At 38.9% G+C, this 72,089-nt stretch overlaps 1 protein-coding gene across 1 annotated transcript; it reads right to left on the bottom strand.

Moving 5' to 3' along the window:
- Positions 1 to 16,856: 16,856 nt before the first annotated feature.
- Positions 16,857 to 50,674, bottom strand: LOC105222285 (thioredoxin-2). Its single transcript, XM_049446256.1, has 3 exons — positions 50,436 to 50,674; positions 26,178 to 26,324; positions 16,857 to 17,190 (listed from the first exon to the last, which is right to left on the bottom strand). The coding sequence occupies exons 1-3, from the start codon at positions 50,457 to 50,459 to the stop codon at positions 17,041 to 17,043; spliced, it is 321 nt and encodes a 106-aa protein (XP_049302213.1). The 5' UTR covers positions 50,460 to 50,674; the 3' UTR covers positions 16,857 to 17,040.
- Between the last annotated feature and the right edge of the window lie 21,415 nt (positions 50,675 to 72,089).

Genomic DNA, 72,089 nt, shown 5'->3' with positions numbered 1-72,089 from the left:
TAGTAACGTAATCGTACGATGCCTACCTTAATCGTGCAGGCCTCTGGTACGTACATATGTACATGTTTATTTTTGCGTATTATATTGGACTGCGCAGTCCAATTTCAAACACACACACTTTTTCACATATTTACTGAACAATTGATATTTGCTGCTTCCGATGGTATTGCTGCTGCTGCTGTTTCCAACCCATTCTAATTTCCAATGCTATAAAAACAAAAGAAATAATTATTTGCAAATTATTAAAAAAAAAATCACTTATTTCTTTTTGTTGTACAAGTACGAATGACATGCGTTTTTCAATCGTTTTTTTATTACCCTTTTTGGGATTTTCTTTTCGCACTATTGATAATTATGTTTTCTCCTTCGCACTCATTCGAATAAATCAAGAAATGAAAGAAACTTTTTTTCATCGCATTTAGGTAAACAAAAAATAACCCGAAAATGTGCGTTGGTGTTAGTGTTCAGAGAAAAAATGTGTAGTTGTATTGGAATATTTGTCTCAAGCGGGTAGACGTGGTTGGCAGGGTAGGTTTCAACAATATGGGTATGTAAGTGTGAGAATTTCTTCTAGTTTGTCTACGGTGTTGACTTTATCTGCTATTTCTCTCATTAATAAATATTTTGAGTACCTACACATACTAGTTATGTATGTTCTATTCCCTATGTGGAATATATCCATACTTATAGAATCTCCTGGTAGATTTGTTGCTGATGTTCTCCCTATCAGTTGTTTTGTTGGTCTACGTTCGTATTTTTGTTCATAACAATTTGAACAGTTTCGTGCAAAGTTTTTAATTTGTTTCGCCATATTGGGCCAAAAATATTGTTGGTTAATTTCCATCGTGTTATTTTTCTCATATCTATGCGCTCGGTTATGCGTATTTGTTATAATTTCTAATTGCTTGTTTTTGTCTGTTATGTTTTCGACTAGATTTTGTGCTATAAAGAGCTTGTAGTTTAGAAAGTGTTTACTTAGTAGTGATTTTATTGTGAATAGTTCTTGTTCATCAATTTTAATCGCGTTATTGAAATTAGGTGTAAAAATTTCTTTTAAGGTTTTTGTTAGATAGTCAGTGTTTTGACATTTAATAATGTGTCTGTGATACTTTGGAAAAGTCGTTTGTGTTTCTTTTTTATTTCGTTCAGTTTTCTTTGATATAATTTGATTCTTAAATGAATTTGTCGTTTGTTTTGCGTATGTATAGTTTTCGTTTGGTGAACTATGTGTCGAGTGCATCGATTCTATTGTTGAAGTGTTAACTTTTTGTACTGATAATGCATCTGCTGCTACGTTTTGATTTCCTGGTTTGTGTACTATTTTTTCTCCAGATTCTTGTATAAAATTTTTCCATCTTTTTAGTTTTATATTTGGATTTTTGTCCGAAATAAAAAATATTAATGCCTGGTGATCAGTGTGTATAGTTAAATCTGTTATACCACAAATATAATTCCTAAGTTTTCCTATAGCCCATACTATTGCTAATAATTCTTTTTCTGTTGTACAATAATTTTCTTCTGTTTTTGTTAATGTTCCTGATATAAAAAATATAGGTTTCTTTTCTTGTGATAAAAGTCCTCCTATGGCGAAATTACTCGCATCTGTAGTTAAGTCAAAAGGTTTTGAGAAATCTGGTTGAAATAGTTCAACTTGTTCTTTTAATTTTGTTTTAATTATTTGTATAGCTTTTATAGCTTCTTTATCTAATTTAGTTTCTTTCTTAACTGACATTTTTTTACTTGTTATACTATTTTCTCTTTGTAGATGTATGGTTAGTGGTTTTGTTATTTTGCTATATCCTTGTATAAATTTCCTATAATATCCCGCCATACCTAAAAATGACCTTAATTCTTTCAGGGTTTGAGGTATCGGATACTTGTATAATGTTTCTACTTTCTTTGGATCTACTGTTATCCTATTATGTGTTATTACATGTCCTAAATATTCGAATTGATTTTTAAAGAAGTGTGAGTTTTCTTCAGAGATTTCCATATTTGCTTTATGTAATGCGCCTACTATTATTTGGATGTATTCAATATGTTCTTCAGGTGTCGAAGAATATATTAACACGTCGTCGATATATACAAACGCAAATTTATTTATATTAGGTTGTCAAAAAGTCTTGCGGTATTTTTATTGAATTTTTTTTATTGAAATTGAAATGAATTTTTGATGACTCATGCCCAGCTCTTGACTGATGCTACGGCTGCTACTATGCCGGTCTCTTTCGACCAATTCAGTTTCAATTTTCGATGGCAGGCCTTCCGGAGCGTGGCGCAACTGTGACCACTTCTACACCAGAACGAAAACGTTGAAACCATCGTTGTGCGGTGGAAATGAAAACTGTATCGGGTCCATAAACTGCACAATTTTCATTGGCTTGAGATGCATTTTTGCCTTTATCGTAGTAGTACTGTAAAATATGCCGTATTTTCTCTTTATTTTGCTCCATGTTTGCGAGGCTATAACTCACGAACGACTTAAAAGAAACGGCAATCAATCACACACATGTTAGCGAGTGAAATGAGCTTTCCAAAAAGGCCGATGCGACGAATAAAACTAGAACTACGCGCTTTCAGCGCCAACTAGCGAAAATACCGCAAGACTTTTTTCACAACCTAATATATTCTCGTAGAATAACATCAACACATCTTTGAAATATTGAGGGTGCATTTCTTAATCCGAAGGGCATTCGTATGAATTCATATCATGCTCCATTTATGGAAAATGCTGTTTTTACCCTATCTTCTTTTTTTAACATAATTTGGTGAAATCCTGCTTCTAGATCTATCGTGGAAAAATATTTAGCTTTACCTAACGCTTGTATTTTCATGTTTATATCCGGAATAGGATATCTATCTGTTATAGTTTTTGAATCTAATTTTTGAAAATCTATCACTAATCTTTTCTTGGATTTTCCATTTTCATCTATACCCTTTTTTGGTACTGTCCAAACTGGTGAGTTATAAGGACTTCTACTAGGTTGTATTATATTATTCTTTAATAATTTTTTTATTTCTGAATTGACGAAATCGTTATCTGCATACGGATATTGGTATTGTTTCGTCCAAACAGGTTCATTACTTTCTGTCCTAATGGTTGCTTCTATCGTTGTGGTAAATGGTAACTTTTCTGTTTTATTATTTCTCCTAATTATTTCTCTAATCTCCTCGTCATAATCTTTATTATCATTTGTGTAATTTATTTTTTGATTTTTGTTTTTATTTGTATATTTTAATTGTAGTGACGTGAAATTTATTTCTGCATTTAATTTTTTCAATACACAAAATCCTATTATCATATCGAAATCTTTAATATCTTCTAGTTCAAAAAATGGTAAATCATGGTTTAACAGATGTATTATTTTTTTACTAGTCATGATGGAATATCCATGCATTGATTTTGTCCATACGGGATCTACTGATATACTCTTACCTATTCTGCATTTTTTTGATAAGTAGTTGTTTGTAGCGCCTGAGTCGATCATGATATTCACTTCTTGTTGTGTCGGACCATCCTTGAGTGTAAGGTAAGGTAGTCCATCCTTTAGCCTAAAAAAAAGTACTCGATGTATCGTCAGCTTCTTCCATGTGTCTGAAGGTTTGCTCTGGCTGAGGTTCAGGTTGTTGGTGTATGTTGAGCCTTTGTATCTTTTGCAGAATGAAGTTTCTGTTAGAGTGATTTCGTTTGTACCCACTGTTTCTTTGAGGTTCGTCAACATCCATGCGTTCTTGTGGAGGTTGGTATGTATTAAATACTCTTTAAGGTTGTGCATAATTGTAATTGTTCCTTGGTTGGAATTGATTTTGCCTGAAGTTGTTATTGTGGTGATTAGGTTGATTATATTGGCTTCTTGACCATTGGTTTAAATTATTATTTTGCCATTGTGGTGGATTAAAATTAAAAGGGTTTGTCTTTTGTGGTATTATTCTATGTTGATTAGTTGGTCTTTGCCAAAAGTTATTTAAATTTTGTTTTTGGATTTCGATAGGCCGTTTTAGGTTTTTATTTTCACATAGTTGGTTGTAATCGTATTCCGATTTGTTTAGCAGTTGTATATGTTTGCATTAAGCTTTGATATTGATTAGATGCTGAGGCTGTTGCCAAATTTTTATTTTTTAATCCTTTAATAAATTGTATTATAGATTCGTGTTCAATATATTTGTTATTTATTTCTGTCTTTAGAAGGTCCACTGTATTTTTAATCAGCTTCCTGGGCAGTGTCAATGTGTATTGGAAATAAGTGTTCAAGTCTTCTGTTGGTTGTTGTGCCAAGTTTTTCATATATTCCTGTATTTCATACAGTGCGTTTGGGTCGTGATATAGTGCGTCCAAAGCTTCCATGATACTGTAGAAGTGGAGAGGTGTGTTGTTGCATTCAAGTAACATATCTGCATGCCCCGTGATTCTTTTTCTGAAGGTTGTCATGATATTGTAGAATTGAGGTGTGTTCTGGAATGCTTGGAGTGGTTTCTTTGTTTCCTTGTAAAATAGGTAATTCCTTTATTACTTCGATTTGTATATCTGTTACATTCTGGTATTGCATCGTGGCTTCTTGGTATATTGTTGGAGTAGAAGTTTCGCTAGTATTAGGATTTGTAATTTGAAACATCCGTAATATTAACTCTTTGCCCTTTCTCCTTTCCTCGTCCAATTTGGAGAACTGATTCTGAATGTAGGACATTATGTAGTTTTCAGGAGTGGTATGGACTGTAGCTGAAGGATTTGTGTCCTCGTTCGGCATTGTCGGTTTCGGTCCTTGACTGATTTTGTGAGTGTCTGTCTTCGTTAAGGAAGATTTAAAGATTTTGGCTTTCTTTACTAAAGATTTCAGCTTAAGGACTTAGATGGCCTTCTTTTTGCGCTCGAGGATTCTTAAGGATGCCGAAGTTTTGTTGTGCGATCTCCTCCTTCCCAGCAAAGAGCGGTTGAGCCCCCAGTTAATTCATATACTTATGAATGGTTAAAAAAATATGTATTTACTTTTGCAGAATAGGATCTTTATTCTAGAAATTCACATACTTAAATGAACATGTTTTCATATTATCCTATGGGTTATATATAATTCGTTAAGTTGATAACATATTTATGTTTTGTGGCTTAGGCCTAAAGTCTAATTGTATTATTTGTTGTAAATAAGTGCTTATCGTGCGGCCTATGTTCTTAAGGAAAAATGAAATATGTTTTAAGTTTTTATAATGAATTATTGAAGTATAAACTATTTATTTTATTAACATGTGTAAGCGATGGCAACTCTGTTGCCCAACAAGTGTCAGATAAAATTAAGCAAGTGGCAGCAACCAAAACGACACAGTCAAAAGCAACCATCAGCGACTGAACAACGTAAAATAAAGAGTACGCAATATTTGAGAACGTTTTATAAATTTGCATAAAGTGTCATATTTTCACATATTTTAATAAAGTTCTATATTTAAATTGTTTGACTGTTAATTATAACGAGTGGACGCGCGTACGGTGTTTTACAGTTCAGAGGTGGGATGATAAACCCCTACACGTCTACATACATAGTAAGTACATGTACGTTGGTGAAGGGCTAGAGGCACCTGCAGATATATATAAACGATACATAAAAAGGATACCATGGCGAAAATTAGTGATTTGAAGGTGGAACAACTAAAGAGGTTGCTACGACTGGCCCGCGAGATCAGTTGTTGCAACGTCTTAGCGCATATGAGGAGTTCGACGAGGTGGACATCCAAGAAATCAACGTTACGGAGGAGTCATCCGAGATATCAACGGTGGCACAACCAACAGTGCCAGCACGCAAGAGGTACAAACGGAACAAAACACAGCTAGCAACAATAGCGCAGTCGCAATCAACGGAGGCACAGGCGTTCAAAATCACGCCATTGACGTGATGCTATTTCAACTATGCTATTTCAACGAACGACGACAGCACGGTGGCAACTAACAACAACGTTACAACACGCATTCAAAGCAACGGGAATATTTCCGCGAATGTGAATATTTCAACGAACGGGAATATGCGACACGCGTCAGTAAAAGAAATTGCAAATACCCTGCCGGAATCTGATCCAACGAATAACGCAAGCATTACGGTAGAGCAATTTATTGACAGATTCGATCGAGTAGTGGAAGCATATAGATGGGACGAGAAATTTTTATTGTTGGCTATCTATACAAGACTAAGAGGAGTTGCACGAATGTGGTTGGATGCATCACCCACATTACACACAACTTGGGAAAATTTTGCTAATGCGTTACGACACGAATTTGTTTCAGACCGAGACGAGGCGGAAATTGGTTTCGCGATGGCCAATGCAACGAGGAAGCCAAAAGAAATCGTAAAAGGATATTGTTTTCGAGTGGCGGCACTAGGTATATATTACAAACTGAGTGAGGCAGCCATTAATTATACCCTATGCAAGAGCTGGATTAAAACATAGAGAACTCCAACAAAGCATTTCGGCAATGAAGTTCAGAATAATGAAGCAGATGAGAGACGCCATCGAGGACTATTTCATTAATCGCGGAGGGCTAAGTGATCCACAAGTATATCAACCAAGCAAGCGAGACAACAATAACGAAAAATATGCAGAGTCAAGGAAACAATATGATGAATTTAATGACAACAAAACGTCACAGTGTTGAAATTGAATGCCTTAGAAAACTAGAAGTAGAAAATTAACCAAAACTTATAAAAGTCACAAGATGAAGGACTAAAAATAATGACTGCAAAGAGAAGCTTTGGTATTAACTAGTAATGTTAGCTTAAATACACCTCTTCGTTGCTTTTTGTTGTTCTGTAATTAATGAACTCTTATTGCCATTCACTTGGAAGTGGTCAGAAACGATTATTTTACATATGGCTCAAGCAGCTCACGACTTCCGATCTTAGACCAAGTATCCTCTGGGTAGCCAAAGAACACCAGTTTGAAGGCGAGCTAAAGTGAGAAGGCGAAATATCTCCTCCATAGGGTTGTGCAGTGGGACCCGCCCCGTAAAAAACGCCCCCCAACAACAATGTTCGCCTCGAAGTCCAACGCAGAATAACTATTGGCAATACGTGCTACTTCGGACTGATTAGCAATTGAGAAGGAAATTCCGCTCTCGACGAACAAAAACAAAACACTCAATATTCCAGTCCTGCTATATGGTGCATAGGCATGGACGATGACATCATCTGATGAGTCGACGTTACGTCTTTTTGAGAAGAAGGCTCTGCGGAAGAATTATGGTCTTTTGTGCGTTAGCCACGGCAAATATCGCATTCGATGGAACGATGAGGTGTATGACATTTTAATTTTATTCGAATTAGTGTTAATAAAAGCACGCTTGTAAACTTTGTTACTTTACAACGAATCTATACTAATATTATAAAGCTGAAGAGTTTGTTTGTTTGAACGCGGTAATCTCCGAAATTACTGGTTCGAATTGAATAATTCTTTTTGTGTTGGATAGTCCGTTTATCGAGGAAGGCTATAGGCTATATAGCATCACGCTGCGACCAATAGGAGCGAAGAAACAGTGGTAAATGTGTAAAAACGGGGGAAATTATTTATCTTTGAGCGCTTCCGTTCCTTGCGCTGCGAAAGCGGTTCAAGATACACAAAAGTTATGTATGAAAGAATTATTTCTCTTTTAATGATCTAAAAAAAAGTCCGTGACTACCGTTTTTATGATAACTAATTTGGTCGAAATTATTTGTTAGAGTTGTATTAACATAATATTAATTTTTCTATATTTATTGTTATTTTCTTCTGTCGTTACATGCAGTATAAAACTATTCAAATTTTTGAGGTAATCCGTAATTTTTGTGGTTAGCAGTAATTTCATTATTTTAGATCTTACTCGCTGATGTTAATTTTTACTCTGCTTTTCTTAGAAAATGCCACGGAAGCGGAAATCTGGTATATCCAAAATGGCTGGCTTATTGACTGGTGATTTCCGTCAAACCCTCCCAGTGATTCAGAGGGGGACACCAGCAGATGAAATTCAAGCGTGAATTAAATCATCACGCTTATGGTCGACAGTTGAAAAACTCCGCCTGAAAACGAATATGAGAGAGCATCTTCATAACGACGTGGATTCAGGACTTTACGCAGAAATGTTGTTGAAAATTGGTGATGGTTGTTTAGATGTTGACGTTGAAGACTACATATTACTGTCAAGAGAATTTTGTAATTTAGTAGAAAGTGATGTGGATTTCATTACTAATGTTTTTCCGGAATTGCGACAAAATTTGTGTAGTGATCAGTGGTTGTGTGAAGAGCAATATTAGCACCAAGAAATGAAATTGTTAATAGGATCAACACTGATATTTTAAACGAGGTTCAGGGAAAAATTAAGGAATATTTGTCAATGGATACAATTATAGATACGGAACTAAGTACTTCATATCCTGTGGAGTTTTTAAATTCACTTGAACTATCGGGTGTACCGTCACATAAACTTCAATTGAAACTAAATGTACCAGTAATGCTTATGCGAAATCTAGATGCTCCTCTGCTATGTAATGGAACAAAGCTTCGGATAACAAAATTGGGACAGAACATACTTGGTGCTACTATTTTAACAGGTGTCGGTAAGGGAAATAGTGTTATAATACCTCGGATACCAATTGTTCTCACTGACTTTCCATTCAAATTTAAAAGGGTTCAGTTTCCCGTCAAGCTTAGCTTTGCTGTTACTATAAAGAAGGCACAAGGACAAGCATTACAAGTAGCAGGAGTGCATTTAGAAAACCCATGCTTCTCTCATGGTCAACTTTATGTAGCCTGTTCACGTATATCTAATGCCTAGAATTTGCACATATTTGCACCCGACGGGAAAACTTATAACATGGTCTACAAAAATATACTAGATTAACACTCTGTATTTTATTTTTTTAAATTGTTAGAATTCAGAATTATTTATTGTTGTTACGGTGAAATATATTGTTACAAAAAGTAGTATTAAGTTGTATTTGTATTACTATATGCATCCCTGATTATGAACAATCGCTGTAGGTATATGGAATAGCATTTGTAGACATCTGGCGCCACACTGTCTGCTCGTCTAGTTAAACAATTGCCGCGACTGTCTGCTTGCGTCTGGCGCCGTATAGCCGTATGTTCTGGTAATTTCCAGACGCGATATTCTAGAAGGACACGTCGGCATCAGCGAGAAATGCGTGGCTATAGCCGTATGTTCTGGTAATTTCCAGACGCGATATTCTAGAAGGACACGTCGGCATCAGCGAGACGTGCGTGGCTATATAAGCCGTGGCAGCGCCAACGTAATCAATCAGTGCTAAGAGTAAACTGCTATAGTGTAGACGAGTTGTGAAATAAAGAGTTGTTGAATTAAATTAAACAGTGTTGATTTTATTTGTCAATCCAGAGATACGAACCTAACAAAGTAAACTAGCAAGAGTAAATTCGTAACAATTGGTGTCAGAAGTGGGATTGTCAAATAATCCAAATTCAAGATGGTTAAATTCGGAGAATTGAGAATTCAGGAATTAAAAAAGGAACTGGAGGAGCGTAATTTGCCAATAAGCGGGCAAACGGCGGATCTGCAGGCACGATTACGTGAAGCAATGGAAGCGGATGGAATTAATGTGGACGAGTTCGAATTTGATGGGCCAGAAACTTCTACAAAGGTGGAAGAAAAAGTAGAAGAACAACGAACATCATCAAGCGTAGACATGAACATGCTATTAGTGGCTATACAGCAAATAGCTGAAAATACAGAAAATGCAGTGCAAACAGAAAATCGTCTGGCACAGCAAATGGCAGAAAATGCAGTGCAAACAGAAAATCGTCTGGCACAGCAAATAGCTGAAAATACATCGCAGTTAAAGTCTTGCCTTACACAACAAATGACTGAAAATAATACGCAGTTAGAAAAGCGTTTGGTACAACAGATTACAGAAAATAATACACAAGTGCAAGAGAAATTTTCAAAATTTGAAGACGAATTAAGCACAATAAAAAATGACGAAGAAAATTTAAGATCAGAATTTCTTCAACTGAGTAAGCGTATGCGAGAACTGCAACTGCATGGCCCTGCACCATCAACAAATAATCCAAGATTGAAGGCACCCACATTCGATGGAAGTATTCCATTTCAAATTTTCAAACTTCAGTTTGAAAAGACAGCAATGGCCAATAACTGGAATGCAGCGGACAAAGTGGCGTCCTTGTTTGTATCATTGAAAGGGCCTGCGGCAGAAATCCTTCAGACTATTCCAGACTGTGAACGGGACAACTATGAGGCATTGATGAGTGCGATAGAAAGACGATATGGTAGTGAGCACCGGAAACAAATATACCAGATCGAACTGCAAAATAGGGGTCAGAAAATGAACGAGTCATTGCAAGAGTTCGCAACTGAAATAGAACGACTGGCTCATTTGGCAAATGCAGATGCACCTGTGGATTACATTGAGAGGGTAAAAATTCAATGTTTCATAAATGGAATTCGTGATGTGGACACCAAACGCGCCACATATGCATTGCCAAAAAGAACGTTTGCTGAAACGGTTTCGCACGCCCTCACACAGGAAACAGCTTCCCTACTAAGTAAACCAGCACACAAGGTACAAAGGGTTGAAATGGAACAACCGGCGCTGATGGAAGAAATATTGAAGACTCTGAAGACAATTGCTGCACCACGAGTAAATACAACAGGCAGATGTTTCAACTGTGGAAAAGCGGGTCACTTTGCCCGAAATTGCAATATAAAAGTAAACCCATCAAAACGGAAACAACCAACAGATAATGAGGACGAAGCATCCACATCTCACAAGTCGTTAAACTAAAACGGAACAGTTCAAAGGGGCGTGAGCTGGTTCCCACAACTATTTGCCCCGCCATCTCGATATCACAAATAGGTCGCCATGACAACAATCTTACTATCAACGGCATCGTAAATGGACGACTGTCAACGCTTACTTTGGATACTGGTGCCACACATTCAATTATCCGACCGGATGTGGTAAGAGGAACGGTTGAACCATTAGTCGGTTGCAAGCTTCGAACGGCCACCGGGGAGGAAGCAGCTGTCGCGGGAAAAGTGTTTTGCAAAGTGATGATTGGTACCCTGGAAGTTAATCACACCTTCATCGTAGCAGAAATCACGGATGAAATTATAATGGGAGTAGATTTCATGATTGATCACGGGGTTACTTTGGATTTAAACAAGCAAATGCTGTTTTGCCAGAACATGGAGATGCCTATAAACACCGGATATGTGACCAACGTTGAAAGTAAGAGGGTGATTGTTGATGATAATCAGAGTATTCCACCAAAATCTGAGGCGATTGTATGGGCTAAAGTGAATGGAGGAGGTGGGACTGAAGAGTTGTGGATTGTGGAACCAACAAAAATAGATACACCCATATTGGTAGGAAGAACGCTTGTGAAAACTAGAGAAGACGCCACCATTCCGGTGAGAGTAGTGAATGAATTCAACACGCCTATAAGGCTGAAGAAAGGAGCAGTAATTGGACAGTGCCAGAATATAAGTGCAATAGCACGATGCGAACGGTCACAACAGAAGCCTACTATTGAGCCACAGCAGATAAGTCCTACACTCCTAAATAATTTGCTGAACGAACTGCATGGAAATGAAAAATTAAAAGCAGAAAAACTATTAGAAAAATACGCATCCATATTTGCAAACGAAGGAAACACAGGAAGAACCGGCATTGTCAAACATCGCATAAATACTGGAGACGCTAAACCAATCCGACAAGCTCCGCGTAGGGTTCCACTAGCAAAACGTGAGGATGCTAACAAAATTATTGAAGACATGCACAAAAACGGTGTAATCGAACCTTCAATAAGTCCATGGAGCTCACCTATCGTCTTAGTTAAAAAGAAAGATGGTAGCACCCGTTTCTGCGTAGATTATAGGAAGTTGAATGATGTCACAAAGAAAGACAGTTATCCTCTACCAAGAATCGACGATACATTAGACACCTTGTCTGGAGCGAAATGGTTTTCTACATTAGATCTACAAAGTGGATATTGGCAAGTCGAGATTGATGAATGTGACCGTGAAAAGACCGCTTTCAGTATGGGCGACGGGTTATGGGAATTCTCTGTGATGCCATTTGGGTTATGTAATGCGCCTGCAACGTTCGAGCGACTGATGGAACATGTGTTAAAAGGACTCAACTGGAAGACATGTTTGGTGTACCTTGATGACATTATCATCATGGGAAAAAGTTTTGATGATCATCTGAAAAATCTAGAGGAAGTCTTTCAGCGAATAGCATCAGCCGGATTACGCTTGAATCCCAAAAAGTGTTCATTATGGAAGAAGCAGGTCACATATCTCGGACATAAAGTGTCAACTGAGGGAATTCACACCGAGGAAGGAAAAATAAAAGCAGTGAAAGATTGGCCTCGACCCACCAACATTCATGAACTCCGCAGCTTCCTCGGCTTATGCACGTATTACCGCCGTTTTGTACCTGGATTTGCGAACGTGGCTAGAAGTTTACATGATTTAACAAAGAAGAATCGCCCGTTTGTATGGCAGTTGGAACAAGAAAAAGCGTTTGAGCAGCTTAAGGAACTACTTTGTACGGCGCCGATGTTGGCTTATCCAATACCTGGAAAGAAATTCATCCTGGATACAGATGCGAGCGCTTATGGAATTGGAGGTGTCCTGTCTCAGCTCATCGACGGACAAGAAAGAGTAATTGGGTATTACAGCAGAGTGCTCGGGAAACCAGAGAAAAACTACTGTGTGACGCGAAAAGAACTACTAGCTGTGGTGGAATGTGTAAAACATTTCCACAAGTATTTGTATGGACAACGATTCTTGCTGAGGACTGATCATGCAGCATTAAAATGGTTATTACAGTTTAAGAATCCGGAAGGCCAAATTGCACGATGGATCGAAAGATTACAGAATTACGACTTCGAAACGGAACATCGAAAGGGGATTCACCACAAAAATGCGGATGCATTATCACGTCGCCCTTGTCCACTGGAATGTAAACATTGCTCCAAATCAGAGGGAAAAGAAGGTATAATCGACGTGCGATTACTGAATATAGAACCTGAAGATGATTGGACTCCTCATCGCATCAGAATCAATCAGCTGGAGGACCCTGATCTTGCAAAGCTGGTAATGGCCAAAGAAAATGGGGTACGACCACCAAAGGAACAAATAAGTAACGAGAGTCCAACGGCAAAAGCATATTGGGCCCAATGGAACAGCATAAACCTCGTTAATGGATACCTTCATCGTACCTGGGAAAGCGAAGATGGCAAACATTCTCGTCTGCTGATCATAGTACCGAAGTCCATGATCCCAAAAGTATTGAAAGAATATCACAATGGACCTAGTGGAGGGCACCTTGGAATAACAAAAACTATAGAGAAGATTAAACAACGGTTCTACTGGATCGGTTGTCGAGATTCCATAGCAGAATGGATAAGTAATTGCGTAGAGTGCATGGCAGCTAAAGGTCCTAAAGCCAAAAGTCGCGGTAGGCTACAACAGTACAACGTGGGATCACCATTTGAACGAGTCGCAATGGATATTGCAGGTCCGTTCCCAACCAGTACGGCCGGAAACAAATATCTACTGGTTGTCATGGACTATTTCAGTAAATGGCCAGAAGTATATGCCTTACCAAACCAGGAAGCGAAGACAGTAGCCGAAGCGTTTGTAGAAAATTGGATAACAAGATTCGGAGTGCCCGTCGAATTACACTCAGATCAAGGCAGGAATTTCGAATCTTCCATTTTTCAAGAAGTCTGTACATTATTGGGCATCCACAAGACACGGACAACAGCGTTACACCCACAATCAGATGGGATGGTAGAGAGATTCAACCGAACGCTCGAAGAACATCTGCGGAAAATCGTTGATAAAGACCAACGGAATTGGGACAAGTGCATCCAGATGTTCCTGCTGGCGTATCGTTCAGCGAAGCACGAGACAACTGGTTACACGCCAGCAAAGATTATTTTCGGATCTGATCTGCGACTCCCTGCTGATCTTAAGTTTGGTACGAATCCTACAGCTGTAAGAAATGATGGAGATTATTGTTCTGCCTTAAAGGAAGAAATGAATGAATTGCATCTAATGGTAAGACAGCATACGCATCTGATGAGCAATAAGATGAAGGACCGGTTCGATCAAGCGGCAAATTCAAAAGGTTTTGAAGAAGGTGATCTGGTCCTGTTGTACAATCCACTTCGAAAGAAAGGCTTGTCCCCGAAATTGCAGACAGCCTGGGAAGGACCCTATATGGTGATGAAACGACTTAATGACGTGGTATACCGCATACAAAGAAATGGGAAAGCACGATGTAAAATGAAAGTAGTACATTTGGAGAGGCTCGCTCCATTTGGTTCAAGAGGATTTGTGCCTAATCGGGACGATTAGGCTTTAGTGGAGGGCAGTGTTACAAAAAGTAGTATTAAGTTGTATTTGTATTACTATATGCATCCCTGATTATGAACAATAGCTGTAGGTATATGGAATAGCATTTGTAGACATCTGGCGCCACACTGTCTGCTCGTCTAGTTAAACAATTGCCGCGACTGTCTGCTTGCGTCTGGCGCCGTATAGCCGTATGTTCTGGTAATTTCCAGACGCGATATTCTAGAAGGACACGTCGGCATCAGCGAGAAATGCGTGGCTATAGCCGTATGTTCTGGTAATTTCCAGACGCGATATTCTAGAAGGACACGTCGGCATCAGCGAGACGTGCGTGGCTATATAAGCCGTGGCAGCGCCAACGTAATCAATCAGTGCTAAGAGTAAACTGCTATAGTGTAGACGAGTTGTGAAATAAAGAGTTGTTGAATTAAATTAAACAGTGTTGATTTTATTTGTCAATCCAGAGATACGAACCTAACAAAGTAAACTAGCAAGAGTAAATTCGTAACAATATTTTAACATTTTTGTTGCATTTCAATACGCATATTTTAAGGTTTTGAAACTTCATTGTCTGTAGTAATTTTTAAAAATTGTTGATCTCAGCCAAGCAATAAAATTTAGTTATCATTTTGACTTCTATTACACCCTTACCGTTTATCTCTCATACTTATTTAATGGCTCCACTGCGGGCGAAGCCGCGGGTAAAGAGCTAGTCTCAAATAAATGCTCTCAAACGCTTAGCCTCATTGAGATAGGAGGAGTTGGGTTCGCTTTCAATAGACTATACTGTTTACCTTAGCCTGGGTATGATCATTGGAAATAAAATTTGTGTATCAGATTGATAATTAATACATACAGTGAAGCTTTTTTAGGAGCGTGATGCATTTGTCTAGCTTCCTGTACACATCTTCATCTATTTTTTATAACACCATTTGGTCTCTCTAAAACATTACGCACGTTCTCGCACTTTGTTGAATTTGCCTTCTTTGGGTGTTATATGTATTTAATGATTAAAAGATTTAATTAAAAATGTACCTTGCAGCCGAAAGTTTCTTATGCCTCGAATACACTCCTGCTTGATTAAAGATTTTAATTGACGCGTATTCCAAATTAACGAATCATGACAGGCTCCAGGGTTACCCTAACTGTTTAACCCTTTTAATATCGATATTCTGCTTGTCACGATTGTCACAATCGTAATTTAGTGACTCTGTTAGTCAGGATGTCTCATTTTGGTATTATGACATACATATACGAGGTGTGTTCAAAAAGTATCGCGAATTTTGTGTTTTTTTCAAAAATTATTTATTTATTCATGAATATCTATTTTTTCCCCTTCAAAGTAATCCCCATGAGATATTATACAGTTGTGCCAACTGTTTTTCCAATCTTCGAAGCACTTCAAAAAATCATTTTTTTTTTCATCTTCTTCAGCTCCTCCTTCGATGCCGTCTTTATCTCGTCAAGAGAAGCGTAACGTCGTCCTTTCATGGGCCTCTTCAGTTTAGGGAACAAGAAAAAGTCACAGGGGGCCAGATCTGGGGAATACGGTGGCTGCGACATCACAAGCAACGATGTGTGAGCAGGGGCGTTATCGTGGTGCAAAAATCTGGGCGTTTCTGGCGGATTGCTTCGCGCAAATTGCGCATAACTTGCAGGTAATATTCCTTATTGAACGTTCTTCCGTGGCAAGAACTCATGATGCACCACGCCCCTGCAATCGAAGAAAACTGTCAGTTACGATTCGCGATACTTTTTGAACACACCTCGTACAGTATAGTAGTATATATATATATATAAAATGAGACATCCTGACTAACAGAATCATTAAATTACGATTGTCACAATTTTTGCCATTTTATGGTCTAATAATCGTCCACGTTTCATCTGAGTGGTTGTTCATAAACAACCAGTACATTCACCTAAAATGACATTTTGATATGGTTTTTAGTCTGGTCGAATCATCGGTTTGAAATTCTTTCAAAATGAAGCTGTGTGACACCATTACTGTTGATGGTAATCAACTTTTTATGGCCGCAATTGGAAGAAGTTATCTTGACAACACACAGCACGATGCTGAACGTGCACAATTCCTACGACAGTACACCGGAATTGACTCGGGTTTTATCCAGCCAAGCGCTTTTCTTCGGCGATCTAACACTGTTTGGAAAAAAAATCGATTATTTCGAGAAATTATTTCGCTGAATTAAAGAAATCATATATTAAAAAAAAATTGTATAAACACATCGGTTAAGAATCTAAATCCGATCTCTAATTGGCCACAAAACTCCAGCGGCAAACATTCTGAAAAAATTGGGTGCCACTGTTTGACGTAATCGCCGAATTTTCCGCCTCAATTGAGCTTGGCATGTTTGGCCGTAGCAGGAAATTGTGGTTTTGCCGATGAGAAGGGAAGTTAATGACGCTTAGTGTAACAGTTTTCTAAAAATCCCAGGCGCCAAGGAATGAGAAGTGCATGGTGTAACAATGGGCTTCTTTAATGTGTGCCAAATTATAACATTGAAAACTTAATATACATAATATAAATAATCGAACATTTTTTTTAGATTATTATCTCAAAAGACTACTATTTTTTATTGTTCAAAATTAAAATTTGAAACTTTACAGCATAACAAAAATTAAATACAATAAATTCGAATTTAAATTTATGCATTCTTCTCCACGTAATCAGCTAATTTTTCGGGATTTGCCCCTGCAAAGGAATATATCTGTTGACTTCCTTTAATAAATACAAAAGTTGGCATGCTAGAGATGTTGTACTCCATGGCAATGTCTTCACATTCATCCACATCAACCTGAAAAATATAATTATGCATACATTTTTAATAGTGTTCGAGTTTCAATTAATATACTAATATCGGTATTCTGTTTGAGACGATTGTCTCATGTCTCTAATTGTCAAAATAGTAATTAAGTGACTCTGTTAGTCAGGAGTCTCTTTTTGGTATTCTGGCAGATACAGTAAAGTACATAGTATACTGTATAGTAGTATACTGTATCTGCCAGAATACCAAAATGAGACTCCTGACTAACAGAGTTACTAAATGAAGATTGTGATAATTAGAGACATGAGACAATCGTCTCAAGCAGAATACCGATATAAGTCTTGCTTATAAATTCTGTTAAAAAGCTTACATATAACGCATAGACAATAGACAATAGAATTAACCGAGGTATGCACTGCGACCTTGGGTCTATTGTGCCCAAATATGCAGTCGATTAGCAGGTGCTCCGGGGTTTCAGGTTCCCTGTCGCAGAACCGGCAGTTAGAGCAAGAGGCAAGTCCTAGATTGAACAGGTGCCTTTTCAACTTGCAGTGGCCGGTGTAGAATGCGACCAAGAGCCTGAGTTTGATCCTGGGAGGTTGATAATCGATTTAAGCCTTTTGAGGTTGTACCCCCCTAACAGCAACTTGGCATGCCGCATACCATGTGCCCATTGCCAGTGACCTTCTCTGCCCTCTCTTTCTTCCTTACGGAGCAGCTCCTTTATAATGTGGGGGCCCACCCCAGTGAACGGTTCGGGCCCTACCATATTTATGGAGGCTGCAGAGCGGGCGAGCTCGTCAGCCAGTTCATTTCCGGCTATGCCTCTATGACCAGGTACCCAAATTAGGTGCACCTGATTCAATTCCGCTAGGCTGTTTAGCCGTTCTCTACACTCCTGCACTAGCAGCGATTTGATCTCGTAGGCGGAGACCACTTTTAGTGCCGCTTGGCTATCGCTGAGTATGGTTATTCGCTCATTACGATAGCCGCGATGGAGGTTAATCTCTATACACCGACTTATGGCTAAGACTTCGGCCTGGAAGATACTGGGGAATCTGCCCATCGGTATGGATAACCTTGTGCGTGGGCCCGCGATCCCTGCACCAATACCTTCCGACGTCTTCGAGCCGTCAGTGTACCACTTCAGTGTACTATCCCTCAGCATCATCTCAAGGGTGGAGTCATTCCACTCGCTCTTGCTGCCAAGGGTAACCTTGAACTTCCTCGTGAAGTTTATTGTTTTTGTAACCCCGTCCTTCGGGAGGAGGGCAATTGGATTGCTGCCACTTATCATCTCCATCCTCTGGGACGAGATTATTTTTCCTTTGCCGCATCCCTCTGCCGTTATTTGCAGAAGTGAATGCCTGGCTACTTGGCCGATCACTATGTGGAGCGGCGTGAGTTCCAGCAGGACCTCCAGCGCCGCTGTTGGGCAGGTTCGCATAGCGCCCGTCATGCAGACGCATGCTAGCCGCTGAAGCCTCGATAGTTTCATCACCATCGAGGCCTGTGCCGCCACAGAGGCCCAGGACACCGCTCCATATGTGACTATCGGTCGCACAATCATGGTATACAACCACCTGACAATCTTTGGCTTGCAACCCCAGGATTTTCCTGCCAGCCGATTGCACACCATTAGAGCCTTTGTCGCCTTGACCAGGGTTTGGTCCACATGCTGTTTCCACCGCAAGGTGGAGTCCAGAGTGAGACCAAGATATTTCACATTGCTGGTCATCTCAATCACTCTACCCCCAAGTGCGAGGTTCCTAAGCCCGGGTAGAGATCTTCGCCTCGTAAACGGGACGATGGTAGTCTTCGAGGGGTTGATAGCTCAACTCCACTGCACCACTCCTTTGCCAGATTTAGACCTCGTTGCACTAGGTCACAGAGAATGTCCTCGAACTTCCCTTTCGCTATGATCACTATATCGTCCGCATATCCTTGGCAGCGGATGCCGTTGTCGGTTAGCAGTGCTAACAGGTCGTCAACGACAAGGCTCCATAGCAGGGGCGATAGTACACCACCCTGCGGACAGCCTCTTGTTGTGCCTAGGCGAATCTTAGTGCCCCCTGCTGTGGTCTCAGCTATCCTGGTGCGCAATACCGTCTCTATCCATCTACGCACCGGTGCTGTCACATTTCTACCCTCCAGCGCCATTGCTACACTTCTATGAGAAGTGTTGTCAAAAGCTCCCTCAATATCCAAAGAGGCGCATAGCATGACTTCCCCTTTCTCCAGTGAACTCTCTATCTCGGAGGTCAACTGGTACAGAGCAGTGTTAGTTGATCTGCCAGCTCTGTATGCAAGCTGAGCCGCATGCCGGGGTGCGGTCTTCAGCGCCTTAGACCTTAAATGATGATCTATTATCTTCTCCATCGTTTTCAGTAGGAAGGAGGTTAGGCTAATTGGCCCGAAAGATTTGGCCAGCGAAGAGTCCTTCCTTCCTACTTTCGGTATGAAGATTACCTCAGCTGTCCTCCATGATTCAGGGATGTAGGCCAACGCCAGGCTCTCCCTCAGCAGCCTAATCAGGTGTGGCATCAGGATCTGTTCACCCTGCTGTAGAAGCGCTGGGAAGATTCCGTCCACTCCCGGAGACTTGAACCTTTCGAACGAGGCCGTTGCCCACCTTATCGAGTCCGCAGTAAACAGTTGTTTAGCGATAGCCCAATCAGTGCGGGACGGCCTGTGTTCAGTTAAAAAAGTGTTTCTACAAGGTGCGTTCCAAAGTAAACAGGACTTAAAAAAACAGAGCTAATGTTTTTCGGCAAAATCAATTTATTTTATTCCAAATAGTCACCTTCTGTTTCAATACAGCTTTTTGGACGGTCCAAAAGCATGTCGAACGAGTGTTTTAGCTCGTTGGCCGGTATGGCCGCCAGTATGCCGGTGCAAACCTTTTGAATGGCCTCTACGTCTGCATTTTTCCGAAAAGGAAGAAATCGCACGGTGCCATATCAGGTGAATGCAGGGAGTAGTTAATGGTTAAAATGTGATTTTTTGGTCAAATAGTCGGTCACAAGCGTCGATCGAATGTTGCATTCTGAGCAATTTTTGGTCGTCAGTCAATTTGTGCGGAACAAACTAGATGTTTTGGAGATGTTCAATTCCATTTCCATGAATTTCAATGCTGATTTCGGCTGATGTTTGATGATCACGGATTTTGATTGACCCACATGTTGATCGTCATTTATGTCCTCACGACTACTTTGAAAACGTTGAAACACTCGTGCACGTGGATAAACAATCATCGCCATAATCTTGTTTAGCAGATTTTAACGCACCAGTCGACATATAGATGACGACACCAGGGGGCGTTTGATTCAAAAAGTCCTGTTTACTTTGGAAAACGAGTTTGTTTACTTCACTATTGATCGTTTTCCCTAACGTCTACTGTTGATGTCAGGAAGAGAGAGTCGTCCTCTCGTGGTTCGAATCTATTCAGCGCTGAAAACTTGTCGCGAACGAGTTAACGGCATAGCCTCGCTCCGGGTCACACACACATACTCACATACATCTTATCTGTTAATATAAATCCTAAACAAAGACGAACTATGCAAACCGATAGAACTTGTTTTGACATGCACTATCAGTCGAACAATAGAAATGCATTCTCGACGTATAAATAACAAACATCTGGCAATGGAATAATCCACTGCGATAACCCCCTCCGCATCTCAACAATAACGAACAAGTGATAGCAAGATTACAGATATCGAAGTACAACAAATAAGTTACAAGCAGATAACAGCAGCATTCCACAATTATAAATAGCACTAAGATTTTAAAATGTAGTCAGTAAGAAATTATGAATAAAAAAGGTAACACGAAAATAAGTGTACTGCCCAAATAAATATAATTTCTTTTACTCGCGACAAACAACAGTTTGTTAACTAACGCATTCGCAAAAATCCTCTTATAAAACCTACTCGAAACAAATAAAGCTCAACAGAGGCAAGCGACGTCTTCAGCCGTTTTCAGTCAAGGGCCATGAAAAAAATATTTTTACAGTAGAAATAATATTCTCTTGTTGAAGAAGATTTAAATATTGAGTTGTCAAAAAAGTCTTGCAGTATTTTCGCTAGTTGGCGCTGAAAGCGCGTAGTTCTAGTTTTATTCGTCGCATCGGGTCATGCTATACCTTTTTGGAAAGCTCATTTCACGCGCTAACACGTGTTTGATTGATTGTCGTTTCTTTTAAGTCGTTCGTGAGTTATAGCGTCGCAAACATGGAGCAAAATAAAGAGAAAATACGGCATACTTTACAGTACTACTACGACAAAGGCAAAAATACATCTCAAGCCGCCAATAAAATTTGTGCAGTTTATGGACCCGATACAGTTTCCATTTCCACAGCACAACAATGGTTTCAACGTTTTCGCTCTGGTGTAGAGGTGGTCGAAAATGCGCCACGCTCCGGAAGGCCTGTCGTCGAAAATTGCGATAAAATCGCTGAATTGGTCGAAAGAGACCGGCAAAGTAGTCATCAAACCGTTATAAACCATTTGAAAAAGCTTGGAGTCACTAAGAAGCTCGATGTATGGGTGCCACAATACATTCAATAAAAATACCGCAAGACTTTTTTGACAACCCAATATATATATATAAAATATAAATATATATACCACCATCCAGCTGCTATAGAGGTTTTGCAGGGATTTAAAACTGGAGCAAAATTTACTAACATGCCGTTCTAGAAGGCGTGGAAAAGCAGTTAAACAATACTGGCTTCAATGGAGAGCATAAGATCTCCTAGAAAGATTTCTAATTGGCTGTCTGGAAGTCCAGATTTGAATCCATTGGACTACAGTTTGGAGTTGCAAAATTTGGAAACACACTCAAATTTGAATATCTCAAAAAATCTTTGATTCGAAAATGAATCGTCTGAACAAAAGATGGTGGCAATTTCAAATAAAGTTTTGTACATCCGTCTTTTAATATATGCAATCCTTTTTATAATAGCCTTAACTTATAAAAGATCTAATGGAAGGTTTAATTTTTTACAAGTGTTTGCAACAACAATGTGTAATAATAAAAGCTATTCAAAAAAAACTATATATATTTTAATTACTATTGTTTAGAATTTTGCTTTCGAAAATATTGTTGGAAATTCACGATAAGTGGAATAATGTCATCGATGTTACTTAAGTGTGTTGGTTTCATTGTAAAAAGAGGATTAGGTACAAGGTCTGTCGCAAAAGAAACAGGACTGTTAAAAAAAAAACAACAAAAAATTAATATTTTTCAAGTTATATTTTTTTATTTCAAGTAGTTTCCTTGTGCTTCGATACAGCGTTTAGTCCGGTCAATTAGCATTTCAAATGACTGTTTAAGGTCATTTCTCTGAATGCTCTTGAGAATATCGGTCGTCGCCTTTTGGACAACTGAAATGTCCTGAAACCAATGTCCTTTCATGGGCAAATGAAGTTTTCCAAATAGGTAAGGCACGCGTGACAAAAGACGCTTCATAACACCAAGGTATAACACAGCATTAATCGTTTGGCCAGGTGGGTACAAACAAATCAGCATTGTCTTTATATGCATTTTACGGCCGATGACCAAAAGCTGCTATCACTGTTTGATCAATAACATCGATTGTAGTTATCAAATTGTCTTAAAATTTTTACGAAATGTGAACAAGAGATCAAACTTTTTATTTCATATACCCAACAATAGGTGGCGCCACCAGAAACAGTTATATTTAAAAAGTTCTGTTTCTTTTGCGACAGACCTTGTATGTCAGGGCCTATTTTGAACTAGTAGGAGTTTAACCTGCTACAATAAACCATAACGAAGCTACGCTGGGATCACTTTTGTTTCACGCGTCAACTCGAATTCTTGTTCTGCGATTGGTGATGCTTGGATTCCGTTCACTAGAAGGGCGTCAATGAAAGTGTTAATAGCTTCACTGTTAATGACGTTCAATGTTGCACTGGGTTTTATACAAACTGCCTCGGATGAGAAACCCGCCCTTTGATGACCACCATGGCAAACGCATTAAGGATACCGACTTCAGGACATGCACCTGGAATGTCCAGTTCCTTAATTGGGAAGGTGCCCCTGCCCTGCTGGTTGATACCCTCGCTAAAATGAAGGCTGACATCACCGCCGTTCAAGAAATGCGATAGAAACTAAAAGGACTAAGGCGAGTAGCTCTCTGTGGTATTTACTACAGTAGCCATATAAAGGAGCGAAAATTCTGTGTGGGATTCATGGTGGGAAAGAGACTCCGTCGCCGAGTATTGTCATTCACACCGGTGGATGAACGTCTAGCCACAATCTGCATCAAAGCGTTCTTCGTTGGTGAGGGAAAGTGTTAGAGAACAAACGAGAATGGTCGGAGAGATAGGTGTTTACTTTTGAACACATGCCATCGATTCCATTGCCCGACGTCAATATCGTGCAATCATCTGTGTACGAGGTTATGGAAACTCCCTCAGGTGGTTGTGGGAGTTTCGAGATGTAGAAGTTAAACAGTAGCGGGGAGAGGAAACCACCCTGGGGAACCCCCTGTTTAATTCTCCTCAGTTTTGATTTTTATCCTCGAAACAGGCAATCATCCGTTGCCGAACGCTCAAGTAGTTCATGGTCCACCTCTTCAGTCCTGGAGGGAGCGTAGTTTGTCCGATGTCCTGCAGTAGCGTTGTGTGAGTGACAGTGTCAGAAGCTTTTGACAAGTCCAACGCTTCGAGGATCGTTCTCTCATAGGGTGGTTTCTGGTTGAGGCCACAAACTATCTGAGCGTTTATGACGCTAAGTGTTTTGGTGGTGCTGTGCACTTTTCGAAATCCATGCTGGTGGCTGGCTAGGCTCAGGTGGTAAGTGAAGGTCGGGAGCAGCAAGGCCTCAAGGAGAGGAGAGTTATCAGGCCTCACCTTTGTTGGCGGGTTTCCCAGGTTTCAGTAATGGGACCACTCTTCTGACTTTCCCCACATCGGGTATTTAAAAAGTGGTTAGCGGAAGGTTGAGGCCCTTGGTTAGGTAGCTTACTCCCGTCGACACTAGATGCTTTAGCATAAGCATGTTGATTACATCAGTGCCAAGGGATTTGGATGATTTCGCTTTGTTGATTTCATTCTGAACCTCCTCATCGGTGAAAGCAAGTAGCGCGTAGTCTTGGCATTTTGGAAAGCCGATGTATTACCCCACTTGGTTTTGTCTACCGAAGGGTGCAGTGTGAATTGCCGGCTAAGGCATGACCATTGAATTGAACTTCTCTCTTGCAGGACTTCAGGTGCTCTATCCATTTCGTCCGCTTATGCTGGTTAACAAATCGCCGAATTTCAAAATTGAGATCCCTTATTCGACGGAATCGGCATGGCGTAAGGTGTCTCGCTAATTAGCTAAAACGGCTATTTCGGCTGGGAAATTGGAGAGGAGTGAAGCTAGGGGTAACTGCTGCGATCACCATGCGGGATCGACGTTTGTCAACGGATACGTTCGTGGGAATGGGCGTTGAAAGTGTTCTCAGTAAATTCTGTGAAGCCGAACCAGTTAGCTTTGTTGAAATTAACGAAGGTACGGTTGTCCACAGAAAAAAAATCGTCTTTCATTGTGCAGAATCGTTTGACAGGCGGGATTGTCAAAGATCGTAGTGCGCGTTAAAGTCACCTGCATGGCAACATATAACTAGGGGAATGTATATACTAAATATTTGGAGCTCGACATCGCCTGATCGGTTAGTTATATCCTGGCATTCTAATATCCCTGCGGTCGATGTCTTCATGGATTAGATGATTTTAGACGGTGTTGTGCAGTATGAAGGCTAAGCCACCACTAATATCTCGCTCGCGATCTTTTAGTAAAACTTTGTCGCACTGTGGTGTTGATTGGCGACGCCACTGTTGAGTGTTGCGGGGTTAGACTCCTGCAGCATGGGCCAACGTACGATTCACTCTATTCACGTGTGGTGCGCAGGCCGGAACACGCCGGAAAGTGACACCAGCTAGTGCAGGAATTGCACTTAACTGATGTAACGTTCCGAAGTATCACGGTCTGACTTACGGAACAGATTGTGCGAGGAACCAAGAGTTGCTTATTCGGTTCTCGCACGACGATTGGAGCGGGATGAAGGTTGGGGGCGGACAAGTCAGACTGAGAGTTATGTTGCCTGTTTGAGCTCCTGCGGCCAAATAGCTCTCGGCCGGATAAAATCATGGCGCCGGCGGAAGCAGTGGAAGACCTCCACTCTGTTCAAGAGACCAGGTGGAGAAGGATCTGGCTTCGCTTGCAATCTCCAATTGGCGCCACATAGCAAAAAGGATCTCTGTTGTTAACTCGGCTATAACCACGTAAGCGGTTCCTAAGCCAGTAAATAAAAAGAGCAGCTACAATTAAATTTCAGCGAACCTTTAAATTAACCACCCACCACCATATGGGGGTTACGTAATTAATGACCAGCCACCCGATTGCATTTTAAGTCCCTATCAAGGTTTTGTTCCTTACCCCAAGTGGAGGCGGCTAGCGACTTGAGGATCTCGTTGCGCCTGGGAATTTTGGTAATAATCAATTGTGGGGAGTGAACTACTATCAAAATTAACAAATCTTAGTGAATTATGTCATTGGTTTCAAAACATCAGCCATTGCAGAGGTCACCCAGCATGCAGTCTTCGCATGTTACTAAATAAATCTTCGTATGTCCCCCTGAGCCCACTAACTTAACACTTCTTCACTTTTACTCCAATCCCACAGTTGTTGATGTTGTACCCCTTTAAGCGACCTACCCCTAAATGGCTTCATTGGCAATTGATTTTACACTTTTCACCTATCAAGACTTAGATAATCGATACCATCGTTTCTCCATAGCAATACTAAATTTAAATATTTATTCTATAAATTGTTTGAATGCATCGAATTACAGAATGGTAACAAAGCATTAAAAAAAAAAAACTAGAAATAAATATTAAACAAGCAAAACAAATTAGTAACACTATATTATTTATATTACGCAGAAAAAGAATAACGTTAAAATGCCGGTGTACCATAGGAAACAGTACAGCTATGCAGTAACATACCTTTAATACAACGACTCTTCCTTCGTACTCTTTTGCCAATTCCTCTAGCCGAGGAGCGATAATTTTACATGGGCCACACCAAGTTGCAAAAAAATCAATTACAACTAACTTCGCTCCAGCCTCTTTAAGTTGATTCTTCAAATCATTCTATAAAATAAAATGAAAATTCGATATATATTAATTTAATGTAAGTCTTAATACTCTAAAAAACACGAAACACGTCTCATTATTCAATATACATATATTTTTTATTTTTTAATTATAAATGAGCAATCCGCATTTATTTATAATTATTTTTCTTTGATAAAAAGAAAAATTGATGCACAATTACAATCTGCTTAACCATAACATGTGAAATCTTGAACATTGTCTAAAATTTGTCCGCTAATAGAATATTTGAGCGACTCCTTTTTTTGGAATTTTGCAACAGGCGACATCTCGGCGCGTCAAGTATTTCAGAATTTGGAGAGGCAAACGAAAAATTTAGGCTACGCAATTGCGGTACGCGAACGGCTACTGTTACTCAACTCACTATCAAATGCGATGCCACTGTGAAAAATAGAAGAAATTGATAAAATACGAGGGCTGCTATATAGATTTCTGGCCTAATAATGAAAATAGGAATATTTATCAACGAAAATGGTTTTATTGTTTTTCAAAATGTTCTCTATCAAGATTTATACACTTTTGCATGCGCTCAAACCAATTTTCGAAGCACTTTTTCCACTCCGATTGAGACACCTCCAAAACATGGTTTTGAATGCTTCAACAGCATCTTCTGGCGACGAAAATCGTTGACCACGCATTATTTTATTGATGTGTGGGAATAAAAAGAAGTCATTGGGTGCCAAGCCAGGGCTGTACGGCGGATGGCCCATCAATTCGACGTTTTGGCCGGTCAAAAAGGCGCTGGTTTGAGCCGATGTGTGAGAGCTCACATTGTCATGGTGCACAGTGATTCGTCTTCTCTTGTTCGTTATTCGAATTTCTCCGTAGACTTCAGGCAAACAAATTATGGTGTACCACTCAGAATTGACCGTCCTACGTTGCTCAATCGGTCGCCACATGACCAGTTTTGCCAAAGAAACAGGCGACCATTTGCTTCGAAGTGCTTCTTCCACGAACAACTTTCGTTGGATTTGGCTCGTCTTTGAAGACCCACGCGGTCGATTGCTGTTTTGTTTCGGGCTCATACGCATAGATCCATGATGCGTCACCTGTGACGATCTTATAAACGTCTTTTGAAGCACCGCGATCGTATTTTTTCAGCATTTCTTTACACCAATCCACACGAGTCTTTTTTGAGCGATTGTCAAATTGTGCGGAATCCAACGAGTACAAACCTTTTTTACGGCTAGGTGTTCATGCAATATCGAATGTATGCTGGTGGGAGAAACGGAATTCGTCTTTGAGCGAGCGTCAGCCACGATTGAATTCGTTGTAACAGTTTTTCACAGTGCTATATGATGGTGTTTCATAGCCATACAAAGATTTTAGTTCATCGATGCACTCTTGTCGTGATAATCCACGTCAAAAGTTGTGAAAAATGATCGCACGAAAATGTTCACGAGTTAATTCCATTTTTTGGCCGAGATGAATTTTTTAATTCCCTGTAAATAAAACAATTCACGATTAAATGACAAAACGTTCTGAGTGATGTTATGCTAAAAAAATGTCAAACTTTCCATTGGAAATGTCAGATTGCACCTGGCAATACTTAGTGTTGCCTAGGCCAGAAATATATACATATAGCAGCCTCCGTTTCACAGTTGCTGTTGACTTTGCCTTCATCGATTAATGGGGTGATCAAAGCAATAGAAACATTTGAGTCAGCTTTTGTGAGGAAAAGAAGAAATTCAAGTAGCAAAGCGGCGGGTGCCGATGGATTGCTGGCCAAGCTTTAAAATGCGGCGACAAAGAACTAATAAGGAGAATGCGTCTGCATCTTTGTAAAATATGGTAGGACGAAAGCATGTTCGACGATTGGAATCTAAGCGTGCTCTGCCCATTCCTCCAAAAGAGAACCTCACAATCTGCGGGAGATAAAAAACTGATTGGACGTTATCAGTGGTTTTCTTCTTCTTCTATACAAGCGTAAACAGCGCGCCAGTCGTTTCTTCTTTTCATCTGGTCCTTCTCCACCTGGTCCCTCCAACGAAGTGGTCCCTCCTCTGCTTACCCGGCGAGTACTGCGTCGATTACGTTCACAATTAGAGTGTTTTCGTCTTTTCGGACGACATGACCTAGCCAGCGTAGCCGCTGTCTTTTAATTCGTTAAACTACTATATCAGTATCTGTCAATAACGTCATATATCTCGTCGCTTTCTCTCGAAAGCTCGTAACGTCGACTCCTCAGATGTTGTGCCTATAATAGGACGGGAATAATGAGTGACTAATAGAGTTTGGGTTTTGTTCATCGAGAGAGGAAGGAGTCATGTCTAGAAGTTCACGCAAGTGAGGAAAGTTCTCTGATCGCCATTCACTTGGGAGTGGCCAGAAACGATTCTTTTGCATATGACTCAAGCAGCTCACGACTTCCGGTCTTTGACCAAGTATCCTCTGGGTAGCCTAAGAACATCCGTTTGAAGGCGAGCTAACGTGAGAAGGCGAAACATCCCCTGCATAGGGTTGTGAGCTGGGTTTGGGACCCGCCACGTGAAAAAACACCCCCAATGAAAAGGAACAACAAGCCTCGGATGAGTGACCCCCCTTTTGATGACGACCATGGCAAAAGAAATAAGGACTACGAATTGAGGGCATGCACCTGGAATGTCCGGTCCCTTAATTGGGAAGGTGCCGTTGCCCAGCTGGTTGATGTCCTCGTGAAAATAAAGGCTGACATCACCGCCGTCCAAGAAATACGATGGACGGGACAAGGACAGAGACAAGTAGGTCCCTGTGACATTTACTACAGTGGCCATATAAAGGAGCGCAAGTTTGGTGTTGGATTCGTGGTGGGAGAGAGACTCCGCCGCCGAGTACTATCATTCACTGCGGTGAATGAACGTCTAGCCACAATCCGCATCAAAGCGAGGTTCTTCAACATATCGCTGATTTGCGCCCACGCCCCGACGGAAGAGAAGGACGATGTGACCAAAGATGCCTTTTATGAGTGCTTGGAGCGCACTTATGAGAGATGCCCCCGCCACGATGTGAAAATCGTGCTTGGCGATCGTGCTTTAACGCCAGGGTGGGCAAAGAAGGTATCTTTGGCACTACGGTCGGCAAATTCAGCCTCCACGACGAAACATCCCCAAATGGGTTGAGGCTGATCGACTTCGCCGGGCCCGAAATATGGTTATCTGTAGTACTAGATTCCAGCATAAGAAGATACATCAAGCTACCTGGCTGTCTCCGGATCGAAAAACCACCAACCAGATCGATCATGTTGTGATAGACGGAAGACACGTCTCCAGTGTTTTAGATGTGCGTGCGCTCCAAGGTCCTAACATCGACTCGGACCACTATATTGTTGCAGCCAAAATTCGCACCCGCCTCTGTGCAGCAAAAAACGCACGCCAACAAACACAAGGAAGGTTCGACGTCGAGAAGCTGCCATCACAACAGACAGCCGAACGTTTTTCTACTCGGCTTGCACTCCTGCTCTCTGAGAGCACTCGTCAACAACTCGGTATAATGGAACTGTGGGACGGCATTTCTAACTCCTTACGTACAGCTGCAACCGAAACCATTGGTTTTCAGAAAGTGCAAAAGAACAGCTGGTACGACGAGCAGTGCCGTGTCGCAGCGGAGAGAAAACAGGCTGCCTACCTCGCAACGTTACGATCGACCACAACACGTGCGGGATGGGATAGATACCGAGAGTTGAAGAGGGAAGCGAAACGCATTTGCAGACAGAAGAAGAAAGAGACCGAAATGCGTGAGTACGAACAGCTCGATAAGCTGGCCGACAGGGGTAATGCTCGAAAATTCTACGAAATGATGCGGCGGCTTACAGAAGGTTTCAAGACCGAAGCATACTCTTGTAGAACCCCCAAAGGTGATCTAGTTACCGATGCCCAGAGCATACTTAGATTATGGAGGGAACACTTCTCCAGCCTGCTGAATGGGAGTGAAAGCACAACACCGGGAGAAGGCGAACCCGATTCCCCAATCGATGACGATGGAGCAGACGTTCCATTACCCGACCATGAAGAAGTTCGAATAGCAATCACCCGCTTGAAGAACAACAAAGCGGCAGGGGCCGATGGATTGCCGGCCGAGCTATTCAAACACGGCGGCGAAGAACTGATAAGGAGCATGCATCAGCTTTTTTGTAAAATATGGTCGGACGAAAGCATGCCCAACGACTGGAATTTAAGTGTGCTATGCCCAATCCATAAAAAAGGAGACCCCACAATCTGCGCCAACTACCGTGGGATTAGCCTCCTCAACATCGCATATAAGGTTCTATCGAGCGTATTGTGTGAAAGATTAAAGCCCACCGTCAACGAACTGATTGGACCTTATCAGTGTGGCATTAGACCTGGTAAATCAACAACCGACCAGATATTCACCATGCGCCAAATCTTGGAAAAGACCCGTGAAAGGAGAATCGACACACACCACCTCTTCGTCGATTTCAAAGCTGCTTTCGACAGCACGAAAAGGAGCTGCCTTTATGCCGCGATGTCTGAATTTGGTATCCCCGCAAAACTGATACGGCTGTGTAAACTGACGTTGAGCGGCACCAAAAGCTCCGTCAGGATCGGGAAGAACCTCTCCGAGCCGTTCGATACCAAACGAGGTTTCAGACAAGGCGACTCCCTATCGTGCGACTTTTTCAATCTGCTGCTGGAGAAAATTATTAGAGCTGCAGAACTGAATCGCGCAGGTACAATCTTTTATAAGAGTGTACATCTGCTGGCGTATGCCGATGATATTGATATCATCGGTCTCAACACCCGCGCCGTTAGTTCTGCTTTCTCCAGACTGAACAAGGAAGCAACGCAAATGGGTCTGGCAGTGAACGAGGGTAAGACGAAATATCTCCTGTCATCAAACAAACAGTCGTCGCACCCGCGACTTGGCACTCACGTCACTGTTGACAGTCATAACTTTGAAGTTATAGATAATTTCGTCTATCTTGGAACCAGCGTAAACACCACCAACAATGTCAGCCTAGAAATCCAACGCAGGATAACTCTTGCCAACAGGTGCTACTTCGGACTGAGTAGGCAATTGAGAAGTAAAGTCCTCTCTCGACAGACAAAAACCAAACTCTATAAGTCTCTCATAATTCCCGTCCTGCTATATGGCGCAGAGGCTTGGACGATGTCAACAGCGGATGAGTCGACGTTGCGAGTTTTCGAGAGAAAAATTCTGCGAAAGATTTATGGTCCTTTGCGCGTTGGCCACGGCGAATATCGCATTCGATGGAACGATGAGCTGTACGAGATATACGACGACATTGACATAGTTCAGCGAATTAAAAGACAGCGGCTACGCTGGCTAGGTCATGTTGTCCGGATGGATGAAAACACTCCAGCTCTGAAAGTATTCGACGCAGTACACGCCGGGGGAAGCAGAGGAAGAGGAAGACCTCCACTTCGTTGGAAGGACCAAGTGGAGAAGGACCTGGCTTCGCTTGGAATATCCAATTGGCGCCACGTAGCGAAAAGAAGAAACGACTGGCGCGCGGTTGTTAACTCGGCTATAATCGCGTAAGCGGTGTCTACGCCAATTAAGAAGAAGAAGAATAGAGTTTGGGTTTTGTTCGTCGAGAGAGGACTTAACTTCTCAATTGCCTACTTGATATTGTCCTATCAGTTTATTGACGGTGGTCTTCAATCTTTTACACAATAAACTCGATAGAACTATACATGATGTTGAGGAGAGCCTTCTCCCACGGTAGTTGGGGCAGATTGTGGGGTCTCCCTTTTTGTGGATTGGGCAGAGCAAACTTAAATTCTGATGTTGTTGTTGTTTTAACGGTTTCTCAATCCCCGTTAGGATGGTAAGGGTTATCTGTGTTGTTGTCGACGTCATCTAACGGCAGGCCCAGGAAATGTGCTCTTCCGACGGGGTCGGACCAAAGGGAAAAGGGTGTTAGAAGAGTGAGGTTGGTAGGGTATGCAAAGAGGTGGAGCAGGACATACATTGGGTGTGTCAGGGTCTATTCTGGATAAGTACGAGTTTAACCTGCTACAATATCCAAAACGAAGCGTAGTTTTCTCAATGTTCTACAGTAGCGTTGTGTGAGTGACAGTGTCAAAAGCTTTTGACAAGTCCAACGCTACGAGGATCGTTCCCTCACAGGGTGGTTTCTGGTTGAGGCCTCGAATTATCTGAGCGCTTATGACGATAAGTGCTGTGATGGTGCTGTGCATTTTTCGGAATCCACCTGGCGGCTGGCTAGGCTCAAGTGGTGAGTGAAGGTCGGGAGTAGCAGAGAACAGCTGAACAGCCTAGCGGAACGTAAGCAGGTGCACCTCATCTGGGTGGTCGGTCCCAGAGGTATAGCCGGTGACGAACTGGCTGATGAGCTCGCCCGCTCCGCAGATTCCACGAACATGGTAGGACCCGAACCCTTCACTGGAGTGGGTCCCCATACCATAAAGGAGTTACTCCGCAAAGAAGGAGTAAGCCGAGAAAGTCATTAGCAACAAATGCGAAATGCCAAGTTGCTAATTGGAGGGTACAGCCAAAACAGGTTTAAATTTGCAATCAACATCCCTAGGGACAACGTCAGGCTATTGGTCGCATTTTACACCGGCCACTGCAAGCTGAATAAGCATTTAAATAACAAGGGCCTATCCTCTTGCGTAAACTGCCGGTTCTGAAACAGTGAGCCAAAAACACCAGAACACCTGCTAATCGACTGCACAGCAGTCTGCAGACGCAGGATTTAGCCCCTTGGATCGATGTTTCCGAATAGGGATCGCACCGCCTCACTAGCACCCAGCAGAATATTGAACTTTATCCTTGTGATTTAGGATAGGGCACAATATACTCAAGTTCGCGGTGCATTCCTCACTAATTAATCTAATCTAATCGGTTTCGCCTTCTCCTGGTGATATAGTTTCACTGCCATTGAGCAGGCTGGAGACGTGTTCCCTCTATAATTTTAGTATGATATAGGCATCGGTTACCAAATTATCTCTGGGGGAACTAAAAGAGTATTCTCCGGTATTGAATGGAGAATTACTCCTGTCGGCCAGTGTGTCAAGCTCTTCATACTCACGCATTTCGACCCCTTTTTTTATCTACAAATGCGTCTCCCTTCACTTTCGGTATCTATTACATCCCGCAAGTGTTGTGATCTATCGCAACGTTGCACGGTACTCCTCATCGTACCAGCTGTTCTTTTGCATTGCAAAACGAAATGTTTCGGTTACAGCTGCACGCAAACAGTTTGAAATGCCGACCCACAGTTCCCCTGTTATGTTCATAAGCAGTTTGTGCTAAAATATTGAACACTGTTCAGTTCATTTAAATAAATAATTAGAAAGAATAAAATACCTACAAATAGATTTTTATTTTTTCAAAAGCTCATAATTGTTTAATTTATTATTAAGAAACTATTTTTCGTTTGCGTTTCGGGATAACGACCGAAACTAGAATTTCCTTAATTGGTTTACACTCTATGAAAGATGTGCCAAAAACATTTTGTAATGTTGAAAACAATTACAGATGCTCACAAAATACTCTAGATGAAGAATTGATTGATCTTCGATTGTTAACTGAACAAGTGAGACCAACAGACTTCTTCATGGAGTTGCAAAATATATGACTTAAGGAAGCTTTAATGCATTAAACTAGTTTCGAAATAATTCCGTATCTTGGCACTAAAGTAATACATCTAAACTTTCGCGACAAAATTAGCGGTAAATTAGTTAAATAGAAAGTTTGAAATGATGCTTGCTGTACTTTGCACGAATAAACGGATACTTTACCATGTACGCGAGTGACCCTAGCGCAACTTCGTTCTGGATACTGTAGCAGGTTAAACTCCTACTTATCCTGAATCGACCCCGACATACCTAGTGGATGTCCTGCTTGCATCGAGGCACACTTGAGATCTTGCTACTCCCGACTCACTACCTGAGCCTAGCCAGCCACCAGCATGGATTCCGAAAAGTGCACAGCACCACCACAGCACTTAGCGTCATAAACGCTCAGACCCTACTGCAGGACATTGAAAAAACTACGCTCCCTCCAGGACTGAAGAGGTGGACCATGAACTACCATAACGGTCGTCAATCATCCATACTATTTCGAGGTGAAACATCTAAACTGAGAAGAGTTAAACAAAGGGTTCCGAAGGGAGGTGTCCTCTCCCCGTTACTTTTTAACTTCTACATCTCGAAACTCCCGCAGCCACGTGTGGGGGTTTCCATAACCTCGTACGCAGATGATTGCACGATATTGACGTCGGACAATGGAATCGATGACATGTGTTTGAAAGTAAAAAACTACCTCTCCGACCTTTCTCGTTTCCTCACTGCACGGAACCTCATACGTTCCCCCACCACATCCACAGCGACCATTTTTATGAACTGGACAAAGGTGTATAGACTTGAACTTAATACTGTAGTCGATGGCGTCAAAATTCCGACTGTCAATAACCCTAAGATGTTAGGTGTAACCTTTGATAGTCTATGCTCCTTCACTTCCCATACGACCGCGATTATCGCCAAGGTACAAAACCGCAACAAAATCCTTAAGTCGCTAGCCGGCAGCACATGGGGAAAAGACAAAGAAACATTGTTTGCAACATACAAGGCAATCGGCCGGGCAGTCCTCAACTACGCAGCACCAATGTGGCCGCCTGGATGCAGTGGTACGCCGATGAGAAAACTCCAGATCTGCCAAAATACTGCACTCCCATCGAACACCTACCTGCTGGGAGCGGAACCGCCTCCCAGGAACATTAAGGAACATTTTTCTTAACTACGTCGACGACATCGAACAGTACGCCGACCGGACTTCGGACGTAACTAACTTCCAAAAGGAACTGACCGCCATTCACAGTGGCGCAATCAACACCTTCTTGGAGTCAAAACACCACCCATTGTAAACGAAGAGCTCGAGTTGCCGCGAGAAACGCGGGTGACCCTAGCGCAGCTTCGTTCTGGATACTGTAGCAGGTTAAACTCCTACTTATCCAGAATAGACTTAGACATATCCAATATATGTCCTGCATGCAATGAGTTTCCGCATGACACTGGCCACCACGTTGCATGCCCAACCAACGCCACTCATCTAACACCCTTTTCCCTTTGGTCCGACGCCGTCGAAACAGCACGTTTTCTGGGCCTTCCGCTATATGACATCGACGACAATATAGATAACCCTTAGCATCCTAATCGGGATTAGATAACCATTAGAACAACAACAACATTGAAATCAAATAATCGGCCTTCAAGTGAATTTATCGGGAACGCTATTCCCCGCGGAATAATTCACAAATTTGTGTTTTTCCTATCTTGATCTTCACATGAGAAAATTCACCCATATTCGAAAATTTTCTCTAATCGTAAACGAACTTTTTATACGCGAGTCCTCCAGAGGAGGAATATCCACAAATAATACTAAAATAACTTATATTTTCACGATTAAAGATTCAAAAATTTGCACTAAAAACACATGGTATTTCTCTAAGTTTAACTAATTTTTTTTACATTTTTCACTCGGTATATTTAAATATATACTTTAAACATAGAAATAAGTTCACATTTCACTTTTATTTTGTAATATTTTACCTAAATTTATTAATTTAAAAATCACTTATCACACTCATCGTTGCAAAGGTTAGATTGTTTACAATTATAAGGAAAACGAGCGTTACCACATCTTAAACACCAAATTTGTAGGATTGTTGACGATATTTCTTTGTTTGTTTTTTTGCGTGATTCTTTTTTCTATATCAATTATAATAAAAAATACTTTCCAACATTTTTCAAGTTATAATATTGAGTTGTGAAAACTTTTTCCATATATGTACATATGTATATGTATAATATGCGATTTATATTCAATAAAGACAAATAAGTAAAAATCCATGATATATTGTAAAATTTATATCATATCGGGGTGACTGAAGTACTTTCGCGTAGTACTCCTTTCTGAGTTGGCGGTCTTCGGCCGTGCTCTAAAAAAAATAACCCTTGTCGAGCGAATACCCGGGTTGACCGAAGTACTTTCGTGTAATACTCCTTTTTGCGTTGGCGGCCTTTGGCCGCGCTCTAAAAAAATAACCCTGGTCGAGTGAATACCCGGGTTGACCGAAGTACTTTCGTGTAATATTCCTTTCTGAGTTGGCGGCCTTTGGCCGCGCTCTAAAAAAAATTACCCTGGCTGAGCCCATACCCAGGGTGACTGAAGTACTTTCGCGTAGTACTCCTTTAAAAAGATAATCGAGCTAATATCCGGGGTAATCTAAGCATTTTATTATTTTAATACGTAATATTATTATATAATATTACCTAGTTGTTTGTTAAATTTGAATAAGAAAAAATCCATATGCATGGAAAGATTGTTTATACTCATTTTAATTTGAAATATAATTTATATACAGTCATCGACTAAAGCTCGCTCTGTGTAGACGTATTTCGGCTTATCTTTTGCGTATTTCGCACAGTACACATCCGTCTTACGTGCACGTGTTTGCTTAGTAAATCTCTGTTTTATTATTATACCGCATCGTTTTTCCTACAAGTGTTTTCTAAACAAGTGAATCGAGTGTGTAGATATAATAATCAAGGCCCCCGGGCCACCCAACCTCGGGAATAACAGGTTTGCTTTGCTTGTCTCGGAATCCCATCCAAAAAGAAAGAAACCCTCATACACGCCCCTTAATTTTCCCGACTTGCCTCAGTCTAGGAAAGAAAACCCTAAATTTATTATTGTTAGTGCTTCCGATTCAACGAAACCTATTTCTAATTATTCTTGTTTCGCCGTACATAAAGCATTAGAAGCTATTAGTAAAGAAATTATTTCGATTTCTGAATTATGTGCTGGCAATCTGCTACTGCTTGTGAAAAACAACCAAATTGCCCAAAGGTTCATTTCAACTAAAAAGCTAAATGGTGTGTGCGAAATTGTTGTAAAATATCATGACAATCTTAATAGCGTAAAAGGTACAATCTATGCACCCTGCCTAAACAATGTCAGTGAAAAAGAAATAATTGAAAATATGAGTAACCAAGGCGTAGTCGGAGTGTACAAATTTTCGAAAACTGAGGAAGGAGTTTCACAATTCACTGGAGTTGTGCTACTTACTTTTGATCTGTTCGAGCTACCAGATAAAGTTGACGTTTCTAGGCGTAGCGCTAAAGTGAAACCCTACTACCCTAACCCAATGCGGTGCAAAACTTGTCAACGGCTTGGTCATACCGCCAAACACTGCAAAAATGCGCCCGTATGTATGTCATGCAATCTTCCCCCCCATCCTCCCCCATGCTCTCGCACGCTCTATGCAAACTGCTCTGGTAACCACCCGTCATCTGCCAACACGTGCCCGAAATACATGCAAACGAAAGAAATACTTAAAATAAAATGTCAAAACAAATGTTCCATGCGCGAAGCACTTAAGCTTTACAAAGCACAAACACCATCGATGCTTAACTCCTCTTTCGCAGAGGCAGCTAAAGAAGCACAAAAATCAAATAATAACCCTACTCAAAGCTCCAAATCTCTAATCTCACCACCCATCTCATTAAACAAATCACCGATTACTACTTCATCTGAAATTTCTTCTGTTAACCCACCTCAAATAATTTCTTCTTTACCTAACCACTCACCACAAAACAACAACAATCAACAACCTAACAATGCCTTAGTTTCCTCTTTTACACCTCTTCCGCAGACTCTATTACACACTCCCTTCAATCTCGAATCTACACTCGCAAACATCATTTCGCAAGCTAACGCTTACCAAAACAAAACAGAAGCAGACGCTTCCATGAAAGAGACAGCTGACACCTCAATTGTCAATCTCTCTTTAAACCAAACTATACCTCAACATAATGAAAACAACTCGAAAGAGCAATTTATGTCTATAGACGAATGCAATTATTAACATACATACATATTTTTTAATTAATTTTGTGACAATCCTTCTCCCGCTCTCAATGTTTAAGATCCTACAGTGGAATATGCACGGTTACCTCAACAATTACACGCAACTAGAACTTCTGTTGAAAGAACATTCGCCAAACGTTGTCTGTCTCCAAGAGACTAATATTGCTGCTGATTGCAGTTTTGATAAAAAAATCGATACCCCATAGACAAGTTCTCATTACTTCAAATATTGCCACAATTGCAATAGAAGTTTCACTATCATTCAAATTTACTATCGTGGCCCTCTATATACCACCTCTACAAAACTTCACATGCAGCGAACTTAGAAACATTTTGCGATCAGTTTCTACTTCATTCGTTATATGTAGTTGGGGACTTTAACGCCTGGAGTCCCCTTTGGGGATCAACTCTTTGCAACAATCGAGGTGCTATCATAGAAGATATGATATTTTCAGAAAACCTCACTTTACTTAACGACAACAAACCGACTCACTTTTCCACACACAAAACTGTTGACCTTACATTATGTTCCTCCAACATCGCCCCTAAACTAACTAGCAATACCCTTCCCCACCTCCACGGCGGCGATCACTTCCCTATTTTTACTATTTTACGCACTCCGTCAGTCTTTAAGGCCCAACCCATTCCAAAGTTCCTAACAGATATAGCGAACTGGGAAAAGTTTCAACATACTGCCAGCGACCTTTGCGAAAAATACCCCTATTCGGACAATATCAACAAAGAAGTTGCCACAATAAAAGGGACAGCTTAAATAAATTTTCGGAATCTATCAACCATAAAACAAACCCGAAAAAAGCATGGTCCGATATTAAAAAATTATCTGGAATATACCCGCAATCCCAGTTGATCTCCATAAGTAATGCTAATGGGCCTATCGTCAACGCAAAACAGCTATCTAACTACTTCGCAGCATACTGGTCAGAATACTCGCAGGGCTCAAACTTTCATGCCACTTTCATTTCAGACAAAAACAAATAACGGGTGATTTTTTTGAGGTTAGGATTTTCATGCATTAGTATTTGACAGATCACGTGGGATTTCAGACATGGTGTCAAAGAGAAAGATGCTCAGTATGCTTTGACATTTCATCATGAATAGACTTACTAACGAGCAACGCTTGCAAATCATTGAATTTTATTACCAAAATCAGTGTTCGGTTTTTTTTTTTTTTCGGACAAATTTTGTTCAGCGATGAGGCTCATTTCTGGTTGAATGGCTACGTAAATAAGCAAAATTGCCGCATTTGGGGTGAAGAGCAACCAGAAGCCGTTCAAGAACTGCCCATGCATCCCGAAAAATGCACTGTTTGGTGTGGTTTGTACGCTGGTGGAATCATTGGACCGTATTTTTTCAAAGATGCTGTTGGACGCAACGTTACGGTGAATGGCGATCGCTATCGTTCGATGCTAACAAACTTTTTGTTGCCAAAAATGGAAGAACTGAACTTGGTTGACATGTGGTTTCAACAAGATGGCGCTACATGCCACACAGCTCGCGATTCTATGGCCATTTTGAGGGAAAACTTCGGACAACAATTCATCTCAAGAAATGGACCCGTAAGTTGGCCACCAAGATCATGCGATTTAACGCCTTTAGACTATTTTTTGTGGGGCTACGTCAAGTCTAAAGTCTACAGAAATAAGCCAGCAACTATTCCAGCTTTGGAAGACAACATTTCCGAAGAAATTCGGGCTATTCCGGCCGAAATGCTCGAAAAAGTTGCCCAAAATTGGACTTTCCGAATGGACCACCTAAGACGCAGCCGCGGTCAACATTTAAATGAAATTATCTTCAAAAAGTAAATGTCATGAACCAATCTAACGTTTCAAATAAAGAACCGATGAGATTTTGCAAATTTTATGCGTTTTTTTTTAAAAAAAAGTTATCAAGCTCTTAAAAAATCACCCTTTATCTCAGTACTTCTCCTCATACGTTGTCTAACATCACAGATTGCAATATAGAACATATTGAACTACAGTCTACACTATCCTCTTTCTCAGGCAAAACCCCGGGTGCCGACAGAATATCGTACCCCATGTTGCAACATCTACCTTCATGTTTGATGGCCAGATTAATTAAGTTATACAACAACATTCTAAATAAAGGTATTTACCCCCAAACCTGGAAAAACGCTATTATTATCCCCATTCCTAAGTCAAGTAGTCCTGCAACAGAAGCTTCAGGTTTCAGACCCATTTCACTGCTTAACTGTTTAGGTAGCTCATCGTATTTCGTGGTATGTCATAAACAATAACTCCATTAGTCCGCAGCAAGTGGCTTTTAAAGAGGGGCATGGCACCATTGATGCCTTGCTCCTCTTCGAAAGCTATGCTTCTACTGCTCTTTCCAATAGAAACCACCTTTCCGTGCTAAGTATAGACTTCGAGAAAGCCTTTGACCGCGTGGGAGCTCATATAGTTTTACGTCAGTGGTAAAATAGAACCTTGGTGGAAAAATCCTTAAAATTATCCAGTCTTTTCTCACTAATCGCAGATTTGTTTCCAAAGTAAATAACACCTTTTCGGATTATTTCTCTTTACATAATGGTATTCCCCAAGGTTCCCCGCTATTTGTCATTTTGTTTACTGCTGTATTCAATGAAGTTTGTCACATAATTGATAAGTATAAAAATATTTTTTATATATGCTATGCTGATGATTTATTATTGGTCTCTAAACTAAATGACCTAAACCTTGTTAAACAAGATTTTACTAATATATTAGCTGATTTAAGTATATGGTCCGAATCATCTGGAGCCAACGTATCTTTAAACAAATGTAAGAATTTCCATGTTTGCCGCAAACACAAATGTAATTACTTTACATTAGTTTATAACAATATTCCAGTTGTAAATGCTAATAAACTTAAGTTTCTAGGTTTAATTTTTGATAAAAAATTAACTTTCAAAGAACATTGTTTATATTTAAGCAGCTGGCTGCTAGGCTTAACATTATTAAATATTTATCATCCAAACACTGCTTAATTAACTCGTCAACACTAATAAATGTAACCAGAGCTCTTATATTATCGAAGATAGACTATGGCCTACCCATCTATGGCAACTGCGCGAAAAGTGTCATCAAGTTACTGTATTCCCCATACCACATGGCTGTGCGCAGAAGTCTTCGCGCTTTTCCGACATCGCCAACACAATTCATACTTGTGGAAGCGGGGCTACCCACAATCGAAGAAAGATTTACACTTAACCGAAAAAAACTCATACCGAAGCTGTTTCTTTGTTACAATAATATTCTTTACGAAACAGTGTTATCCGAGCTGCAACGGAAAAAGTCTTCAAGTCGTAAGTCGTCAATATTCCTCTGCATCGAATACGCCAGAGAGCTTGATATCACATTCCCTTCTCTCCGTCAAAAAGTATCTTTTCCGCCTTGGATGATAAACAAATCATGTTTCATGCTAAACTGGGAGAAATACGGAAAAAGTAGTACCTCCCCTTTTCGCGGAATATACAACTCCACTGCTCCCAGACTGGACTGCTCCCGCCGTCGTTGACTCCGAGGGAAGAACAATTACAGCAGGAATACTTCCCAGCTACGCCTCGGTTTTCACAGCTGAAGCTGTCGCTATCTTCAACGCAATCATCTTCGTCGAAAAATCTAGTTTTAAAGCAGTTATCTGCACTGATAGCAAGTCAACCATACACTCGGTAATAAATACAAACAATAAGTCCTACTTAATTTCCTGTATTCGGAGCAAATTAATCGAGAATAACAATCACTTGAAACTAATGTGGGTTCCAGGACATGCAGGCATAAAAGGAAACAATCTGGCAGACGAACGGGCTAAACTCGCAGCAAAAGAACCACTAATAACTTTTGACCATATTATGAAAAAAAGACTTTTATAAGTGTATATCGCAGCTCCAATATAGCTCACATATGGAGACTTGGAGATCTATCCAGCACCAATATACTGCGAATAACCCGAACAGGATAAAACCAAGTTATCTCTCCAGTTGCCGGTGCAACGACATCAAAGCATTTATCCGATTACGCCTAGGACACACAATTGCCACACATGCGCACCAGAACGATTTAGGAGTTCTAGTCCACCAGTTTGCCAACACTGCCCGTCGTTAGCTTTAACAGCCTATCATTTACTCGACGACTGCCCACATTTCGCAGCGATTAGAAAAAATATGTTCGACGACCAATACCGTCTGCTCTGTTACAAACGAGTTCCTCCGAAAACGTAACAAAAATATCAGCATTTTTAGTACAAACAGGATTAAAACCACAAATATGATTATGTTTATAAACTTCCCATTACTTATTATTTATTTTGTTCTTAATACTTTTCTATTAGCTACAGAACATTTTATTAACTTTTACACGTAAGACTTAATTAAGCAATTTATATTTACAGTCTGTCTAGTAGAATCGTGATCGGCAAAATTTGCACATAAAGTGCCGTTATCAAAATAATTTGAATGCACCTTTGTAGTACGCATTGCAAAAATTGTCAGTTTCGTGAAACTATTACAAAGTGCACGTTGTTTTAAAAAATGAGTTCCGCGTACATGAAGCGATTTGAAGCTGTATTTCTTTGTCTACACCCTAGAGGGCCGAAAATGTCACGTTTAGCTGCAGCAAAATATATGAAGAAGTCGAAGTCATTCGTAACGAAGTGAACGAATCGGTATTTAGAAGTAAAAAATGTCGACGATTTGCCTGGGCGGGGCCCTAAAAAAAGGACCTCACCAAAGCAGGACAAGAATATCCTTGATTTGTTTGCGACGAAGCCGGGCTTATCGTTGCGTAAAGCTAAAGAAGTTGTGGAGAAAAGTGTTCTTAAAATATCGGTAGAGACGATTCGAAAACATTTGGGCGCTAACGACATCAAATACTGCAGCTTTCTTAAAAAACCGTTGCCCTCATCATCACACGTTGAAAAAAGACTCGCCTGGGCCCGCGCCAATTCAGGACGGAATTGGAATAATGTAATATTCACGGATGAATCTTCATTTTGGGCAAATAGTAACATAAATCGATCTTGGTGTACCGCTAACAATCGATTGCTCCAACGAAATGTTAAACCCCCAGTGAAGGTCCATGTTTGGGGATGTTTCTCAGAAAAAGGGTTTGGACACCTTTTCGTGTTTACCAGCAACTTGAATGCGGTTTTGATGAACAAAATTTATCAAACAGCTTTATTACCATCAGCTGCGAAGATGTTCGGGAGAAGAGGACACTCTTGAATTTGTCAAGACAAATTCGGCTTATTTGGAAACGATTGCCTCGGCAACTTGCTCAGAACTTAGTGTAAAGTATGAGTCGGAGGTGTGAGGTCATAATAGCGAATGGCGGTGACTATACATGTTATTAAAAGTATTGCGTACAATAAATATTATAAACGTGTAAAATGTTGTTTATTTGAAACGAATCGGACAAATAAATTCCAAGTTATGGCGATCACGCTTCTACTAGACAGACTGTACATCAGCGAGCCGAAGGTCCTAGCAGCCAGTGCTCCTTTTTTCGTGGAAAAGTAATTGTATTATTGTTTCACGTTTTATAAATAAATAAATAATAAATAAAGAAAGAGGAATTACATCAAAATAGAGAAATTCAGAGAATTGCTCATATTTGCTTATTATCATATGGCAGCGCTCCATTTCCTCATAATTGTTAGCACATAAATGATGCTCAATACGAGTGTAAAAAGTAATTTTTAAAATAAAGATTTTTAGGTAAAAAAACCTACAAAAAGTGAAAAATGAGGATGTATTTAAATGTTTATAGTTTTATTTAATCAATTTGAAGTAAAAAATGTGCGAAAAGTGTGTTAATTGTGGGGAAATAGCTTGTTGAAATGTTCGAATTTTGGGATTTTTTGAACTTTGAAGTCGAAGTTTACGAGATAAACTAAGCGTTTGCGGACCCTATAACCCTATATATTTTTTAATCAGGAGGACAGGAGGAGAAATCGGAATTGTGCCCAACTATCAGTAACATGTAAACATAGCTTATAAACTATTAATTACATACTTGATTTTGAAAACTTTTTTATGTAATTAGGCCTATTAACAATATCCAAATGACAGTAAAGCTGAAAATCCTGATGTAGGAAAGGTGCTTGGAAAGAAAACCACAAGAATGAAAATACATGATTCTACAAATAACAAGGGCTACCTTTGGAATCGAGTTCAGAAAGAAAAAAGGTAACCACTGATTTTCAAGTTGCTACCCAATGTAGGGCCATTCTAGAAGTTTTCTTAAAATTATTATTCTAATAATATTTTTATCCACATATTCGTGATACGAATTTTGAGGTTCGCGTGAAAATAAAAATGCATGGGAATAATTTATTTACGCTAAGTTAACAATAAGACTGAATACCAGCTTAGTGCGTTGCGACGGTTTGTTTAATCGAAACAACGAATGACAAACTCGGCTAAAAATCTATGAACTTTGAGTATGAGCACATGTTGGAAGAGTTCAATGCACACATACATAGCCATATAGAAATGCGCAAAATGTAAACGATGAAATCGGTGTGAAACATTTCAATCATACAAATATGAGTACGATTCATAAGCAAATCATGTATAAGCGCTGATCACTAATGATTCAAATGTGTTCTTTGACGCTGATTTGAAGACAAATGTGACCATGAATGAAATTAACAGAATCAGCACAAACAAAAAAACTTGACACACCCCAGTGGCGGGTAGTGAAAAGATTTTTTGCGATAGACAACGGCAACCCTTTAGTTGTTGTGAAATAAATAAAATTGAACAATAAATTAAATACTGAATTAAAACTATTTTTGCACTACATAATGTAAAAAAAGTGTGCAAACGAATTAGTGAAGTGTAAGTGGATATAGAAGTACAAAATATAAATGTAAAATAAATATGCTCTATCCGTACATACCCATTTTAACCCCGAAATCGAGGGATGCTATTATAAATCCTAAATTTTAAATGGGAAAAATACATATTTAAAATAGTGGTAATTTTCAATATATCGTATATGAGCATTTCCACAGAATCGTCAACCATGACCAAAAATTAAAATGTTAATAAAGATAAAATTTTTTTTAATAAGATTTTACAAAGATGTTTAAATTTTTTGAATATAATGTTTTCATAACCTCTCTCTGGTATTTTCATGAAAAATTTGACCTGAAACCTGAAAACTTATTTGCTTTTACTTTGAGCTACTCTACAAGTATTTTTTCTTTTTCGTACGTTCGCGACCAAAAACGTCATTTATTGCTATTACTTCACATTGAGTGCAAACAGGGGCCTAAAAAAACACGATTAAAGCAAGTTAAGTATCCGTAATCAAAAAACAAAATTATATTAGGTAAACAGGGCATCAAACTTTTTATTTCGATTTTCAAAATTTCGTACGCTCGCGACCGTAAGTATTGATTTGTTTCTAAACAAGTACATATTTTTAATTATTATTTTACGCACATATTTATATTTATTTATAAAGATGGGTAAAACATGTGCTACATCGCAAAAGGTCAAACATCAGGTGTACTTAGACAAGCGATAATGATAGTTTAATATCGTTATTCTGCTTGAGACGATTGTCTCGTGTCTCTAATTGTCACAATCTTAATTTAGTGACTCTGTTAGTCAGGAGTCTCATTTCGGTATTTAGGCAGATAAAGAATACTACTATACAGTATACTACTACACTGTATCTGCCAGAATACCAAAATGAGACTCCTGACTAACAGAGTCACTAAATTACTATAATCACAATTAGAGACATGAGACAATCGTCTCAAGCAGAATACCGATATAAATCACAGCAAAATCGATGGTTACCATTTCATAACGAAGCTTATTTAAGAGATAAAAAAAAAACAGCATGGCGAATTTGAAAGTATTTTCGTTTTATCGGACGGAAGTAGCAGTCAATTTAAAAATATGTTTATTGCTTGGAGTTTACCTGATTTACTGACCGAATTTGGTTGTAAAAAACTTGAGTGGAACTATTTTCCAACGTCACATGGTAAAGGTGCAGTCGATGGCGTTGGAGCAGTTGTGAAAAGAAAAATCTGGCAAATTACAAGAACAAAAAATGTCGTTTTAAACGATGCATTCTCTTTTTACAGTTGTGCGCAAGAGCACATTACTGAAATTAAAATTTTATATATTGGAGCTGATACAATTTCCGAGATATCTCCAACTTTATATCGAAAATGGAAGGATATACCTAATATTGCAGGTATCAGAATGGTGCATTCAATTTCCTACGACGAAAATCTTAAGCTACGAACTACTCGTACGGCCTATTCAAAATATAACAATATTGAATAAATATTTCTTGTGCTCAGTCGCAACCGAGTTGTCAAACCGTGCGGTCGCATTTTTCTTTTTCTCTCGCGGTCATTCTAGTGGTGTCTGTGTTATAACGCTACTTTACAGTTGTGCACAAATAACTTTTTTACTGTTAATTTCTCGCTGTATTTATTTCTTATTGTTAACTGGTGCTACATTTATAAATTTTTGCATACATAAAAAGTAATATTTTCACAATGCCCCCTGGGGCCAACAATCTGGGTGATAATAGGTTTGCCCTATTATCCTCAGCCCAGAAGACTAAAAGAAAAAAGCCTGAACAAACAACGTTGGACCCATTTCCGGAACTCCCCATTACAAAGAAGGATGACCCCAAATACCTCGTCATTAAGTCGCGGGATGCCAGTAAACCTATCACTTCCATCTCCTGCTTCGCGACTTATAAAGGTATTCAATCTATCAGTAAAGATATTAACAACGTCTCGTCACTTCGCGATGGCAGCCTACTCCTCCTTGTAAAAAATCAAAAAATTGCTGATAAATTCCTTTTTACTAAGAATCTACCCGGTGCAGGTGCTGTTGAAGTTGCTCTTCACAGCACCCTTAACTCAGTCAAGGGCTCAATTTATGCCCCCTTTTTTGCCAACTTAGCGACGATGAAATAATTGAAGGTCTCAAGGAACAAGGTGTCTCTGCAGTCCACAAGTTTAACAAAATAGTTAAAGGCGTTCGTGTACCTACTGATGCCGTATTATTAACATTCAATAAATATACACTTCCTAACAGAATTGATGTAGCCTGGAGAACCCTTGATGTCCGTCCGTACTACCCTAATCCTATGCGCTGCAAAACTTGTCAGCTATTAGGACACACCGCTAAACACTGCGTAAAAACTCCTTCCTGTGTCATTTGCAACCTTCCTCCTAACCACTCTCCTCCTTCTGATTGCACCAGAGTTTACTGCGCTAACTGCGCAGGTGAACACCCCTCGTCCTCAAATGCTTGCCCTAAATTTATTCCATCGAAAGAAATATTAAAAATTAAAACTATGCACAAATGCACCATGCGTGACGCCATTACCATGTATAAAAATCAACTTCCTTCCACCCCATCCCCCTCCTCCTTCGCCAACGTGGCAAAAATGCAAACTAACAATGATATAAATACAAATTCAAAAAATCCTAATAACAAAGATAATACTTCAATATCAAACAACTCTAACCTCAATAATAACACAACAACAACAAAAACTAACAACGATTCATCCTCCACCAACTATCCATTGCATCACATAGAACTTCCAGAAACTTCAAAGAACTCCCCTCTTCTATACCCTCCATCCTTGGATTCTTCCCCCTCCCCATCTTTCTCTCCACTTTCCCACATCTCATCGCCCTCCTCACACACCTCATCTCCCCTGGCATCTTTTGCCATCTCCCCTCTTGCTCATAACACCCATCCAACTTCCTCCTCCCTTTCATCTCCGACATCGAACTCCAACTTTTATAAACTCATCATTATTTGTTCCTATTCCCCTCCTAATGAATCTTTCACTTTAAGTTATTTCAAAAGTTCACTAGTTTAACCTTCTTTTTTCCGATTTCTCTCCTCTATTCTCCTCGTGGCAATCTACTATATCCGCAAGATATAGCCTTAGAATTTGCTCTTCAAAATCAGTACAATTTTATCCCTACTATCAGTCACCAAAACTATGCTGATGATTTAGTATTATTTTCTAATTCCTCCTATTTGTCCGTTGTTATGTCTTCCTTTTCTAAAATCTTATCCCTCTTATTCCATTGGTTCGGTTCTTCGGGCACGTCAATTTCTTCCTCTTAATCTAAGTTATTACAGATTTGTAAGAAACATCATTGAAATACACCCACACTTACCGTTAATAATATAAATTTAATCTGTACAGATAGTTTTAAGTTCCTAGGCTTAAAATTAGACTCTAAGTATTCATTTAAGCAACATTGTCAATATTAAAGAAAAAAACTATTTGTTACCAACATCTCCGATAAAAACATATTTCCTTAATCTGGACTGCCTTTTTAAAAAATACAATATGGAAGACAGCTTATATAATCTCTATCAACAATGATCATCAGCCGAAAGCGTATGATGCTAGTGCTGCGTACTATAGTTTATATAATAATTTGTTTATTATGTAAGCTTTAATAAAATAAAATAAAATAAAAAAAAATAAAAAAAAATGTGTTGTGCTTTATATATGTTTATATCTTTTCAATCAATAAAAGGAATATTAGTTTGCTTTATTTAAGAAAAGGTTTCCAAAATCCAAATAAAAACTTGATGGAAAAATCGTACGTTCGCGACTGGTACTCAACCTTATAAATAAAAAAACAATGGAAAAATTGCAGCGTGCAATTAGTTAGGAGGAAGTTACTTTATTCCAATTTAATATAAATTAATCCTTTTAGAATATTTTGCTCCATTTCGCTATTTTTTGCGTTTTTCTAGTTGCACCCAAAAGAAACTTCCATTATTCGTACGTTCGCCACCGCATGTTTGTCGCTAACATATTGAAAAATAAAAATCGAAAGTTCCTACCTTTTGCACCAAAGAAAGACCTAGCAAAATGCTATCGAAACATAAGAAAAAAAATAAGACAAATTTATGTTTTCCTTGTTTTTTGAACTTTAAATGCGTGCGAACGTACGGTTCGCGACCGTTAGAAATGCCCATATATCATATCTTATATATCGAATACTATAAGTTTACCGCGAATATAACTTTATGTATTATATTCCTTATCTGGAGAACGTCCTCTATCCGAACATTCGCATTTTATTCCCGAAATCCTGGGACGGTATTTAAATTCGACCCGATTTTAGTGATTTCTAAGCCGCCTGGCTATCTGTTTATATGTATGTATAAATGACTTCCTTGTTGTGAGTACACTTCTTGTGTGATGTGTACTAACATTTGTAGATTAAAATGAATGCATAATGTAAAGACGACTTAAGGCTACAAAGTGCTGCCAGTTCTTCGATGTATACGATATTTCTACTTAATTGTCCTGCAATTGAAAGAATTATGAGTCAAAACCTCAAAATCATGTATCTGCAAAGGGACCACGTCATCTCAATTACGTTGAGCGCTTAGGTATAATGAGGTTATGCAGAGAATGGACGCACAATAAACCAAAGGTCGACTTGCATACATCTAATTTGATCTAATCTAATCTTGTTAAACCAACATATTCTCTTTAGTGGACTAGTGGACTAGTAAAATTTTAATTATACAATAACATCATGAGTTTGACAGAAGGCAAATTCCAATTCAAAGTGGTCAATCTCATTAAGTGCTGAAGAAAACAAAACAAAAATAGAATCTTTTACATTAAAAAAATTTTAAGGGAACTAATAGAAAAATTGGTAGTACATTGCAGAGTATTCTTATGTTATGTTTTTTTATGAATTCAAACGTCACAAAATCATTGTAATAATGTATAAGTTCTAATTGACAGCTACATAAATAAATAATTTATACAACACGTCGCTGTTTATAAAACTTAGAATTATGTTTACAAAATTTATTTTTCGTCACGCCAATTCTTTGGAATATTCATTTATATATGTACGATATTTATGTACATACATATGTATATTTAAACAAGTTTTACAAAACTTCAAGAAAGGATGATGTCATATCTACCCGATCATGTGAAAGGTTAAAAAGTACACAACATACAGCACATTTGCTATAAAATAATACAAACGCAAATTATATTTCTCTTACGGAATCTTTTACAAAATGTGACATCGTAATCTTTTTTAATACAAATAATATTTTTCGTAATTAAAATAATTTTGCATTATTTAAAGTCCTACCATAGGAATACTGTACTTAAAATACTGAACACAAACAATATCAAAATGCATAGCCAAATATAATTTACTTACGGAATCTTGTATTAAATGCGGCATTACAAATTAGAGATTTTTTGTGCAGTAATTAGAATAACTTCACTTTACAACTCAGCTCCAATGGTTAACCAAACAGCAATGAACAAATAACATCAATACTTAATAGTTCAATGATATGCTGAACACAATGACCGCGTCAGATTGCATCTGTCAAATATTAAAATACACACGTTCTTATGTACACAGCTATTTTGACAGCTGCACGACTACACAACTGCAGGCCGACAGTTGCCGCTCTCGCTGACTTCAATATATTGTATTTGCCAACGACAGTAGAGTTGTCAGTGGAATTAAAGGTAGAGAGATGGGGAAGAGTGGTGATGCCACTAATATGTAAGATGTAAAATTATTCACAGCTCTAACAAACTTGACGTTATTTTACAAATAAAAGCATAAAATAGCTCTATTATATCATTTGTAATAACAATTGATAATTTAAAACAAAAATATTTACCTATTTACTTATTTTTTGCATAAAAAATTTCACTTTGAACATAATATTAAAATTTTATTGAAGTGAAAGGTATTAGTATGGCCACAACGAATTGTGTGTTGTCTTGTGTACATGCCTGCCATTGTTATGTTTCTGCCTTCTCACAAATGTTCATGTAGCAGAATTCACAACGCCATTTTCAGTTCACTGTCGTGCTGCTGCAGTCTGTCGCAGTCATTGTGTTCAGCACTTGAAGCACATAAACAATATTGCCACCTTTTCCGATATAAAAAAATTAGAAAAAGTTACTACTGCGGTTCAAACTCGAAGTATTTTGTTCCCGAAATTCTTGGTCAGACTACTATTACACATGAAGAAACTTGATATCTTTTTTGGAATATTGACATTTTGCCACAAACGAACAACAAAACGTACATCACACGACGATTCAAATGTCGTAAGGGTACTCGCCCAATTTCAATGTTAAATGAGAAAAAAATTATAATTCCAATGTAAAGGAATTAACGCTTACAGATTCGCTTATTTGCTATGCGAAACCGACTTTGCATAAGTTACCATAAGAATGTTTAACAGTCTAATGTTACGACAAAGTGCGTGTGGCCTGATCATAAGAATGTTTACAAAGTTCAATGTTACGGTAAAAGTGGCGCGTAGCCCGAGCCCGAGGAAACTGCAGTGCAGCTGGCTGCGGATGGCATCAGAGAGTGTAATTTGCTGAATTTTAATCTAGAATATAGTTAGTATTAAGCTAGTACTCCATTTGAAATAAATGAAGTAAACCCAAAAATCAAGTAATTTTTTTATAATTGGCGCCCAACGTGGGTCATGAACAAAAGTTTTATTTAATCGAAAATGTTTAATGAAATCTGCTAGAAATCCATTTCAACTAGTAAAAGAGAACCTACAACCATGGATAAATTGATCCGAAACTCCTCTCTTCGCTTTCTGAGAGAGCCCATGATCTCACGGTTTGGTATGGCAATACTGAAAGTTCATGGGCTACGAATTAGGAGACAAACAAAACAATGAACTGCCAGACAAAATCCCATTAAAAATAACTGACAAAATCAGTTCGTTATTTTTCATTGTGGAATACATAAGTAAGTGTGTTGTGAAAATAGTGTTTTTTTTATTAAAAATACAGTGTATAAGTGTTTTTACTAAAAATAAAGTTGGTAAGTGTATTACTAAAGCCATCGTAAATACATGTATATAAATATATTATGTTTTCCTAACGTATTATAGGAAAATGCCGAGAACTAAAAATAAGTGTGTGGCTGGATGCGTAGGAGCGCGACGGTTTTTCAATTTCCCCAACAAGGAGAAGGATGGATCCAGGTTCGTAAATAATTTTATTTAGTAGAAAAATATAGTTATTTAGTGAAATTTAGAAATATTTTTTCCTAAATTGTGCCTATTTTGATATTGTTTTAGATGCAATTTATTGCATGATAAAAAATATATTGTTACGAATTTACTCTCTAGTTTTACTTAACTGGGTTCGAATCTCTGGATTGACAAATAAAACCAAAAGCTGTTTAATTCAATTCAACAACTCTTTATTTTACAACTCGTCTACACTATAACAGTTTACTCTTAGCACTGATTGATTACGTTGGCGCTGCCACGGCTTATATAGCCACGCATTTCTCGCTGATGCCGACGTGTTCTTCTAGAATATTGTGTCTGGAACAGAGAGCTGCAACGATCACAATTTTTTCAATCATACCCGATCATTGACTCAGATTTTTTGTGACGGAAAACTTTGCTTCAACAAAAATGAATGATCGTAAGCGAGCGTGCTCGAAGCGAACAATCAGTTTCAATCACTGTTGCTTGTTTCGTCATGATTTTTCTCGATCGAAAGCATTGTGTGAGCAGCAAAGAATGTTCGAGAATGCTGCTTGCATTCCGATCGATCACAATCATACCGTTTGGTCATACCGGTTGGTTCCTGCCAGCAGCGCAGTCGCTGAGCGTTTTTTTCTTTAGCTTGAAATATTATAACTGAAAAAGAAATAGGCTCGGACCATGTGCAGTTGAAAGCTTATTTTTTTAAATTCATTTTATAAAAGTTTTAGCGATTAAGATTGAAACCAAAAAATAAACCATTTTTTAATTTTAAGTTTTTGTGGATCTCAATGAAGAAGTGATTAAAATTAGAAATTTGTGTTCCCTAAGCATTACCATTGTTTATTAATTTTAAGCATTAATTGAATTTTAGTTTTAAACGTTAAAAATGGAGAAATATATGCAGTAATGTTTTTGTTAATTTTAAGCATCGCAACTTGTTTCTGTTAAAACACACAAATATGTACATACAAACTATGTATGTATATACATATTCTCAGGCCAATTCTCGATCTGATTGGTCTAATCACAATCAATTCAAACGCAACTTGATCGATGTCTGAGTTTTCGTGCATCGTTGGACTTGATCGTCTTTTTCTGTACAATCATTTCCAATCATCATACAATTTTGTTGCGAACCGCTGTGCTGAGTTGTGACCGTTTTGAGCGAGGCTAATCAAACCGGATCGATCATACTCAATGCAGCTCTCTGGTCTGGAAATTACAAGAATATAATGCTATACGGCGCCAAATGCAGCTATTGTTTAGACAAGCAGACAGCCGTGGCGCCAGACTCAGCAATTGTTTAAGTAGACAAGCAGACGGCTGCCGCGCCAGATGTCTATTGTTTCGTCAAGCAGACAGCCGCGGCGCCAGATGTCTACAACAAGACAAATTCTATTCCATATACCTACAGCCATTGTTCAACTTAATACTACTTTTGTAACAATATCATACTTGCGAAATGTAATGTAATTTAGTAAATAGTATTGTAATATTTAATAGATCCAATTTAATATGTTGTTTGGAGTAGCGTAGTAGATGTAAATATTACTATAATTATAAATTATAAGTACAAATAAATGTAATACTAGTAGAAAGTATCGTAAATACTAATAAATGTTGTGATTTTATTTTGTACCTATATGGGTGATATAGGCCTATAGGGGAACCGAGCACCCAAAACTAACTTCGGTAACGCGCCTTTTGTATACCTCAGCGGTGGTGTGGAAATTACAAACTCCAAAAACATTTACTAAAAATTCCCTAACACATTTCTTCCATAGTGGCATCATTGGCAAATGTTATAAAAAATGCGGACTTTGACAGCGTTTCGTATCAATTTATCCATGCCTACAACCGAACCTTTATCTAGAGCAGTGATGCCCAAACGCACACTACCAAACTGTGTGCTTGTGTTGGTGTATGAGAGAGCTTGTTGCTACACCCAAAAAAAATACAAAACTTTAGTATTAATTAATACAAAAAAAATTTGAAAGTGATTCGACAACTTTTACAAAATTGTGAAATTAATGAAATTCCTTATTAAGTTCTTATCAATTACAAAAATAAAGACAATTCACGTGTCAAAAAGAAATTAAAATTCAAAAAATTTTAGGTATTGGATTTATGTTGAAGTTTTCACCTAAACGGCTGTATCAAAAAACTAAAAATCAATATTTTGATGGTTTTGAACCAACTTATCTAACCGTGCGATTCTGTAACGTGAGACAGTCTCAGGTCTCTAAATTTGAGATTTTGAGTTAGAGACAATTTTTGAGACTTGAGATGATTTTGCTATTCTGTAAGTGACAGTCACAAAATATATTACATTTCATTATTCAGAGATGTTTTTACACTTGAATGAAAATAAATATGTCGATAACAAATATTAAATTTCCTATAGCATAGCCAAAAAAACATAATTATCAATAAAAAATAAAAATATATGTTGACTTTGTTTCATAATATTTACGAAATTTATGTAAAATTGATTTATTTTTCATCTTTTCGTTTTTGAGATGCTTACAAAATAAAAAAGAAACGACAATCGATTAATATCTATGATGATCTCTATTCAGTATATTCAAAATGGCAGACAAGAGCTCTTTTTTAGTTTTGTGACCTGCTAACTACCAGGTCTCTATATTTTGAGACTAACGGTAGAGACTGTTTAGTGAATAGTAACTAGTCTCAAATTGAGACTTTGCCTCAAAATGTCTCAAATAGAGACTAGAGACTGGTTACAGAATCCCGCTATAAATCTAGTTCGGAGCCGCAAAACTTTATACGAACCATACGAACTTTATATGTTACCAGTCACATGGCCATGCATAGATGCAACCGAAAGCAAGTCCACTTTTGTATCGAAGTTTTCATCTACCGTTTTTACATAAATAATTAATTGGTTCACATCGGATATATCTGTACTCTCGTCAATACATATGGAAAAATACTTGCTTTCTTGCACCCTTCGCATAGTCATATTATAAATATGACGGCCTATTACTGCAGTGCGTCGAGTTATAGTTGTCCGTGATAAAGCGAAAACTTCCTGAACTATAGTACTGAAACATTGAAAAACCTTTTGACACATATCTTTAAAAAAAACTCCGTCCTCGAATGGTCTTCCCTGCTTTGTCAGCTCTAAAGCAACAGCAAAACTAGCCTTTCGTTGAGCATAACGAACGCTTGAGTTTTCCCCCAATGAATCGTTAATGAATTGCTCATAAAACGGTTTTTTTAGTTGGCATATAAATAATTCTCTAGAACTGCCCGTTACCGATTCATAAATAGAATGGTTTCCGCTCTAATGCCTTTTAACATAGTACTCCCTATTTCGTTTAGTTATGTGTTTACAAACTAAACACTCAGCATTACCGAAAAAGTTTTCGGAAAACAAAAACTTGTTTTCCCACTCAATATTAAACATAGCAAAATTGTTAATCAGCGCGCACATACAAATTACATGCGTAGCAGTCAACAGTCGTTGATCAAGTGATTTTCAAATGCACATTAATTTTCCACAATGTATAGAGAGCGCTTAACTAATACATGTGAGCGAATCTGTGAGAGAGCAATAAAGTCGGCCGCCCGCGGGCTAGGTAAAGCGCTTCACTGATCTAGAGGAAGATGTCAAACATGTTATTTCACATCCGCCAACGAAAATGCGGCATTTATGTAAACCTATTATTACAACTCGAGAAACTCATTATTCGTTAATTGATATAGAATTGTGTGGTTGCCCGGTATACAAATTATTGGTGAATAAAGAAATTAAACGTACTAACTAAGTGTAAAGTTTAGAGTGTGAATATTTGGTGCTTTTTATTTTTTCATTCCATGTTTGATTGTCCTATTGAACCCATATCAGACCTCTGTGTACTAGTTTCCAACTTTGAGAATATTAACTTATCAGAAAGAATAAAAGAAAAAATTGAAATGAACGAATCAAGCCTAACTTAGATAGTGAATGCAGATGTTAGTGCGGCATTGGGGGTTCAGAGAATTGAATTTGAGGAAAAACTAGAAAAGGAAGTTTGTCAAAAGAACCAGTGGTGATTAGATTCGAACAAATAAAAATTATCTCTAGTGGTAGAGTAGTAGGACAATCTGATTATTATGTTTCCTGGCGGGAGGCGGCACATAACGCATACGAAATATTTAAGGGTCATGATGGTGGCTCACGGCATTATCAAGCTGTGACTAACATCATGAATAAAATCTGCGGTGCCGCCGATGCGCTATTATCATCATTCAGCACAGTATTAAATTTTGAGGCAATTATAGCAAGACTGAAATTCACAAATTCCGACAAACGACCAACGTACCTAATTGAACAAGAGCTATCCACCCTAAAAGGGGCCACACACGACACACATGTGCGTGACTACCAGCTTAATACTAACTATATTCTAGACTCAAAATCAGCAAACTACACTCCCTGAAGCCATCCACTGCCAGCTGCTGTCTCGGGCCAAGCGCAACTTTTGCCGTAACATTGAACTTTGTAAACATTCTTATGATAACTTCTGCTGACTCTGCAACTTTGTCGTAATATTAGACTATTAAACATTCTTATGATAACTCCTCTTCTCCTAAATGGTGTACGTCCGCGGACCCTCTTGTTGGCGGCTGGATGATGTTTTGCACTACTCTTACTACTGCGGCCTGCCTTCTCTGTTTTTAGCGGAGGCTATGAGGATCAGAGACACGGCAATGACAGTTACTGTTATTAGGGTCAAAGTTGTTGCGCATCCTGTCTTGTAACCATTGTTTAAATGGACCATTAGTTGGCGATTTTTTAGAGTGCGGTGTTGCAAGTAAGATAAACTCATTATATCGTCGTGCCCAGTTATATATATTTGAGTGGTTCAAGGATGTCGGGCTACTCTCATTGGGATGTCGTTGCAATTTGTGTAGATCGTTCCATTAACGCTAGATTCACTCGAAAACGTTACTGGGTAAGTACCTTTTTTTAGTAAAACAGTAGCGTTGTCATGTGTTACAGTTGCAGTGTGTTCGTTTATAATGACCAGGCCGTCATCAATTTCTTGAACAGGATCCAGTTGGCCAAATGTTGTTCTGCATTTTGCTGTAAAACTGGCTACCAACTGTTGTGTGCACGTCGTAATATTTAGTTTCCTGCCAAATTTTATAGATGTCATAGCACAATCGTCCAAGGAATGTTTTTTGCCGCAGACCGCTACAGCGATATTTCGAAGGGGTAGCATTTTGTTGTGGAAGTGGAAAAGATTATTGTCATGAAATGCTTTAAGCTTAGAAACTAAAAACCCCTATCCCATTCATCTCTAGTAGACACATATGTGATGTAAGTCGACACCACATTCCCCCATAGGATCAAGCCAACCGCCTATCATAACAAATAGAATTAACGTAAACAAAGAATATTAAAATCAACAATAGCCAATTTGCAAAGTTGTCATAAAATCTATTGGAATACAATTACAAGAAGAACTTGATCACGCAACAAGAAATGCCACAGCCATCCTTCTTGCATGATCAGCATTATAATACTATAAGAACTAAAATTAAGAGATAAATAGGGCAGTTATGAATTATAAGTTATAAGCGCTCTCGCTATAAGTTATAAGCGAGAGTTATAAGTTACTTTAAAAAAAAAACCAATAAAGTAAATAAAAAATTAATTGGCGCCCGAGCAAGGACCCGCACAAAAATATCCTTCATCAAAGTGTGGTTCGACTCCACTAAAAGGACACGTTCGGTGCTTGAAAGAAAACATCGTGGTTCGACTCCACTAAAAGGACACGGATGTCCATGTAGAAAGTGTGAGTCCATAAACAAAAAAATAATATAAACCTCCAAGTTTCCATAAGGCTACCCGAATCAACAAAAGTAACGGAAACAAACTTATAAATCGAATATCCCATAAAAGGGAGAAAAAAGTGTAAAAAAATTTTAATCAAATATCCCATAAAAGGAAAGGGAGAAAAGAAAATAAAACAAATTAAAACTTTTATAAACTAAAATAAACTTAAAAAAAAATAAATTAAAAATTTTTTTATAAAAATTTTGAAAATAAATAATAATAAAAAACATTGCGTATAAAGAACAACAACAATAGCAACAACAACAACAGAAACAACTACAGCGGAGCGGCAGCAGTGGCAGCAACAACGGCAGAAGCAACTACAGCAGAACAGCGGTAATAGCAACGACAACCACAGAAAAGGAGATACTCGTAAGCTTATTTTTAAGAACAGCATAAGTAAAATATATATATAACATAATATAATACAGTATATAATATATATATAAGACTTTAATAAGAATACACATACTTAATTGTTAGAATACGACAGACGATTGACACAAATCCTTTGAGAAAAATTTGAGTGAATGTATCATAGTTATATTAGTGAAACTGGATAAAATTACAGAAAAATTTAGAAAAATGAGTGTAGCAAGCAATACCACAGGAATGCTCACAGCAGAAATTATTTCAGAATTAATAAAAATGAATACAATTTCGCTACAGAATGAGATAGAACTTTTGAAAAATCAAATAACTCAATTAACGACGAGAGATAATATAACAGAATACACAGTACAGACTATTGACGCAAATGTTAGATGCAACGAATCATTAGAGGTAATAAAATCCTTACCGGAGTTTGCAGGAAGACCTGAAGCATACGTTAGTTGGCGAAAGCTCTAGAATTAAATTCAAACAATATGAGAGCAAATTTTGCTTTTCAACTCAGTAGGAGTCAGGCTCAGCCGAACCCAGTAAAATTGCAAGTTCATAATCCTTGAACATCTCCTCTAAACTTCACAAATAACCAGTTCCATAACAATTTAAGATTCCCTCAAGTAAACAAAAATAACCAACAATATGCACAAAGATATAACCAAGGATTCCAGAACAAAAATAACCAGCTATACGTACAAAGATTTAATCAAGGATACTAAAGAAACCAACCTGAACCAATGGACGTGGATTCCAGTATCCACAAACAAACTCAACATGAACAAACATACGCCAAACGGAATTTTGAAGAACATAAAAGAACACCACAACCTCCATCTAAAATTCAACGCATAAATAATATTCAAGAACAAGCTTTTTTAGGCTGAAGACGGGACTCCCATACATTTATAGGTACTGCGGAGTAACAGGAAGAAAACTAAAAGTCCTAATTGACACAGGAGCCACTTGTTGCTATTGCAAACCAAACACTTTTTTATATAGAGATAATTTAGATATAATTAAAAGAGTAAAAGCAATTAACGGATTCACCACTGTTGAAGATTATAGTGATGTAATTATCTTCAATACGATACAGAGATTTTACGTAATAGAAAATTTAGAAGCAGATATGCTAATAGGGCTTAATATTTTGAAAAAAGCAGGAGTTGCAATAGATTTAAAGAACGAAATATTAAAATATAATAACAAAACGGAAAAAATTTATATTGCAAATAATAATGGAAATTTTAATACTAGCTTGGGAAGCTCAAATGCTCCTATGGCGCCCGCTGGTGAATTATGCCAGCAATTATGTAATTTAAGTACTAGTCTGGGACAAAAAGATCAAAGAAAGCCAGCGAAGAATAATACCGCTTATAATAATTTAAAAAATGGAAATCTTGAATATTTGAAAACAGAAACAAAGAATGAAATCGAAAAAAATCATTCAAATATAAATACAAATTTACCCTTTAGAACGGACGTTAAAGCTGAAATATGCACAATTGTTGAAACTCCCATATGGAGTAAACAATACCCATACCCCTTGTCCGTTAATACTTTTGTAAACAATGAAATAAAGAATCTATTAGATAATGGTATAATACCCAAGTAAAAGCCCCTATAATTCACCAATATGGGTTGTACCAAAGAAAGGGATAAATGAAAATGGTACACCAAAACTTAGGCTAGTTATAGATTATAAGAAAATTAATTAATTAATTAAAATACAGTTCCCGATAAATACCCTATCCCAGACACAAATGTTATATTAGCAAATTTAGGAACAGCAAAATACTTCTCTACTCTAGATTTAGAGTCAGGTTTCCATCAAATTACAATGCAGGAAAAAGATATAGAAAAAACAGCTTTTAGTGTCAACAATGGCAAATATGAATATTTAAGACTACCTTTCGGATTAAGGAATGCCCCTAGCATATTTCAAAGAGCGATGGATAATATATTACGCAATTATGTAGGAAAGTTTTGTCATGTATATATCGATGACATAATAATCTATTCAAATAATATAGAAGAACATAGAGAACACTTACAGGTAATAGTCAAAACACTTAAGGATGCCAATATGAAAATATCTTTAGAAAAATCAAAATTTTATGAAACCGAAGTCGAGTTTTTATGATATATGGTTGCCCAAGGAATTATTAAAACAGACCCAAAAAAATTGAGTGCATTAAACACTTCCCTATTCCATCTACTTTGAGACAATTACGAAGTTTTTTAGGAATTACAGGATACTATAGGAAATTTATTCAAGACTATGCTTTAATAGCAAAACCCTTAACCAGATACTTGTCAGGAGAAAATGGAAGAATTTCCCAACATATGTCAAAGAAAGTAAAACTGGATTTAGACCAAGAAGCAGTTATTGCATGTGAAAAACTCAAAAATCTATTAGCAAACCAAATTGAACTGGCACAACCAGACTATACAAAAAAATTTATTTTAACTACTGACGCATGAAATGTTGCAGTCGGAGGAGTTCTGTCCCAAGAAGATAAATTATGCAACAAATGAAAAAGAGTTATATGCTATCGTATTTGCTTTGAATACTTTAAGGAATTACCTTTATGGCGTTACAAACCTAGAAATCCACACGGATCATCAACCTTTAACATTTGCAGTTTCTACCCGTAATCCTAATGCTAAAATGAAGCGATGGCATGTATTAATCGAAAAATATTCTCCAAAAATCATATACAAACCGGGAAAAACTAACGTTGTAGCAGACGCTATTTCACGACAATACTTACACAATATATCAGACATTTCAAGTAACAGCACTCAACATTCAGCAGAAAGTAGTGACAATATAAATACAGATATTACTGAGTAAAGCTAGATTCACAATACATGAATCAATTACAAATTTCGGAAAAACACGGCACATTATAGATTATGATACAGTTGACAATTTGATAAATATACTTAAAGAATTTTTGAAACCAAATGTGGTTACAGGTATACATTGCACCGTAGAAGATTTGTACGAAATAAAATCCAAATTATTAGAAACATTCAATATTAAATTTCTTTATACTAAAAACTTCCCAACGGACATAACTAACACAGAAGATCAAAACATGATTGTCGAGGAAACACACAAACGAACATAGAAATTTTAGAGAAAACTTAAAAGAAATACGTAAATTATATTATTGGCCCGACATGACCAAACAATTTAAGGAATATGTTCGAAATTGTGACATATGTAACAAAAACAAATACAATCGCCACCCTCAAAGAATGCCAATCGGTGAAGCTCCTATACCAGAAAGGGAAGGAGAACAAATTCATATAGACATATTTTTTGTACAGAAATTAAAGTCTTAACAGCAGTAGACGCTTATTCCAAATACTTAATAATCAAACACATAGATGACAGAATAGACGTAGATCAAAAGGTCCTCAACATACTTCAAAGTTTTCCGAGACAAAACACATTACCTGCGATAATGAACCAGGTTTCTCTTCAATTCAATTCAAATCTTTAATGCAGAGAATGAACATTGAAGTTTATTATTGCACCCCGAAACATAGTACCGCAAATGGAGAACTAACACGTTGTATCCAACAGGAATACCATTTAATTAGCGATTTAGAAAGTATCTACAGGGCTGCACAACAATACAATAAATCAATCCATTCCGTAACTGATAAAAAACCTATAGATATATATCTCAATAAAATCACACGCAATGAAATACCATTAAAGCTAAGCAATGCACAGGAAAAAATTATAGAAAGAAATAATAAGAATAGAATAATAAAAACATATAAAAAGAATGACGTTATATATGAAAAAATAATAGGAGAAAGAAATAAGTTACAACCAAAATACAAAAAACAAAGGGTAAAAGAAGATTTAGGTAATACTGTAAAAATATATAGCAAGTCAAGAATAGTTCAAAAAGATAATATAAAATTATAAAATTAATTCCAGAAAATGATTATTACATCGATAATTATCTTTTTGATACCATTCACGCAATGCGAAATTACTGACTATACGAGAGACGATTATGTCCTAATAGAAATTGGACCAGCCGCGACTTACACTGACTGGGGAGACATATTTCACATAACAAATTTGGCATATTATAAAGAAATTCTATATGACACAAAAACAAAACTAATTAAGGAATCACATAGCTCAAACTTTATAAAAATCAAGACTAGTGATACGGGAAACACAGTTTATTATAATAAATTCAACACGGACTTAGAAATGGACCAAATAGAACGACTGATATCACAATTAGAAATTACGACGGGGAGAAAATCGAAAAGAGGTATAAATGAACTCGGTACAATACGGAAATAAATTTCGGGAACACCAGACCATGACGATATTGTACGAATAAACGCGAAATTATCTGAACTCATAGAAAATAACAATAGACAGTTTACTACAAATTAAAAATTATTTGAGGTAGTTACACAACTAACAAATAAGTGGTATTCTCTTGCTCTTGCAAGATTGCAGATTGCAAAAATACTACACCGAAATATACAAGGGCACGAGAGCACCCATTGCAGAAGCTAGTGTTATATGAGCGACTGATTCAGTCAATTTATTGTAAATGACTATTGTGCATGGCTATTGTGAATTGGCGCACCTTCTGCATACATTTTTAACAAAAAAAACTGTAACAAAACTTTATAATTTAAATAAAAATTATAAAATCTAATTAAAATTTACCTTTCTCAACAATTTAACGACGTAATATGTCTTTATGTAAAATGGCAACTACAACAGGGTTGCAATTTTATTTTTGCGTGACATTGCACGCAAATATACACGGGTTTTGGTCTAACATATTTCACAGCCCTTGCAAATATTTTTCTGCGTGTGTTTGTTATTGTGCCTTTGTAAATTTACAATGCTTGCACCGTGCACCGGGTTTTGCAAGAGCAAGAGAATACCCCTTTATTGTCAGTAAAATAGAGAATAGTTCAACCTTAATTAACATAATGCAACACAGAAATAAATTAATACTAACAGATCTAGAAAATACTTTCCAAACTATTTTATTAGGAAAAATCGGAATTCTTAACCCAACAATATTTAATATAACAGAAATTACAGATATTGTAAGTCATGAACACAATAATTTTACAATCACAGATGTAATTGCCGCATCTAAATTTAAAATGGTACAGAATAATGAAATAATTGTAATATACATATATTAAATACCCTGTAATTAAAGATATATGTATACTATATGAAGCTAAATCTATAAGTCAAAGCGATGGAAAATTAGTAATAGAAAATGAAATAATTAAATGTAAAAACACATACTCTAACATTAAAACATGTAAAATAGAATTCAGTGCTAGCTATTGTGAAATAGATTTTAAAGAAACTTGCTTTTCTAAAGTTTTAAATAATCAAAAAGGAGAATGTCTGAAAAGTAAAGAAAAAAACAAAAAATTAGAAATTATTAAAGATGGCATAATCTTAATATCAGGAAAACGCACAGTTGATAACATCGACCTCGATGGTACATATTTAGTAACCTTCAATAACACCATAGTAATTGACAACAAAATTTATGAAAATCCAAGTAGCATAATTTGGAACCATATTAAATCAAATCAGCCTAGTCGGTTTGATGTCCTCGAATATCTTGAATCAGAAAATATAGATTTAAAATTTAAAATTACAAACCTTTTAAATATGGGCCAAGACGAAATTAAATCTCACCCAACTCTTTGGGCTCTCTTATTTTTGGCAATAATTATTGCTTTGATTTATGTAATTATCAAAATCCGGCAAAAAATTAAAAAATATAAAAAAAGCAAAATTGAAGAAGCTAATGCCAATATGCTTGAATCTATCACAAAATTGATGAATTAACATCCTAAGCCGAAACGAGGACGTTTCTTTTTTTAACTAGGGGGGTAGTTAATGCAACCCAAACCCACTAAAATAAACCCCTATCCCATTCATCTCTAGTAGACACATATGTGATGTAAGTCGACACCACATTCATCCATAGGATCAAGCCAACCGCCTATCATAACAAATAGAATTAACGTAAACAAAGAATATTAAAATTAACAATAGCCAATTTGCAAAGTCATCATAAAATCTATTGGAATACAATTACAAGAAGAACTTGATCACGCAACAAGAAATGCCACAGCCATCCTTTTTGCATGATCAGCATTATAATACTATAAGAACTAAAATTAAGAGATAAATAGGGCAGTTATGAGTTATAAGTCATAAACGAGAGTTATAAGTTATAAGCGAGAGTTATAAGTTACTTAAAAAAAAACCAATAAAGTAAATATAAAATTAATTTACATTCTGTACACGTCGGACAGTATTGACTAAAGTCATGACGATATTTGAATAGATAGCTTCTGAAGCAACCATGCCCACTGAGTATTTGGGTAAAGTGGAAATCCAGGTGTCCATGTTTCCACGAGTGTATGTCCGAAATCAATCGGTAGGTCCACCGTCCTTTGCATGAAGTTTGCCATGCTGCTGCCACATTGCAATGCTTTTTATTCTCTCTTCTCTTTTTGCTGTGGTAAGCGTCTTTGATAAGTTATATATTCGCGCGAATTCGTCTCCCTGGATGTCAATCGGTGCTATACTGGCTAATACCTCAGCAGCGTCATTTGAAATGGTTCGGAAAGAACTTATCACTCGTATTGCTGAAAGCCTATGCACTGTGTTAATTGGTCTAGCATATGATTTTGTTTCTAGCGCCTGTATCCATATTGGAGCCGCATACAGGATCACTGAATTGCCTTTATCTATTAAACATCGTCGGCTGGAACGCGCACAGCCTTTATTTGCCATCATTCTAGACAACGCATTATATATTTTATTTGCTTTACTTGTCGCATTTTCCAAGTGTTCTTTGAACTTGAGTCTTGAGTCCACTATTACCCCAAGATACTTCAACTGCGGCTGTGAAGTAATCTCACATTCTCCGATGGTCAGCGATATTTTCTTCTCAATTTCCCTTGAGCTTATGAGCAAGACTTCTGCGCAGACCATTTATGCTGTCATTGCATTTGATCCAGAGGTCATCCAGATGTTTAGCTACAGCTACCACTATGAGGTCATCCGCATAAGCGATTGTTTTCACATTTTTTGATTGCGGTGTTCTTAACACCCCGTCGTACATCAGGTTCCATAGCAGCGGGCCTAAAACCGAGCCTTGCGGTACTCCACTCATTATAATATTTATCAGATACTGAGGAGCGTGTATATCGTGTAGAGCTTTTATTATATTTGCCCACTTTGCGAAGTTGAACGCATTCTTCACATCCAGGGTTATTAGCGCGCAGTATTTTTTCCTACCACCTTTTCATCTTTTTCCGCTTATTGCACATTTTGCAGTATCAACTATTTCTCTTAGTGCGTCAATAGTGGACCTCTTTTTAATAAAGCCGTATTGTCTCTCTGATAATCCGCCGGCTTTTTGGATTGCTAACTCCAAGCGGTTTCTTACAATGCTTTCATACACTTTCCCAATTGTGTCGAGCATGCAAAGAGGTCGATAAGATGAAGATTCTTCTGATGGCTTTTTTTGGCTTTGGGAGTAGAACCAGACGCTGTATCTTCCACGGATCAGGGAACATCTCTTCTAATATACACGCATTGTACATGTTAACAAATAAGCTGGGTCTTAGAGTTATGGATTCCTTAAGGGCTCTATTTGGTATACCATCTATTCCGGGCGCTTTAGAGTTTTTGATTTTTTTCGCAATAGCCAAAAGTTCGTCTTCTGTGACTAAAAGGGGTGGCTCCGTAGCTTCGTTTCGTTTAATATAGGAAATGGAGGCATATGTCGGGAATAACGCTTCGACAACATTTTTCATAAAGGATGCGTTCTTAGGTTGCTGAGATTTATGTTTAAACTTCGACATACAAATTTTGTATGCCGTTCCCCAGGGGTCTATGTTCGCTTCTTCACAGAGCTTTTCGAAACAGGTTCTCTTACTACGGATAATGGCTGACTTCAGGAGCCTTTTCTGATATTTAAATGATTCTCTGAGGCTGATTTCGATATCACCTCCCTGGTTACGCTGCTGGCGGCGTCTAGCTGAGTGACAGAGCTTCCTCAGCTTGGCGATTTCATCGTTCCACCAATATACCGGCTTCCTATTCATATTGTATCTCGTCCTGCGTATGGTTGCATCGCATGCTGCAACTAGCTCCTTCCGCATAGCGGATACTAAGTGGGCGGCATCTTCGCCTGATGCCTTTGCCGCACTCCAGACGCCAGTATCAAAGTCTTTTTATCGTCAGCTTCGTTTTCGACAAGTATTTCTACGACAGAGTTCCGTTTCCTGGGAGAGCGAAACTTCGGCAATTATAGCCATATGGTCGCTATTTGTATACATGTCTGACACCTTCCATTTTATATTCCTGCTAAGCGAGTCGTTAGCGTAGACCTACTACGAGGTGTGTTCAAAAAGTATCGCGAATTTTGTGTTTTTTTTTCAAAAATTATTTATTTATTCATGAATATCTATTTTATTCATGAATATCTATTTTGTCCCAAATAAGTAATCCCCATGAGATATTATACACTTGTGCCAACTGTTTTTTCAATCTTCGAAGCACTTTAAAAAATCATTTTTTTATCTTCTTCAGCTCCTCCTTCGATGCCGTCTTTATCTCGTCAAGAGAAGCGTAACGTCGTCCTTTCATGGGCCTCTTCAGTTTAGGGAACAAGAAAAAGTCACAGGGGGCCAGATCTGGGGAATACGGTGGCTGCGGCATCATTAGTGTGTTGTTTTTGGCCAAAAAGTCGCGCACAAGCAACGATGTGTGAGCAGGGGCGTTATCGAGGTGCAAAAGCCAATTTTTGTTCTTCCACAAATCCGGGCGTTTCTGGCGGATTGCTTCGCGCAAATTGCGCATAACTTGCAGGTAATATTCCTTATTGACCATTCTTCCCTGTGGCAAGAACTCATGATGCACCAAGCCCCTGCAATCGAAGAAAACTGACAGTTACGATTCGCGATACTTTTTGAACACACCTCGTATTATTGATTTTTTATTTCCCTTTTGAAAGGTATTTTGTGCCCACTGTTTATAATCATAAGGTTTGTTTGACTCAAAAATTCTAGAATGAGTTTGTAATTCTGCTACCCCAAGCAGTAGACCATGCGTTGAAATCTCCCGCTATTATTATTGGCGATTTGCTTCTGATTTCTAGGGACAACTCCAGGAGAAAATCTTCAAATTCGCTAATTGTTGCACTAGGTCGAGCATAACAGCTTACAAAAAATATTCCTTGTATATTTGCCCATGTAAAGCCATTATGGGTTTCTTTGGAGCGAGATGTGAAGGCATGTAATTTGCAGGCCCATATTGCTGCTTTGCCCCTTATATCTTTACACCAAGTGCTTTCCGAACGTTGAGAATATTGTTCGCTTAATATGGCGACATCCATGTTTTCTTCTAGCACCGTCTGTTTTAGAAGGTCTTGTGGCAATGATTGAGATTGAGTTGCAATATCTTCATTTTTTCGTTGACTTCAACATATCTGCGTATTTAGGACAGGCCGTACTCAGAACAGAGTGTTCCCCTTTGCAGAGCATACAACTCGGGGAATTCGTGCATGTCTTTGCCATGTGACCTGGGGTTCCGCAACGAGTACAAAGGGATGACCTATCAATGGGGCTGCTACATTTGTGTGCTATGTGTCCTGGTTGGAAGCACCTAAAACAACGAGTAATAGGTGAAAATTCCCGGAGACGACAAATAGACCACCCGATCTTTACTTACCGCACTTAAGCAAAGTTTTGGCATCCTCAGCCCGTAAGCCTATAAGCGCAATTTGAGTGCCACTTCGAGTTTTCCGCAAATTTTTTATATTTTGCTTCCCCAGGTTCTGGATCCCACACTCCTTTTGTAATGCCTCGCTGATTTCTTCAGGGGTGGTTATCTCATCCAGGTCTTTGCATATAATGATAATATTATGAGTTTTTGGCTGTATTACAGCCATCTCAGCGCAGTGTGTGTGTGCTACCTAACGTAGGTAGAATTTTTGTAAAAAGACACAAGAGAAAAATTCTAGTATGTAAAAACCCCGCGGATTGTTGGGTTTTTTAGTGAATATAATACGACTTGGGTTTTCCCATAAATAAAACAGTGACTAGTGCTTTCCCATTCGTGGAAATTTTGTGGGGCAAAAATGCCTCCAAAGAGGAAGGGTAAATCCCGGGACGAAATGGAGGAATATGTTACCACGATGGAAGTGGAGGCTTCCTCGGACTTCGATGGAATACCACAAAAGAGGAAAAGGAAGGCCCGTAAAGGGTCAGCCAAGGAAGAGGAGAAAAGGAGCAGCGGCAGCTCCTCGGAAAGGGACAGCAGTGTAGAGAGGACTGCCAAGGATACACAGGATGTTGATCGGAAGGATAGCAGTGGCGGGGAGATACGCTCAGCTCGTGGAGGCGTCGCGCAGAAGGCGGCAGCAGCGGCGAAAGTAAGTAGAGAATGTTATGGGTAGGGGTACTTCCCAGCAAATGGAAGCTATGACAGCTATATCCGGGGACATCCGTGAGCCATCCCACATGCATGTGCAATCAGTTGCATCACCTTCGGCGCTTGTCACACCGGCGCCTGTGCTTGAGGCAATAGCTACGGAAGCCGACATCAGGATTGTTAGCAAACGCTGGGAGGTTAAGGAGGGTAGGACGAACGTCGTCCTGGAAGGAAGTGACAAGGTTATGTCAACCCTTTTAGAAGCAGGGAGAGTTTACGTGAAGTGGTTCACCTTCCATGTTCGTGCGGATGGCCCAGTTGCCGGTTGTTTCCGGTGTATGGGCTTTGATCATTGGGTTGCGGATTGTCAGGCCAAGTCCGATGTCTGCAGGAGGTGTGGCCAAGAGGGATGCCCCGCATTGTCGCAACTGCCACTTGAAGAGTAAGCCGGCTGGACATCTTATAATGTCCGCTGTTTGCCCAGTATACTGCAGCATAGTGGAGCGCGCACTTGCTAGGCCCTAATGGGCGCGCTGTTTCAGGGGTCATTTGCCGTTATGTGCGAATTGGGGAGTTGTATGACTGAGGGTGTGTGCGGTGTTGCCTTACTCCAGGAGCCCTACGCAACTAATGGTGTGGTTAGGGGTCTCCCTGGCAGTTTTAGGATATTTACTGATCTTGGGGCTAACGCCACAATAGTTGCGAACAATCCGAACTATGATTGTGTAGTTCTGGACTCTTCACAGTTGGGAGTTTGCGCCTCTATAGAAGGAGAGTTCGGTAAACTGGTTTACGCTAGTTTGTACTGCAAATTCAGCGAGCCCTTAGAGTCTGACCTGGGGTACATGGATAGGCTACTTGCGAGTGGTAGCCAAATTATCCTTGGGCTAGATGCGAATGCCTCATCTTCGATGTGGTTTAGTAAGGTATCACGGCATTCGGGAGGATACCAAAGCCACAGTTGAGGCGAGGCACTCAGCGAATGAGTGGTAGCTAATAGCTTCCATTAAGTAAATGAGCCCAGCGAATTTTACACATTCGATGGGCCAGGAGGTACTAACGATATTGATGTTACCCTCATCAATCAGGAAGCTAGCAGAGCGTTTGACGTCACGTTGGAAATAAGAGGAGGGTGGGGCCTAAGTGATCATAATTTGATTCAAATTATGGTTACTGCCAGATCTCCTCCCTCAGATCATGTTAGTCCATTGCGGCGATGGCGTACCTCTGGTATCGACTGGAGCCGATATGGACTATCTGTCAGGAAAGCGGTATTAGAAATACCGCTTAGTGAATTCAAGGATCTAGGGGTTGGCGATCAAATCGCTCAGCTAAACGATTTAGTTTGGGGTATTAATGATAGATTGCTGCGGAAAAGCGAAAGCTATCGCGGCAAAAAACTCAAATGGTGGACGCACGAGCTAACCCTAAAGAGGAGGACTGTCAGGTGTTTGAGACGGAAGTTTCAACGTGCTAGACGGTCCAATTCCGATAGGTTGGCCCAGATTCGGCATGATCTTAGTACTGAGATGAGAGAGTACAAAGACATGCTCCTTAGAATCAAAGAATAAGACTGGAGAGGCTTCGTTGGGCAAAACAAAGACCTGGGTGTGCAAAGGCTCTTCTTGGTGCGTTCTTTCCCAGGTCGGAAGCACAGGCACCTCTAGCACAAAAGGTATCTGTCCCTCCACTAGATAACCGAGAGTTGGGGTACGCTTTCGGCCTGATTAGATCTAAACGATCTCCAGGTCTTGATGGTTTGAACGGAGAGATCTGTAAGAGCTTGTGGAAGTTCATTCTAGAATACCTGGAAGCTATCTACGATAAGTGCGTCTGGGAGGGTTATTTTCCACGTGAGTGGAAAAAAGCTAGGGTTGTCCCTCTCCTGTAGTCCCCTGATAAGATCAGGAGTAAACCTCGCTCCTATCGGGGCTTCAGGAGCTAACGAGCGGTATGTGGTCTGATAGACGATAAGGCTTCAGAAGAAGACGCAGCGTAGAGGACGCCTGGATGTATGTTCAGAATGCTGTTAGGGTGAATGCCAATAAATATGTGCTCGGCATATTTGTTGACTTCAAGGGAGCATTCGACCAACTGATCTGGGATCGGGTGATTGAACGATTAGAGGAACTTAACTGTCCAGGAATTTCTCTTTGGAGGAGCTATTTTTCGGACAGAAAGGCCTCCATCGTTGGAATGAGTGGGAGCGTTGAGACCAGTGTGACTCGTGGCTGTCCACAGGGATCTATCTGTGGTCCATATATATAGAACCTCATGATGGACACCCTGCTGGCACAGCTGGAGCCACTCTGTGAATGCTCTGCATAGGAAGGAGCGACTACAAGAAACCGTGGGCAGGATACGACGCATTTTGTGGAGTGATTGGGGTCAAGGGGCGTCGTGATGTTCGCACCATATATCGGGGTTTGTTTGTGGCCTGTGCCACTTACGGCGCCGCTGTATGTTGGGAAACTGCCACGACAGTCTTGGGGCGTCAAAAGCTTCTCTCAATACAGCGTCTTATAATGCTTGCTTCCTTGCCTGTTTGTCGCACCGTCTCAACGGAAGCAATGCAGGTGCTATTGGGAGCTCCCTCGCTTGACCTGATTGACATCCAGGTTAAGGAGGGGTTTGAGTGTGTCATTATTCCATAATGATTGGATTTCTGACAATGATGCAGAGAGGGAGGGGTATTTAGGAAGCAAGAGGCTTCTAGATGAAATAGTTAGGAATAATTGGTAAAACCGTTGGAACAATAGCAGCAACAGTCGAGTGACTTACAATACATCCAGGAAGTTAGGTTTGTAGAAGGAAACTCCGACTTTAGATTCTGTCTGAGCTCGGGCTTCCTACTCACGGGTCATGGGCCTCTGAATGCATTCTTGCATAGGAGGAATGCTTAGCATCTCAGGGCGCTGATCAACGCATTGATTTGATCCGTTGTACTTTTGAGTACCGTGGAGTAAGGCTGTCATCAGCAGGTATCTACGTAAAACACACCGGACGTTGTCCTTTCTACTCAATGGTACTGTGAATATTCACCACCTGCTCATTAGAGGTACTGTGAAAGGGAGGCGCATTTACGATATCGGTGCTGAAGAAGTC

Source organism: Bactrocera dorsalis, chromosome 1, assembly GCF_023373825.1.
Source record: "Bactrocera dorsalis isolate Fly_Bdor chromosome 1, ASM2337382v1, whole genome shotgun sequence".
NCBI lineage: Eukaryota > Metazoa > Arthropoda > Insecta > Diptera > Tephritidae > Bactrocera > Bactrocera dorsalis.
The sequence above is the reverse complement of the archived record's forward strand: the minus strand, read 5'-3'. Positions and strand labels throughout refer to the sequence as shown.

What these genes read in the sequence shown, in the direction of transcription:
- LOC105222285 (XM_049446256.1), bottom strand. Translation starts at nt 50,459, where the DNA reads ATGCCGCATTTAATACAAGATTCC. An exon ending in CGCATTTAATACAAGATTCC is followed by an intron (nt 26,325 to 50,435) that starts GTAAGTAAATTA and finishes TTTATTTTATAG; the next exon opens with AATGATTTGAAGAATCAACT. An exon ending in GAAGAGTCGTTGTATTAAAG is followed by an intron (nt 17,191 to 26,177) that starts GTATGTTACTGC and finishes TATATTTTTCAG; the next exon opens with GTTGATGTGGATGAATGTGA.